We start from the raw sequence: 72,089 nt of genomic DNA, 5'->3' as shown, positions 1-72,089 counted from the left end.
AAAATACTCAATAAAAAAACCAGATTCAACATCTAAATCTCTCACACCCGTAACTTACATCAAATAACCAATAAACACATTTTTCTCTAAATCAACAATTATCAAAATTCACTTTTTAGATTATTCGTTAGAATCAATTTGGACCTTAAACCTAAGTTATGAAATTTGTCATAGGAAAAGTCATTTGGAAAAAATGTCAATTTTAGGTTATATATATATATATATATATATATATATATAAATAATAGTAAAACCACTTAAATCCGAATTACTTAGATGTAAAACTTTATATGAACTTTTTAGATTTATTAAATTATTAAAAATATAATATATAAATATTTATAGAATCTTGAAATTTTTATATTTTATAAAGCATTTAAAAAGGTGTATAACCAAGTAACATGTGAAACGTGAAAGGAAGAAAGCTAAATACAAAATGTCATTTTCCCATTAAAGTTTATTGCAAGAAGGATAGCTAAAGTCGTTGGCAAGTTGGGAGGGGAGTTTTAATATTTTGTGTAATATTTTCAGCACGTTATGTGCCACGTCGCCATTCACGGAAATTCAACTATTTTTGCAAACAAAAAAAATAGTCGGCTGAATTTAATATATTGTCCACATTATATGTATTTGAAACACACGGAGTGTCACGTGCTTTGATTTTTTCATCAAATGCAAATTGCCTTCGTTGCTGAGTATGATTCAATCTTTCCTCGAAGGAAACTTGCATTATTGAATAGATTTTTATTTTATTTTAATTCATTATAATTATTGAGTGGATGGTCACTATTTAACTTTCGAAATATTTTAGAATATTTATAATATATATATATATATATATATATAAATTAAAAATTGGGATTTATATTTAAAGTATTTATATTTTTATTTATTTTTAGTTAAATTGAGCAATTAGAAAAAATGTATATAAACTAGTGATCTTTAAAGTGAGTCATGATTTTTTGAGCATGTGATTTTGATAAGCCATGTTATTCCCCATAGTATTGTAACAAAGACTATTTATAAATTAAGAATTTCCCTGGTAAATTGAGGATTATTAATTTGTAAATAGTCTTTGTTACAATACCATGTGCCAATACTATGGCTTATAAATACAACTTGCTCAGAAAACCATAACTCACTTGATATGACACTTTTTCATGACTTTTTTGTTTAATTAATCAATTTAATTACAGGGGAAAAAATGAATAACCACTTTGGAAATACATATCAACTTTTGATTTGTGTATACTATTACGAATATTATAGAATATTATGTGGAGGTTAAATCATTACCATCCCCCAAATAATTATTGATAATTAAATTAAAAGTCTAGAAGCTCTATTCCAAAATAGATATGTGTAATTATAAATTCTGCAAAGCATAGAAGAATTAGGAAATAAAGTTTTAAAGTTACGTGGAGGTTAAATCTTTACCATCCACCAAATAATTATTGATAATTAAATTAAAATTCTAGAAGCTCTATTCTAAGATAGATATGTTTATCAGTGTAATTATAAATTCTGCAAAGTGTAAAAGAATTAGGAAATAAAGTTTCAGAGTCTCCAAATATATCTTGTGCATGTATCTCTATATTGATTTGATCCATAAGACTAAGCGTGCATTTGTAAGACCCTACATAACTCAATTAAATGTACTCTAAATATCCACTTCCTCATAGTTAATAAAAAAAGTTACTAAATAAAAAGTCCCCAACAACAAAATAAACTTGCAATTGTAAAAATTTCTCAACATAAACATAAAAGTCCCAACATTAACATAAACTTCTAATTGTGAAAAATCCTAAACATAAACTAATATTATGCTCCTTGTTTTGTTGAGTCCCAACACCAAAATAAACTTATAATTGTAAAGAGTCCCCAACATCAACATAAACTTATAATTGTGAATAGTCCTCAACATAAACATAAACTTTCATCATGTTAGCTTGTTCATCTTTTGCCATGTGCATGTTGTTGAAAAACCTCAATCTTTTCCATCATCATGATGGAGTATCAAATATTAGTAGAAATTGAAAAGGTGAAATATTATAAAAATCATATTCATGCTTATTATTGTGAAGAGTCCTCAACATAAACACAAACTTTCATCATGTTAGCTTGTTCATCTTTTTCCATATGCATGTTGTTTAAGAACCTCAATCTTTTCCATCATCATGATGGAGTATCAAATATGAGTAGAAATTGAAAAGGTGGAATATTATAAAAATCATATTTACCCACACATTACACCATGAATGTTTAAGAACCTCAATCTTTTCCATCATCATGATGGAGTATCAAATATGAGTAGAAATTGAAAAGGTGGAATATTATAAAAATCATATTTACCCACACATTACACCATGAATGACATGAAAGTTTAAGATGATAGTAAACATACTTAGAGTTAAATGGTTTTATATTCTATTAAATATGAAAAAATGACTATTATGGTTAAGAAGGTTAAATTCACTACAAGGAGAGGAGAAAAATATTGGTATAGGTTTGTGAATGAAATGAAAGTTTGAAATGAAATTAAACATATTTTAGAGTTAAATTGTTTTATACTCTATTAAACATGGAAACAATGAATATTAATTGTTGAATTTAACTCGGATAGATCTTTCTAACGAGCTATTGAATGCGTCAAACAGAGATTGTATGCCAAAGTTACGACCCCGGGAAATTGATGTACCAATTTACCCAAACGGGGCCCACAATTTGGAGTTTCATCTTCTAGGGTTAGGTTTTGGGATGTGAAGGTTTTTCCATTGTTTCTCAACAATAAATAGGCCTTCGAGCCTCATTGTAACATAGTTTAGAGACATGTAGCCACCACATCTCTTCTCAAAGATAAGCTACCATCGCCCTAGCTGGTTTATTTCCATTTTTGGTTGTAAGCATATTTTAGTATTTCTATTAATGAAATGAATATTATTTCCACTGCGTTTTTGTGTATATGGTTACCTTTGTAATTTGTTACGTTCCTATTTAAATCTGGATCAGTGGTATCAGAGGGGTCTGCTTTTTCTCTATTTTTCTTTGCATGTCCCCAATGAGGTCGGGATATAAGGAGTTAGGGCTTGAACTGGTCGAACCTTTGCAAGACCAGCCTCGCAAATCTCGACGTTCTCCCATGGCAGATGAGAAGAAGGACGAGGGAGCAGGAGATCCTATCAAAATCTTGATCGAAGAAGCCCTCGAGCGACAAAGGAACGCGATGATGGACAACTTTGCACATATCCTTCAGTGGCTACCCAGAGACGATGCATCGACTTCCAACAGCTACTCTGGAAATGCCACACCATTTAAGGTACAAGTTAATTTCGAAATCCCCATATTTGAGGGTCAAATAGACACGGATGTTGTAGATAAATGGTTAAATCTGCTAGAAGGGTATTTTTCTTTTCATGAATTTTTGAGTCGGGAAAAGATTGTTTTCGCTCTTCTCAAGTCAACCCCCCATGTCAAGGACTGGTGGGAAACCTACTACGAGCAAATGGATGAAAGCACGGGCTCACTATTTTTGGCCGCACCCACTTGGGATTCATTTCGTGATGCCGTCAAGGAGCAGTACTACCCTGTCAAAAGCTATGAGGACAAATACATTAGATGGACCACACTGCGGCAGGGGCGGGACCAAGATGTGGTAGAGTTCACAAACATTTTTCATACCCTTCGCACACAGTTGGGTATCAAGGACTCTGAGCAGAATTTGGTACTCAAATACCGCGGCTGCCTACATAGATACATCCAGGAAGAGATGGAGTTCTTGAACATCTCCTCGCTCGGCACGGCGTATCGATATGCTGTCAAAATCGAGCAAAAGTTCAAACAGAAAAAGCGAGACTTTGGATTTGCAAATCCGAAGCCCAAAGGATAAAGCCAAGGCGGGGTGACCCAAGACAACTCGTCGAAGCCGCAAGAAAAGCTGAAGAAGGACACAGGAAAGTGGTGTGAGTTCCACAAGAGTCCCACTCATAACACAAGTGAGTGTCTAACCAAGTAGTCATTGGTGGCCAAGTTGAAGGCTTCCGAATCAGATGCATGTTCTGACCTTGAGCCAGAACCCGACAAGGGGAATGGTAAAGAGAAGAAGATCATTGATGCGAAGCCCAACGCTACTGTTGCCACTGCCAAGATTCAGAAGAATGAACCCGAAGATCCAGAGGAGGGGGAAACTTCTTTTCCACTCACAGATGTGGGTGAAGGGTTTGCCACTGCAATTCATTGTCGACAGTGGTGATGAGCCCCAAATTTGGTAACATTTTGGGCTCATTTGGCCTAACTACCCTTGCTCAACCCTTCATTTTTCATGACTTATGCATCATTTTCTTAGTATATTTATGTCATTTGTACGAATGAGGGCAGTCACTATTCCTAGGTGGCTAACACGTGCTTATTTCAGGTTTTTTGACATTTAATGGAGCAAAACCACGCAGATGAGGGTCAAGAGACAGCTAAGATGGGATTGAGATTTTGTAGGAAGGTTGTCCACAGCATTGAATGGCCTTCCTCGTGATCTTCACCCCCAACTCCGAGCTCTGACAGCCACCACAGCCGAGTTAGAAGGCAGCCAAACAGATTTTGAGGAAGCAACAGTTCACTCCTAGTTTGGTCAGCCAAATCCCACTGATTTAGGAGGCCAGCTTGGGACCTCGTAATGTATAAATGATGAGGCTGTAGCCTTCAAAAAGGACTTTTGAAACCTTGCTGCACATTCTGGATTACGAGTTGTTAGCTCTGCTTTGCTCTTTTGTAAGCCATTTTTGGCATGTTATTTGACTTATGATTATTATCTTTTAATGGAAATCAGGTAGATTTGAGTTCAGTTCTGAGTTCTTAAAGGAGCCATAGCTCTCGGGGTTGGGCCCAACCTGAGAGCCTAAGGCCTCCTTCCTTTGTATTGTTATCTTTCTTTCAGCATCGTGTTTTTTTTCTTTTCCTTTACATGCATTTGGAAACGTAGTTTGCTGAGTTAGATTATTTGGTGTGGTTAAGTAGGTTAATTTTATGAGACAGAGTTGCTTCAGCAGTTTTAGAATAGAGTAAAGAGATTGGAGTTAATAAGAATTCCAAAAAATGGTTGACTGCACACTCATTTTCACCTCTGTTTAGGGGCTGGAATTGCGGACAGTGCCACCCACCAAAAACAGTGTTTTACATGTTCATGCAATCTTTGATACAATGTTTTCGCTGTAATAGTTGTCCATGCATTCAGATCTTGTGGAATGATTCTTTGCTTCAGTACCATGCATGATTTTCCTTAGAAATAACGTTGTTGTTCTTTGGTTTTATTAAACAGTTAGAATAGGATCATGATATTTCGGTTATGTGCAGGACGTGGATGATTTGTTTCGTTTACACTGTGCAGTACTACTCCCTCACTCTCTTATCCTTCTAAACCATGCCTAGGCCAACTACTCATCTCCCAATTAGACCCCCTGTCTCTCAGCCATTCTATCACCCTCGTTATTCTACCTTTTCGGCCTTCCATTCCCTCTACCCTCTTCAAGACAACCTAGCTTAGCACACCCCCTCTTCATCTCATCTCTCTGTCACTGAGTCACTACAAACTCCTCCCCTACCTCCCTATCCATCCATGCAGCCTCTTCCACTCACCCATCACCCAAAGATCCGATTATAGGACATGCTGTAAGAATTACTGAACTTCCTGTAGAAATTTTGAACATCCTGTAGAACCCTTGCAGACTTACTGTAGAAGCTCATAAACACAGTTGCTTGGCATCTAAACTTTGTGAACTTCTCCGAAAGGATGTTAGGGACTCCTTAGACCCTCTCTGAGCCTTCCTGACCTCTTCCAAGCATTTCTCCCCTTGATCTACCCCCTGCACAGTAAAGACCCAGTTAGAAGCACATGCATAATAATTTCAACCACTTGAACAAAAATACAAAAATATGTTCTCTTCATATAAAAGTAGTCTAGACACATGCATCTCACCTTCATAGAAGTAATGGCATCTCTTTCAATAGTTTGCATTCCCACCTTTGCATCAGTAGAACTAGCTGGTAGAATTAGGGTTTGCTAGGGTTTGTGTTTCTTGTTGGCTTTCAATTCCTTTATGCAAGTAGGTTAATTTCCTTTGAGTTAGTTTTCGTTCATCGGTTAAAAAGCTTCTTCTAAGAGCTCATAGAAGTTGGCTTGAGCCCCTAGCAGACTTTTGCCAGCTGACCAAGTGACAACTGCGGCAAGAGCTAGTACTTGTGCATATAACACCGTCGCTTCCAAGTTTGTTACGAACTACCGGGTTGATAAAATTAGAGAAGGAAGCTCCAGGAGTTGTAGCATTATTGCTACAATACTGGAGCCCACCATATTTTTGGCGCCATTGCCGGGGAAGCGTCAGAGTATTAGTGATTGTTGCTTTTCTTCTATTTTCCTGCTCTCGCCTTCTGCTAAGTAGTTTATTTCGTTTCCATTCTGCAAAAGTAGCATAGACATTTCCTGCCTTCATAGATTAACATTTCAATTCTGCAATTTCATTTTTGCAAGCGTAGATTAGCATTTCAATTCTGCAAGCGTAGACTAGCGTTTCAATTCCTGCAATTCCATTTGAGCAAAATAGATTAGTCCTTTCCTGCTTTCATTTCAATTCTGCATTTTCATTTCAGCAAGATAGTTAGTTGTAGTTCAATCTGTTTCAGTTTTTGTAGGTACTAGAGAAAAAAACAAAAGCAATCAAAAGTCTTTCCATTTAATGCCTCGTAGGAATCAAGATAAAACAAGCAAATTCTTACCCAACACCCCCACCACATCACTAAGTCACCCTTCTCTCTTCTTTGGTGACAGTGATCTAGAAGAACCTATAGGTGAACCTCTTGAGATATACGAAGATCCTATAGCAGAAGAAGAGTTAGAGAACACTCCATCTGAAGCCATGGCTGACCATAGGGGAGAAGATGAGAGAATAGAGGGTGCCTTCCCCATCCAAGAGACCAATGGAGACATGAAAATGAAGAACATCAGTCCCTCTGCTTTACCTCACTTCCATGGACTGACTACTGAAGACCCTGATACCTTCCTATTTGAGTTTGCTGTCCTTTGTCGAACCTATGACTATACTGAAGATGAGCAGAAATTGAAACTCTTCCCCTCAACCCTTAAGGATGCAGCATTACGCTGGTTCATGGGCTTACCTGGGAATAGTATCACCACTTGGGCCTAGATGCAGCAAGCCTTCAATACCAAATACTGGGACTACTGTAGGTCCAAGGAAACCAAGGGAGAAATCTTTCGGATGACCATGGGGAATGATGAGTCCTTAGAGGATTACGAGGAAAGGTTCCAACTTAGCTATAAGCGGGCCAGGTGCACACTGGATCCTGAATCCCTCAAGTTGGTTCTGCTCCGAGGAGTCCCTGAAGACATCTTAGATACCCTTCACATGCTAGCTGGAGGAGATATTTACCAACTACCTTATGAGGACATAAAGACTGTGTTTAGAAACCACTCTAGGGCAATCCGGAAAAGAGGAAGAGGAAACCTCCTCTCAGCTGGTATTCCTTTCTCCAAACATGAGTTTGAAAATCAATTAGAGGACCTCAAAAGTGAGGTGAGACAGACCATTGCCATGCAACTTGATACATTCTGAATCCAGCAGAAGAAAGAGGAAGCTGAGAGGGCTTTGGCTATTTTCTGCCCGAGGTGTACAAGGAAACACCCTAAGAATGAGTGCCCATTACATTCAGTTGAGGTATGTTTTGTCTGTGAGGAGGACCACCCCACAAACCAATGTCCAACCTTACCTGGGCTTAAAGCCATCTATCAAGGGACAGAAGCACCCACTAAACCCCTCTATTTCCTTAACCAAAGGAGGCCACAAGGACCTAGACCTTACCAACAGGGGATGCAAGGGACACCCCAAGCTTATTACAACCCCAACCAATCTGCTCCTATGCCTTCCTGGGGACCCCCTGTTCATTCTTCCTGGTCTATGCCTCCTCCATGGTCTTACCCACCTCAGTACCATACTCAACCCACTACTCATTCGTTTCACTCACATGCCCAGCCACAGCCTCAGTGGAATGCACCTCAATCGGGGTGGAGGCCCCAGTACAATACTCCTCCCGCCATTTTGCCTCCACCACCAGCTCAACCACAACCATTACCTCTTGCTCCTCCAAGGCAACCTCAAATGCCTGCTCAACCGAACCCGAACCCCAACAACAGACAGGCCCAACAGGTATATACTGGGGAAACATCATGCCCTACCTATGCTGTGGAGATCCAGGAGATCAATCTGCGATCTGGAAAGACTCTTCCAGATCGCCAACCTCCTCCGCCAGAGGACGAGGAAGATAAACAGGAAAGTGAACCAAAGGCCATTCCACCCTTTCCTGAGAGACTAACAGCCACCACACAACCCAACCCAGAGGAGGATGAGCTTCTGGGAGAGCTCAAACAGTTGTGTGTGAAAATACCACTTCTCCAAGCCATCAAAGATGTACCGATATACAACAAACTGGTTAAGGAAAAGTGTTTTAGACGCCCAGGCAGGCGAAAGAGAGATGCTTCAACCATCAATGTCATAGGACAACTGTCTGATCTTATGTTGGGACAAGTCATCTGCCCAAAGTATTTGGATCCTGGGAGTCCTGTAGTTGATGTCCACATCAATGGCACCATCATACCTCACACATTGATTGATCTGGGGGCTGCCATTAATGTGATGACCAGAGATACCATGCTCAAACTCAACCTTCAGGGTTCCTTGAGAAAGACATCGACAGTCCTGCAACTAGCAGATCGCTCCACCGTGACTCCCGAAGGGATCGTAGAGGATGTCTTGGTCTCGGTTGACTCTTGGGAATACCCTACAGATTTCTTGGTTCTACAACCAAAGGCAAAGCTTACTGGATACCCTCTTATTTTGGGAAGGCCTTGGTTAGCCACTGCGGATGCTTACATAAGCTGTCATGCAGGAAACATGACCATCAAAAATGGTCCTATGTCCAAGCAGCTAGTTCTGTACCCTCCTGCCCAACCCTCATTAGAGCATGACTTACCACTTTCGTTGGAGGAAGGAGAAGAGGATGAGGTGTACTCAGCACCTTTGTGCACCCTAGATACTACTAGGGGAGGCCTTCCAACCGAGGATGATTTGATTGAGACCTTGATCCAGACTCCACCTCCCAGTGCATTTGCCTTAGAGGAATTGGTGAAGGATGCCCAAGCCAGCACCTTAGTGGACCTTTGTGTGACCAACCCTGTCACACCCAGAGTCAAAAGTGTGGAGTTCGGCCCTGAGAGAACATTAAATATCAGCTCCTCCCTATCTCCTTCCCAGGAAAAGGAGTTGAATAGTCTGTTGGCCAGTCATCTAGATGCTTTCGCTTGGAGCTATAAGGAGATGAAAGGAGTCCATCCTTCGGTCTGTACCCATCACATCTACATCAAAGAGGATTGTAAACTAGTTAGGCAACCCCAGAGGAGAATGAATCCAGCCCTTAAGTACATCGTCAAGGAAGAATTGCAGAAACTATTGGATGCCGGATTCATTTACCCCATCTCAGATAGCGAATGGGTATCCCCCCTGGTGTTGGTTCCCAAGAAAAATGGGAAGTGGAGAATCTGTGTGGACTACCGAGAACTAAACAAAGCTACCAAGAAAGACCATTTTCCTCTACCTTTCATAGATCAAGTGTTGGATGGACTGGCAGGAAAGAAGTTTTTCTCTTTCCTGGATGGGTTTAGCGGGTATAACCAGATCCAGATCAGCCCGGAAGACCAAGATAAGACCACCTTCACTTGTCCTTGGGGTACCTTTGCTTACCGAGTTCTTCCCTTTGGACTATGCAATGCTCATGCCACCTTCTAGAGAGCCGTCTTGAGCATCTTTTCTGAGCTGGTCCATGATTCGGTGGAAATCTATATGGATGACTTCACTCCTTATGGGTCCAACTTCCAGGAAGCATTGTCCAATCTGGGAAAAGTCCTAACCAAGTGCATTGAGATGAACCTGTCCCTTAGTCCTGAAAAGTGTGAATTCTTGATGACTTAAGGGACCGTGCTAGGCCATACCAATTCTTGCCAAGGGTTACAAGTGGATCCTAACAAAATTGCTCTTATCAAGAAGGTTCCACCTCCTCAGAAGGTAAGAGATGTTCGAAGTTTCTTAGGATTAGCAGGGTATTATCGGAGATTCATTAAAGACTTCAGCAAGCTAGCCTCGCCATTGTTTGGCCTCCTGGCAAAAGATGTTGAGTTTCAGTGGACTGACGATTGTCAGAAGGCTCTGAATGAATTAAAGGACAAGTTGGTGTCTGCCCCAATCTTGAGAGGTCCAAATTGGGCCCTACCTTTCCACATCCACACTGATGCTTCGAAAAAAGCCATAGGGGCAGCCTTAGGACAAGTTGAACAAAAACTTCCATATGCCATCTACTTTGTCAGCAAAAACTTATCCAAGGCAGAACTGAACTACACTGTAATTGAGAAAGAATTCTTGGCCGTGGTCCATGCACTGAACAAGTTCCGACATTATATCACTGGCTATCAAACATTTGTACACACTGATCATGCTGCAATTAGATATTTAATGAATAAACCAGATGTGAATGCTCGTATTATTAGATGGTTACTTTTGTTGTAGCAGTTTGATTTGACTATCGTTGACAAACCAGGTAAAGAAAATGTTGTTGCTGACTTTTTGTCTAGATTGGATTTATCTGCAGATGAGGATGGAACAGTAGATGACCAAATGCCCGATGAACATCTGTTTGCTATTTCAGTACTCTCTCCATGGTTTGCTGATATAGCAAACTGCCTTGTTTCAGCACAGTTCCCTCCGCACCTATCCTCAAGAGAGAAGAGCAGAATCGTCAGAAAAAGTGCCTCATTCACTTGGATCGGGGGCAACCTGTTCAAGCTTGGCCCTGATCAGATCTTAAGGTGTTGTGTAAGGGAGGAGGAAGTCTTTCATATCCTCCTCACCTATCATGACGGGCCTTGTGGAGGACATTTTGCAGCAAAGAGGACTGCCTTCAAAATCCTGCAGGCAGGCTACTATTGGCCCATGCTTCATCAAGATGTCAGAAGATATATCAGCCAATGTGATCGATGCCAAAGGATGGGGAAACTGACTCCAAGGGATGAAATGCCTCTCCAACCTCAAGTGACTCTTGAGCCATTTGAGAAGTGGGTTATGGATTTTGTGGGTCCAATCAATCCTCCTTCGAGGCAAAGGTCTTACATCATTGTGTGCACAGACTACCTGACCAAGTGGGCCGAAACCAAGGCAATCAAAGCAGCGACAGAAGAAAAGGTGGCCGAGTTCTTAAGAGAAAACATCTTCTACAAATTTGGCTACCCAAGAGAGCTAGTCACCGATCAAGGAAGCCAGTTCACCTCCAACTTAATTGAAGACCTACTAGCTCATCACAAAATCAAGCATAGGACTTCCACCCCCTACCATCCTCAAGCAAATGGGCAGGTGGAAGTCACCAATAGAGCATTGGAAGGGATCTTGACTAAGGTGGTGAGCAGCAGCAAGAAAGATTGGGCAGATCGCCTGGTTGAGGCCACATGGGCTTACAACACCACTTGGAAGACCACAACCGGCTTCACACCTTATCAGCTGGTCTATGGGAAGAGAGCTTTGCTATCAATTGAATTCGAGTAGAACACTTTGAGGATGTCAGCTAAGCTGGACCTAGATCTCAGCCATGCCCAACAAGAAATGTTATTGCAGCTGAATGGATTGGACGAGCAACGAATGTAGGCCCTTCTTCACTCAGAAGTGTTCAACTTCAGAGGAAGGTGTGGCATGACCAACACCTTAATGACAAGCAATTTCAGCCGGGAGATTGGGCGTTGTTGTATGATTCCAGGCATAAAGATTTCAAGGGAAAGCTGAGAACCAGATGGCTGGGACCATATGCAGTGGAAAAATGTAATGACAATGGATCTGTACTTATTCGGACCATTGATGAGGAGGCCATCCCTATGCTTGTCAGTGGGCATTGGTTGAAGATCTACAGAAAGCCTCTGTCAAGGCAAGAATTCATCAAAACTGTGGAAAAATCAGTGCTGGTCATAGAGAAGGGTTCTGCCTCTGTTTTGGGCATACCCTGAGTTCAAAAAAATAAAAAATAATAATAATAATAAAGATCCTTGGGTGAAAACCTTTCTGAGGCGCTCAAGGCAGATGGTAAGGGTGAAAACCTCATCGAGGCGCCCCTGCTGTCTTTCAAAAAAAAAAAAAAAGGAGAGAAAAATAAAGATCATTGGGTGAAAACCTCTCTGAGGCGCTCAAGGCAAATGGTAAGGGTGAAAACCTCATCGAGGCGCCCCTGCTGTCTTTCAAAAAAAATAGAAAAAACAACAATAAATAAAAAGAAAAAATAGGTAAAGCAAGTTCACAATGTGGCAATGCATGCAGGTTGCAGGTATTCCATGCAGGAAAAGAGGCCCTCAATTCGAAGACAAGGGTCCCTACTATGTTACCGGGTGAACTCACCAGCACTCCCTCCAGAAACACTCATCTCTTCCAGGATCTGGGCACAATTTGATCACAGATTAGCCTCCTACAGGAAGCTACAGGACGTTCTACAGGAAGTCCTGTATTTCTACAGGAAACTTCCTGTAGAAGCTTGGGACGGCCCAGAACCGACTGTGTGGGGGGATCTAATGCCCGAGGCCAGGCATGGAGGCATGCAAGCTACTCTTTTCACCATCACGCACTACTGTCACCTCCTTCTACCACCCCAGTTGCCATGCAATGGAAAACACCTGCACAGTCAAATCAGAACACTGAATTATCAGAGGAAGCGATTCTCAATGGAAAAAAGATGCAAAGATACCATGCAATACTCATCACAGCTATCCAAGGGCCCTGCGATCATGATCGTAATGCCACCATTTTCACCGTTCCGCATGCACCCGAGGAGGAAAAACTGCTACAGGACATCCTACAGGAATCCCGTAGCAGTTCAGCCAGCTGGAGTGTACACTATCAAAACGCTTGCAGAACATAGAGCGGGCACATGCACCATCCGCAGCTAGGTAATAAGCTCCGTAGCCAATAGCAGTCTGCGAGGAAGAACCCCCGTGCCTGTGCACGACGCAGCAACCAGCAAATCCATTCACCATCGTCCTGAAACCTGGAAAACATGTCGCGGCCGCACAGGTAAGTGCCTCACCCTTCTTTCGTTCGAATTACATGAATAATACTATGAAATGTTTGCAAGTGTGGGAACGAACGGGTTGAGCAGTCAAATGGCCATTCCACTGGCCACGACGACCAATCAGATGGTCTAGTCGGATTTGGTAAGTGGTGGTCGTGGCAAGCAAATAGGGTAATAAACACGTGAGAAGTGTCTAGTCGGGGAGAAGCGGCGTTTTAACAGAAATGACGGCGGCGGATCTTCGGAGAATGATGCGGCAGTCAGGGAAACTTGCAGTGGAATGATTAGGTGACGTCGTCCAACGGTCCGGCAGGGACAGCTCACCCCCGCGCCACGAATTCCGTCGGGATTCAAATCCATCGGCTAGATCGCCACTCCACGCATTTATCATCAGCCGTTTTGAAGTCGAGTGAGCGTCCGAATTTATCTGAAGCTCGTTACTTCAAGTCTTCGGCTTGTTCGAGCGTCTGGTAGTGGCACAAAAGGAGCAGAACCACTGCAGTGCTCTCCAGAACCCGTGCGTTGTTTCTACAGGAAAGCTACGCGACAGGAAGCTCACTGCCACGAGGAAAATCGAGCTCTTCACGCCAAAGGTGGCGAATTGGAAAAGGTAAGCCTGAACATGTTCCTCCCATGCAATTGTTTTCGAGGGTGGTGGATTCGACGTTCTCAAGAACGTAAAACTACAGTCTGGTCATAAAATTGTAAGCGTCGACGTCGAATTATATGTGGGATTTTCTACAGGATGTGATTTTTAAGGCTCATCTGTAGATAGTCTTCGCGAATTGTGTGCGTGGCAGAGGCGTAGTTCTATGCTCTGTCCCAAAAGGCTAGTTTTTGATTCGCCCCCGCCACCTCCAGCTAATAGAGCAGGTTTTCACCATGCCGGGTGGATTCATCAGAAAGGAACCGACCGACTCAAAGAAACTAAGGGAGAACCCTGAGGTGGTAGAGCTGTCACTCGCGCGCGATGGATGTCGTTCTGCGACAAACTTCCAGGATATGAAGATGAGGTGGCAGAGGAGTTCTTGCGGGCTCTGAAGCCAAAATCGAAAACGCTGGCCACTGTCAATTTCAGGGGTTTGAGTCTCAGACTCACCCCACAGTTTATCAGCCGAGTCACTGAGCTCCCAATGGGGGTACCATGGGACAAGGAGGAGAGGAAATTAGGCCAGAAGGCTAAAAAGGAGTTCTTTCCACCAAAGGAGCAATTCTCAGAGGATAAGAACGGGGTTCGCAGAGGTAGCTTACTGCCACTTTGGAGCGAGGTCAGCCTCCAAATTATGAAATACATCACATGCGAAGGTCGGTTCAGCATTGTATATGGGTACCATTTCCGACTACTCACAGAATTAAGGCATCAGATGGACCTACCTTCAGAAAGCAAACTAAGTATCCCCTACTTCCTCCTGCAGTCTATGACTGAATGTGCCACCAAATTACGAGAGGGCACACCAGACCAGGTAGCTCATCACGGGCTCATTAAGCTCCTCGTGGAGGATGCACTCCACACATTCAAAGTCCCTCTCTCGTGGGAAGCCTTCCGAAATCTGACTAAGGATGGCGATATAAAAATGTTGACCGAAGAGCTTGGTTCCTCCAGCAGCGAGGAGAAGGAGTCAGTACCCACAGAGAAGAAAGGAAAAGGCCAAGAACCCACGGCCAAAGCACCGAAGAAAGAACAAAAGGAGAAACAAGAGAAAAAGGCTGCCAAAGAGAAGGATGACAAATCCATATTAACGCCCAGAGAGAAAAGATTACAAAGTAGGGTGGACAGGACTGAGCCAGTCCACGTCAGTAAAGGCACCTCGACAGCAGCCTCGACCAAGTCAAAAAGCAAAACACACTCAGCAAAACAGGCTAAAACGGTGCCACCTGTTTCTACAGGAAAACCAAAAACGGCTTCTACAGGAAGCCAGAAATCAGCTGAAATAGGGCCTTCTACAGGAAGCCTTGAGAAAGGGAAACCAAAGGAAAAGAGAGCCGAAATTCTTGAAAGGGAGGCAGCCGCCGTGCTGGCCGCCCTCAGTACACCTCCTAAGCCGAAGGAAAAGAGAAAGAGGGAGATCCCTCTATATTTTAAAGCCCGGAGAAGTGTAAGAATAAAAACAGGCAGGCCACAGCCTCCATCCAGCAGCCCAATTACTATAGAGGATACCCCTACGTCGCCCAGGGAGAGGTCCCCCTCAAAGATATCAGTCACCTATGAGAGGGGGAGCCCGAAAACGACTACGTGGAAAGAGAGAATGGACAGGTTGGCTTCAGAAGCCCGACTACAGGATGCTGAGGCTGCTCTACAGGAAACCTTAGCCCGACTTAAGGAGACAGAGAGGATGGAGGGAGAAGCACCCTCATCACCACCGAGGGAAGACGAATTAGAGCCACCGAGAGAAGAAGAGAAAGAGCATATTCTGGAGCCTAGCCCCCTGCCAAGTCTAAGCTCATATTATAACTTCTTAGAAGCTGGAAAGATTATACCACAGAAATTCACTGTGCCACTTTTCTTTGCGTTGGAGGAAGAAAGAGTGAGAACGCACACGTGGACGAAAATAGCTAAGTCAAAAGGCATGGCAGATATAGGCCCCTTGGAGGAACAACTCAAGGAGGCACGAAAGGAGTTAGCTATGGCCAAACACGTGGCAAATTGCCAGTGGGTGTTCCTACAGGAAGAGAATGAAAAATTGAGACTGCAGCTACAGGAACTGAAGAAAGGAAAGGGCACATCCTCAGGGGACATCACAGCAGAACAACAAGGCAGAGAAGGACTGCAAGTCGGTCTTGGGGAGCCAACCACGCATCTACAGGAAGGGGAGCTGCAAGCACAAATCGAGGTACAAGCTCTCAAACAAAAGTTGCAGCAAAAAGAGGCACAATTGGCCTGCATGGCTAGTTGGGCCATGGATGCTATACAATGCAGACAGCAGACCAAATCATATGGCCTGTACCTCAGAGACCAATGGCTACAATTTCAGATTAATGCATTAGCACAAAGGGGTATCTCTCAGCTCCAAGACCCGTAGCAGTTCACTGAATTATGCAATACTAGTTCATCAGAGGATAAGGCCAAACTATTGGAGTTCTATCTCCATAATTTGGCCCTTCCTAATGTGACTTCATGGGATCCCAACACGGTCTTAGGGGATATGCAGTTAATGGCATTTGCCTCATGGTTGAACCATGAAGACAAAAGAGCAGCAGAAGTCAAAGCGGTCATGAACCGAGAGCTGAATGAGCCATTACTAATTAGAGCAGAGCCAGGGGATCCAACTGCATTAATATTGGCACACCAACACTTATCCACCGACCCTCAAGCTTTATTGAAATATATGGATCAGCAGGCCCAGGCCATAGCGCATTTCGAGGATATGGAGAGACTGTTAGGGGACAACTGTGTTCAAGCTTGCACCCGCCGATGGAACACATTGGCCCACAGTCTAAAAATCAGAGAATATCACACTCCAACTCGAATGAGGGAAGCTCTAGTACGGGTGCCCCTTTATAAGAAATCCATGCAGAACCTCCAGGCCAGCTGGATTGGCCTCAAGCTAAGCCCACCTCTGCTATTAGGATTGATGGAAGGTAGCACAGAAAAGCTGAAGAAGGACACAGGAAAGTGGTGTGAGTTCCACAAGAGTCCCACTCATAACACAAGTGAGTGTCTAACCAAGTAGTCATTGGTGGCCAAGTTGAAGGCTTCTGAATCAGATGCATGTTCTGACCTTGAGCCAGAACCCGACAAGGGGAATGGTAAAGAGAAGAAGATCATTGATGCGAAGCCCAACGCTACTGTTGCCACTGCCAAGATTCAGAAGAATGAACCCGAAGATCCAGAGGAGGGGGAAACTTCTTTTCCACTCACAGATGTGGGTGAAGGGTTTGCCACTGCAATTCATTGTCGACAGTGGTGATGAGCCCCAAATTTGGTAACATTTTGGGCTCATTTGGCCTAACTACCCTTGCTCAACCCTTCATTTTTCATTACTTATGCATCATTTTCTTAGTATATTTATGTCATTTGTACGAATGAGGGCAGTCACTATTCCTAGGTGGCTAACACGTGCTTATTTCAGGTTTTTTGACATTTAATGGAGCAAAACCACGCAGATGAGGGCCAGGAGACAACCAAGATGGGATTGAGATTTTGTAGGAAGGTTGTCCACAACATTGAATGGCCTTCATCGTGATCTTCACCCCCAACTCCGAGCTCTGACAGCCACCACAGCCAAGTTAGAAGGCAGCCAAACGGATTTTTAGGAAGCAGCAGTTCACTCCTAGTTTGGTCAGCCAAATCCCACTGATTTAGGAGGCCAACTTGGGACCTCGTAATGTATAAATGATGAGGCTATAGCCTTCGAAAAGGACTTTTGAAACCTTGTTTCACATTCTGGATTACGAGCTGTTAGCTCTGCTTTGCTCTTTTGTAAGCCATTTTTGGCATGTTATTTGACTTATGATTATTATCTTTTAATGGAAAGCAGGCAGATTTGAGTTCAGTTCTGAGTTCTTAAAGGAGCCATAGCTCTCAGGGTTGGGCCCAACATGAGAGCCTAAGGCCTCCTTCCTTTGTATTGTTATCTTTCTTTCAACATCGTGTTTTTGTTCTTTTCCTTTAGATGCATTTGGAAACGTAGTTTGCTGAGTTAGATTATTTGGTGTGGTTAAGTAGGTTAATTTTATGAGACAGAGTTGCTTCAGCAGTTTTAGAATAGAGTAAAGAGATTGGAGTTAATAAGAGTTCCAAAAAAGGGTTGACTGCACACTCATTTTCACCTCTGTTTAGGGGCTGGAATTGCAGACAGTGCCACCCACCAAAAACAATGTTTTACATGTTCATGCAATCTTTGATACAATGTTTTCGCTGTAATAGTTGTCCATGCGTTCAGATCTTGTGGAATGATTCTTTGCGTCAGTACCATGCATGATTTTCCTTAGAAATAACGTTGCTGTTCTTTGGTTTTATTAAACAGTTAGAATAGGATCATGATATTTCGGTTATGTGCAGGACGTGGATGATTTGTTTCGTTTACACTGTCCAGTACTACTCCCTCACTCTCTTATCCTTCTAAACCATGCCTAGGACAACTACTCATCTCCCAATTAGACCCCCTGTCTCTCAGCCATTCTATCACCCTCGTTATTCTACCTTTTCGACCTTCCATTCCCTCTACCCTCTTCAAGACAACCTAGCTTAGCACACCCCCTCTTCATCTCATCTCTCTGTCACTGAGTCACTACAAACTCCTCCCCTACCTCCCTATCCATCCATGCAGCCTCTTCCACTCACCCATCACCCAAAGATCCGATTATAGGACATCCTGTAAGAATTACTGAATTTCCTGTAGAAATTCTGAACATCCTGTAGAACCCTTGCAGACTTCCTGTAGAAGCTCATAAACACGGTTGCTTGGCATCTAAACTTTGTGAACTTCTCCGAAAGGATGTTAGGGACTCCTTAGACCCTCTCTGAGCCTTCCTGACCTCTTCCAAGCATTTCTCCCCTTGATATACCCCCTGCACAGTAAATACCCAGTTAGAAGCACATGCATAATAATTCCAACCACTTGAACAAAAATACAAAAATATGTTCTCTTCAGATAAAAGTAGTCTAGACACATGCATCTCACCTTCATAGAAGTAATGGCATCTCCTTCAGTAGTTTGCATTCCCACCTTTGCATCAGTAGAACTAGCTGGTAGAATTAGGGTTTGCTAGGGTTTATGTTTCTTGTTGGCTTTCAGTTCCTTTCTGCAAGTAGGTTAATTTCCTTTGAGTTAGCTTTCGTTCATCGGTTAAAAAGCTTCTTCTAAGAGCTCATAAAAGTTGGCTTGAGCCCCTAGCGGACTTGTGCCAGCTGACCAAGTGACAGCTGCGGCAAGAGCTAGTACTTGTGCATACAGCACCGTCGCTTCCAAGTTTGTTACGAACTACCGGGTTGATAAAATTAGAGAAGGAAGCTCCAGGAGTTGTAGTATTATTGCTACAATACTGGAGCCCACCAAGTGGCAGCCAAAATAGCCTCATTTCAACAGAGGTCATGAAGCGGTTGGGCCTACCGACTACACCACACCCACAATCGTACAGTATCGGGTGGCTTCATGAAGGACGAGATCTCAAAGTTCGCCAGCAGTGCCGCCTTCCCTACAGCATCAAGCCCTTCACAAACGAGGTATTGTGCGATGTTACACCTCTGGATGTTTGTGATGTACTATTAGGCCAGCCATACTTGTGGAGGAGACATGCTGTGTATGAGTCAAGGCCTCGTGCTGTCAATATTTCTTTGAATAATTCATTATACAGGATACCAGAGGTAGCCCCACCTACTGCCACCTCTTTGATCACTACTAAGAAAGGCAGCAAGCTCATCTCCCAGACTAGGAAATTCATTTTCTATCTGATTCGCTCCTAAAGTAAGCGGAAGATCGTTGCTACATCCATGACCCTCGCGAAGGGTTCCTCCACGCAGCAATAGCAACAGAGGGATACGGTCATGAAAGAACACGTGAACAACTTCTCCTCACCTACAGGGGTACCACAAAAGCTTCAGGTGGGAAATAAAGTCTAGTTGCATCTGCAGAAAGAACACCTTACAAGAGCCCATTAGAAGCTCCAACCACACCGACATGGTCCTTACACCATTACCAAGGCTGTGGGAAATAATGCTTTGGAGCACAACATTCCTCCATTCCTTCGCTTGCACCGAGTGTTCAATGTGGACCATCACCGACCATGCTTCCCACCATTACTGGACACATCAGAGATTGCAGAACAGCTCACCAGAGACCCAGCTCAGCAGAAGCGTCCTCATCTTAGGGAGGAACTCAACGCAATGGGGATCATTGCTTCCTAAGGGGGGAGGAATGATCCAGGTGGATGTTGGTGGCCTCCCACCTATCCCATCTGGACCCCCACAACTGTCTCTTTGATCTTTTTCATTTTCCTTAATTGTAGCACAATTTACTATTTTTAGCAGTTATTTCAGGTCCTGAACTTCCGGAGCCGTTTTGAGGCCCTAAATGACGTTTTTTTTCAAAAATCTGGGGGCAACATCGGTCACATGGGTCCATGGACAAATGTTTCCCTGCCCAAAGTGGTAGTACTCGGATAGATCTTTCTAACGAGCTATTGAACGCGTCAAACGGAGATTGTATGCCAAAGTTACGCCCCCGGGAAATTGATGTACCAATTTACACAAACGGGGCCCACAATTTGGCGTTTCATCTTCTAGGGTTAGGTTTTGGGATGTGAAGCATTTTCCATTGTTTCTCAACAATAAATAGGCCTTCGAGCCTCATTGTAACAGATTTCAGAGAAATGTAGCCGCCACATCTCTTCTCAAAGATAAGCTACCATCGCCCTAGCTGGTTTATTTCCATTTCTGGTTGTAAGCATATTTCAGTATTTCTATTAATGAAATGAAGTATTATTTCCGATGCATTTTTGTGTATATGGTTACCTTTTTAATTTGTTGCATTCCTGTTTAAATCTGGATCAAGCATAGTCTCTATACCTTGCTGGTAATTGAGTTTGCTTACATGATCTCCTTGGTAGCGGGCTTGCCTCAAATCTATCTTGATCACTCCTTAGTGGACTTGGATTGCTGACTGTACCTGCATCACATGATTCTTCTTTTTGTTTTTGTTGCACATGGTTTTCTTTAATTTCCTCATTACTATATTCAATCAATAAAGGCATGTTCCACTCTTCATATCCTTTGTCTTCGTTCCCTTCATCAACCCACTCATGGAATACAACATCTCTACTTGCAAATACCTTGTTAGTAGATGGCTTAAACAATTTGTATGCTTTAAACTCACAACAATACCCTACAAATATGCATTTTATGGCCTTAGCATCTAATTTTTCCCTATTCTGCTTAGGAATATGTGCAAAATATTTTGAAACAAATAATCTTAAATGCCTAACTGTATGCTTAGAACCATATAAACCCTCGAATGGAGTCTTAATATCAAGGCTCTTCATTCGACTCCTATTCTTTAAATAAACTGTAGTATTAATAGCTTCTGCCCAAAAACCATTAGATAAGTTCTTACCTTTCAGTATGTTGTGTGCACACTCGACCAGAGTTATGTTCTTGCTCTCTGCAACCCCGTTCTATTGTGGAGTGTGGGGTACTGTAAACTGCTGAATTATTCCATGGTCCCTACAATATTTGATGAAGTTTCCACGCATGTATTCTGCCCCTTGATCTGAATGGAGAATTTTGATGACGTACCCTATCTGGTTTTCAACCATACTTCTGAATTCTTTAAAATATTCAAAAGCATGACTTTTCTTTTTGAGAAAATATACCCAGGTATATCTTGTCCAATCATCAATAAATAATAAAAAATAATAAGCTCCTCCTATTGACCTTGTTTGCATCGGTCCACAAATATCAATGTGCTCAAGTTCAAGTATATCTCTCTTTCTTCTAGTTACATTTGAGGGAAATTCATCCCTGTGCATTTTTCCAAGTGCACATCCTTCACAATCAACATGTACATTTTTCAAAACAGGAAGTCCATTAACCATACTTTGTTTTTGTAGCAGCGATAAGTCATGAATATTGATGTGTCTGAATCTTTGATGCCAAAGATTCTTTGTTGTCATGGTTGTTGAAGTTAAATCTTGATGTGGCACGCTTGTAACATTCAACTTATACAGGCCTCCAACTCGTATTCCTGATGCCACTCGTTTATGATGATCTAGCAAATCCTTTATGACACAATAGGTTTTATAAAATTATACCTTCAAGTTTTGATCTACAATCATAGAGATAGAGATCAAATTATTTTTAATACCCAATATGTACATGACATTCTGGATGTGCCTGATATTACCATCAGACAATGTCACAGGAATATCTCCATACCCTTTAATCTGGTATGCTCTGTCATCACCAAGGTAGTTATTAACACCACTGTTGGTCTCTTTAAAACTTTCAAACCAGTGCTTATTTCCTGTCATGTTAGTGGAAGCTCCAGAATCCACAAACCATGTTTCGGCCTCATCAATTTCAGTAGAGAGAGCAGAATCAGACACAAATATTATGATATCATGATTTTGATCTTTGTCACAAAGTGCCCTATATGTCTCTTCTGTATGTTTCTAGCAATGTGACCAGATTTACCATAGTAAAAACACTTGGTTCTTGAATCATTTCTGGTCGACAATATACCTTGGAAAGTATTTTTTTGGGGTGTACCACCACCTTTCTGTCATGCTCCTAGTTTCCCTCTAAAAGGATTTTTCTTCGCCATCAATGCGAGATCTGCATTCCGAGGCTTCAGGTTCATCTGCCTCTCTTCTTCTTGCATCAAGATCCTTGTCATCTCTTCAAAGGTGGGAGATTTCTCCCTCGTTGACAACCCTATAATGAACATCTGATAATCATCAGTCATACCATTTAAGGTAATCGTGACAAGATCAATGTTGGACACTTTCTCTCCTATATCACCCAACTTATCTCTCAATTCTTTGATTCGAGAGATGAATGCAACAACAGATTCATTCTCCTCCATTCTGATGGAGAGAATCTTACTCTTCAGGAACAATAGACGATTTGTATTCTTTATCTCATACAGATCCTTGAGAGTCCCCCAAATATCATTGGCAGACTTGCACTCTCTGATGTGAGGGATGATGATGTCCTTCACTGACATCTTCAGCAACACCTTCGCTTTGTTCTCCCTCTTCTCCCAATCTTGGATTGTTGCAGTTGTTCCTCCTCTGGCTGTAGTTGGCTTTGCTTCATCTCCATTTACAATTTCCCATGCACTCGAACCCTCGAGCAGTGTCTGCATTTGAACTTCCAATTTGTGTAGTTCGACCCATCGATCTTATTGCTCTCATTCAAGTACGCTTCTGTCATATGATTATTCATTGTGACATGATCGATCTATGGATCCACCATAGAATCCACAATCTCTAGCAATCGATAGAGACACTTTCAATTATAGAAAATAACACACACAGTAGCAATATTACTATGATCTTAGCGATCTTAATACACCAAAACAAAACTCACCAAAGGAGCGATCCCAGCTTCAAATGATCTCAATCAGATCTCGGCCTCAATGAACGTGACATTGGTAGAATTAGAGTAGAATTGAGATCTCAACCTCAATTCACAGGTCGAGCAGACTCAAATCTGCTCATGCAAAATGCCACACACCACGAAATCTCAGGGAACTGCACCAAAGCTTTAAAAAAAGACGACAGGCATGTCATCGATCTGAAAAATGATGTGATGATTGAATTCTACATTCTTGATAAACTTTATTGGCACATGAGGATCGAGCGAACTTAAAATTGTGCAAAAATTCATTTATAACAGGACAAGCGTGGCAATCCCAACATTCACATGTCTAAAGGTTGAATCCGCCAATCTACCATGTTCTCAACATACCAAGGCCTCACTGCACCAATCAACCGACCCGTTCGATCAACATCATTTCACTGCACCACCGATCTACCGTGCAATCCATGAATAGAGATATATAGAAAACATGACCACTCCAGCGATCTACCAACTCCTGCGTGGAGGCACCAACAGAAATTTCTTGGCCTTCAGGCTCTACTGGCATATATTCTCTCCACCGACAACTTTAGGCGATCTCAATGTCCATCTCACACATCGGCGATCCAACAATCTGCCAACAATCCACCACGATCCACCAACTCACCAATGTAGTATCCCACCAATAATTCAACGATCCACCAACACCAATTCAATTTACCAAGACCAACCCAACAATGAGGTATCAAAGCCGCACTTTTGGCCTGCGCTGGGGCCGATCATCGCGTTAATTTCTAAAAACTCCACGTTGTTCCAGATTTTTTGTTGTGTTGACTGGCGTGTAGATTAGGGTTCCATTCCGCGTTGTTCCATCTTTGCACGAGGGAAAAAAATATGCCTCTCTCCAGCCACCAAGCCTCCATATTTCAGCTACCAAGGTTCTTCAATTGTCCAGCCTCTAAGGTTGACGAACCAGCCACCAAGGCTCAACATAGGTTCACAATTCGACCACAAGGGCTCTCAGCCACCAAGGGTCCACACTGCCACTAAGGCTCACGATTTAGACACTAAGGCTTTCGAATCCAGCCATTAAGGCTTTTGAATCCAACCACCAAGGCTCTGCACTGCCACTAGGGCTCTCCAACCACCAGGGCTCAATTCTTACATTAAGGCACTCACTTCAGCCACTAGGGCTCAATTCTTCCACTAAGGCACTCACTTCAGCCACCAAGGCTCAAAACCTTTGATACCATGTTAAAAATGGAAGATAAAACTTATATTTTGAAACTAGCAGCTCACAGGTGAGAAGGTTGCACCTAGAGACTACCTAAGCAAAACTCTCTATTCATTAATCATAAAAATAAAAAATATATAAGTTTACATCATTTTAGGGAGATTAGAACTGACTTCTAGAAAATAGGAACTAATCCTAATCTAGGACACACGCATAACTGCGAAACAAACTCTCTCCAATAATACATATTCTCCATTATTTTCAACTCAAAACCGGTCTATTGATTTATTTTTAAAAAGAAGCATTCATCCATAAACATGTAAGTTTTACTTTTCAGTTTTTGAACAAGGTATCATGACAAACATTGGTAGCATCAACTACTCATAATGACATACATGCGAGGGTCTCCTTTTGACTCATTCAAAAGGAAGGATGCACTAATGTAATATAATTTCTCATCCAACAGATAGGTAGCGATAGCCTTTTGAATTTTTGTGCAACAAAGGAATACAATCTCATAGGATATAGGTTTTCTTAAAGGTATGCTGATTAGTTTTCACAAGAGAAAATTGTATGTAATTTTCCAAAAAAGGAAGGACAAAAAAATGATCTAGTGTATATGTACTAGTTTTTTGATATAAAGTAGCTTTTTGTTCCTTTGATAAAAAGAAGAAGCCATGTCTATGAAATCCATTTAATCTCCCACACTTTGAAAATTCTAGGCACTACAAAGATGAAGCATAAAGATGCCATAAAAGTCTAAATATTTTTGCTCTAAAATTCTTGAAGGAATTCCCTTAATATTGAGATTTGTCCATTTTTAATCATCACATCCTCATCCAAGTTTTATGTTGTCTATTGGGATGCTTCTACCTCTGCATTCAGTCTCATCACTTCATAATCAAGTCGCTCTCTTTCTTCCGGTATTATATCCTTGTCCTTTGAAACCTTGCCCAAGTCCTCTTTTAAGACTTCTATTTGTTTTAAACATCTCTGCAAGTCACCTTCTAAACCACTTATTATTTCATCCTTCCTTCCTAGCTGAGACTCCAAATCTGCCACCTTATGGTTTGCACTTCCAAGAAGATTTTACATCCTTTTGATTTCAGCCTTGGAAAGCTCTCGATTCTTCAAAAGCATTGTGACATTTTCTTGTAATTGCTCCACTTCAAGGTCTCTTGAACAAAGTTTTTCTCTCGCAAGTCTGGAATCAGAGTTTGGGCTTTGAGCTCATCTTGCAGTTCACTCAACTCCCAATATAGGTTCTCTAACTACCAATCTGAATCTTTCTTCCCATTCATGTTTAGCATGAGGGCTTCATTGCAAGCAAGAAGGGTGTTTTCTTTCATATGTGAAACTTGTCTTTGCAAAGCAACATTCTGCTCTGCAAGATCTCTGATTCTGTCCCTCAATCGCAATTCACCGAACTTGATCTTCTCTTGCTTATTTGACCTCCTATCCAATTCCAACTCTTTCTCTAAACTTGACTGGAATCCATTCTTCTCTTTCTGAGTCAACATAAAAGCTTCATTTGCAACATATCTTTCAGCCATTCTACCTCTGATTTCACAGGCTAAATCAAGAGCCAAATTCCTTTTCTCCTGCAGCAACGTCTTCACCTTTTGCTGCAATGTCTCTACAACAACAATCATAGACTCTGCCTTGTTACAACCTATTTCTCCTTTTCCACCACCATATGATGTTTTTGTTAACTCCGTCTCTTGCAACTGAGCTAGTTCCTCCTCTGCTACTCTTGCTTTCTTTTCCAACTCTTCTCTATCAGTAAATGTATGTGGAACAACATTTTCATATAAGGATTCAACCCACATGATTTTAAGCTTTTCTCTATCATCCTCTTCCTCTTTATTTTGCCCCAAATTCAGTGAATCTGAAGATTTTGATTCTTGTTCTTCTTCTTCACTGGTTCAACAATGGTGTTTCACAAGTGATGTTGCTGATGATGGAATAAGTTGTTGAAACACAACCTCTTTATCCTCAACAACATCACCATCTTTGATAATATTTGTAACAAAGGTAACATTATCCTCTACTTCACTTGGCAATGGCCTACCTCTTCTTCTTGGTGGCCAACAACATCCTAAATTAGTAGTATCCACCATATTTTGTTCACTATTTGAATTTTGCACTACACATTTGTTTTTACCTGAACCACATGATTTTGGTTTCAATCCAAAAATCTTCAGCATTGTGTACTATTTTACAAAAAATCGCTTCAACCACAACCTGCCAAATTCGTAAAAAAATCACTCCTTTCACAAAAGGCTAAAATCGTTGTTGGCTAAATGCTAAAAATTTCCAAGTTCAACATCAAACTTTAGAATTTTTTTCTTGTAGCAATAACTATTTATCTATGATTGATATAACCACAAGTTCTGAAGGGTATAAGTACCAACAAACTAACATACAACATTCAAAATTGAAAACATTTTTCAGGTATCAACTTGGTCGGCTTGCTTAAGCATTTTTTAAAGGTTATTATTATCTAAATTGGTCATGAGATGAAAATCCTTGTCTGTCTTGGGATCTTTGTCATTAATATCACCCTCTAAGCATTAACATAAGAAAGAAAAAACGTAGCATGTCAAGTCAAGATGTTGTTTGATGACATGTACATTTTTAGTAAGGTCATGATAGATTAGTTTGACAACCAATGTCATTAACATCAAGGTACATAGAGGGCTTGGTTCTCTTGATTAGATATACCTAGTACATGACAAAATCCATTGGAAACATTACAATCCCCCAATTCTGAAATTCTAAAAAACCAATAAGTTTGCTGGATTTTAAGTGAGATCTAAAATTCTACTTTCTCCATATGAAATCTAATAAGGTCGAAACCACTCTCAAACATCTTGAGTCATTTCATGGTAATGTTAAAAATTTAAATAAAAAGATGAAAATAAAAGATAAAGGAGAATGTAAATGTGATATGATATTGCTTGTGATATGGTATTACTTTTTCAATGAAACCCCGTGACTAGGGTAACATACTCCTTTTTAACTTTGAGTTAATTAGATCATGCCAAATTTCATTTCTTAAATAATTCTAGAATCGATTTGAACCTTCAACACATAATTAAAAAAAAAACAACAACAACAAAAACATTTAAGCATAATAACATGCTTCATTCAAACTTTGAGTCACGTGGATCATGCCAAACTTGGAAAGCTAAATAGGAAATGTCCTTTTCCAAATAATATTTACTCAAAGAAACAAACTTAAGCCACACATGGAAGTTGTGAGGGGATTAGCTTTAACCTTTTGTTTCGTTTTCTAAGCATGGTTGTAAGTCTTTTCTGCGTACCTTGAAATTGAACCATATTGTGAGGGGATCAGCTTTAACCTTTTGTTTCGTTTTCTAAGCATGGTTGTAAGTTTTTTGTTCGTACCTTAAAATTGCAGCATATTGTAAGCATGGTTGTAAGTTTTTTGTGCGTACATATGTCACTTCATGGCACGTTCAATTCATGTGTGTTCAATTCATGGTTTCAAACTATCAAGCTAGTTCAGTCAACACCTTCGCAAGAAGTTTGTGTTATTAAATATAGGTGGAGCGGATCACAGCCATGGAATATACTTATCTAAGGACTTTGAGAATATTCAAAAATGGGAAAGAGCACTCTCTTACTCATTTCTCTGCTACTAAGCTTCTCTGTATTTATTACTCATACTGCTGCTAAACATCGTCATCCTCTGGATTCGCTCACCGCGTCTGAATTCAGACATGTTCGTCGGCTCGTGCTCAAGTCTGAACTCGGCTCACACAAGAACTTAAGCTTCCAATATGTGGGTCTGCAAGCACCGCACAAAGAAGCTGTGTATAAGTGGAAAGATGGGTTAGCAGCTCTGCCTTCCAGAGAGGCCTTTGTAATTGCAAGAATCCCTGGGAAACCCATGAAGTTCTTGTAGATCTTACTGCAGCTTCTGTTGTATATGACAAAGTCTATCATGGATTTGGGTACCCCATATTTACATTGGAGGAGCAGGGAAAAGCTTCTGAGTTGCTTCTCACTTACCCTCCATTCATACGTTCCATCGAGGAGAACAGAGGTCTCGATATCGAATCCGTTGTTTGCGATACGTATTCGGTTGGATGGTTTGGTGAAAAGACGCAGGGCAAGAGAGTAATAAACATCCAGTGCTACTATACCAATGGGACTGTTAATTTATACGCTCGACCTATTGAGGGGATCACAGCGGTAGTAGACCTAGACAACATGACAGTTATTGGGTACAGAGATGACAAGAAAATTCCAGTACCCAAAGCAGAAGGGACTGATTACAGATTCTCGTCTCAGAAGCCGCCCTACGGCCCCGAAATCAATCCAATCTCAATAGAGCAGCCCGACGGACCGGCTTCAGAGTTCAGGGTCATATGGTTGAGTGGGCTAATTGGAAATTCCATATTGGTTTCGATTTGAGAGCCGGCCCTGTTATCTCTACAGCAGACGTGTTCGATGCAGAGAAGGGGAAATTCAGAAGTGTGATGTACAGAGGTTTTGTGTCTGAAATGTTTGTGCCTTACATGGATCCAACTCAGGATTGGTATTACAAGACATTTATGGATGCTGGGGAGTTTGGTGTGGGATTAAGCGCGTCTTCGCTTGAGCCACTCAATGATTGTCCTCGAAATGCTTATTACATGGATGTATTCTACGCAGGAGCCGACGGAGAACCAGTGAACATATCCAATGCGTTCTGCGTTTTTGAGAGGTATGCGGGAGATGTTTCATGGCGTCATACAGAAGTGTCGATTCCAAACGTCGTGGTAAGTAAATTTTCAAGATATTTCAAATATAATTGATGTCAAACTTAAAATATTGGTTTAATTATCTCTCAATAAGGATTTGTTTGTTGTTTGTCAAGTTATTTGTGATTTTTTTTTTTTTTTTTTTTGGCTCCGAGGAGGGTAACCCTAAAACATCTAATCCATCAATAACATCTAATCCATCAAAATTATTGGGTCTTTATCACTATTATAATAATATTTTTTTTCAAAATATACCTATATCTTTTATATATCTATTGGCACCTCTAAGATAGGTGCACTTATAATTAAATAAATATATAACCATATATAATTATAAATATATATATATATATAAAAGCCATGCATGTTTATAGATTTTAAAATTTATATCGTTGAATATTTCCAAATAATTAAATTAATTTTATTTTTGTTTTTAAAAATATAAAATTTTTATAAAATTATGTAATATATAATTTTTTTAAATGGAATGATTTGTGTTCTGTCTAATAATTTGTATAATTGAAAATAAATGTTCATATTTAATTGGAAGATTTAAAAGTGAAGAAAAATGTTTATACATCTACTTAAAATTGAAATTATAATTTAGAATAGTGTGATATTTTGTATTACATCCAAGGTTATGATGTTATTAGTGGGAATTGAACATGGGTAAGGAGGATCTTAATTATTTCTCCCAACTATCTAAGGTAAACCCAATTCTCTTTCACTCTCTCTCTCCATTTAAAAAATAATACAAATAATGTACTAATAAATGTAAAAAAATTTGAAGTCAAATTTAGACTAGGATAACTTCATTTGTTTGGTATTTCTCTACTTAATCACTGTATGTATTTTCTCTCTAAATTTCTAATTGTTTTATATGTCTAATTCTGTATAGATCACAGAGGTAAGACCAGAGGTAACATTGGTGGTGAGAATGGTTACCACTGTGGGAAACTATGACTACATTCTTGATTGGGAATTCAAGACAAATGGAGCCATCCATGTTCAAGTAAGTAATGTTCTAATTCTTTGAAAAAAAATCATGATGGTCATATCACATAAATGTATAACATCAAACTCATAAATTTCCTCTTTTTTTTTAATAACGACAGGTGGGACTATCTGGCATTTTGGAAATCAAGGGTTCAAGTTACACAAATTTAGATGAAGTAGAAAATTCAGAGATATATGGAAGCCTATTAACAAAGAATACTATTGGTGTTTTCCATGATCACTTTCTCACTTTCCATCTAGACATGGATGTGGATGGTATTCGTAATTCATTCGTGGAAGCGAAGTTGAAGAGAATGGAAGTTCCCCATGGTGAGTCTCCTAGGAAGAGCTACTGGGCAGTGGACAAAAAGGTTGCCAAGAGAGAGGACGATGCTCAAATCCTCTTTGATGTTAAGAAACCTGCAGACCTTTTGGTGGTGAATCCACATCACAAGACTAAAGTGGGGCAAGATGTTGGGTATAAATTATTGCCTAGCTTACCTATTGCTAGTCTTCTCTATTTAGATGATTATCCACAGATTCGAGCAGCGTTTACCAACAATGATGTAAGCCACTAACTATAATGTTTCTTCTTATTTTTTAATCAAAATCCATGTTTCTTATTTTATTTTTCATTAAAAAACCATGATTTTCATGTAGGTTTGGGTTACTCCATATAATCATTCAGAACAATGGGCCGGGGGAGTGTATGTGGATCAAAGTCGAGGTGATGATACATTAGCCACATGGACCAAAAGGTGAACATTACATCCTTGCTTTACAATTGAAAATTCAACTTTTGTGTGTGTGTGAGAATTTATACTAACATTCATATAATTAATGTGATTATGAATAACAGGAATCGAGAAATTGAAAAGGAGGACATAGTTCTTTGGCATACTATGGGAATCCATCATATTCCTTGTCAAGAAGATTTTCCAGTGATGCCGACTATATCTGCATCATTTGAATTGAGACCTGCCAACTTTTTTGAAAATAATCCCATTCTCAAATTACGACCTATATCTTCGACAATGTTGCCAAATTGTACAAAAAAGGATTAAGTTATTTATTTCAAATTACTTTATATCTATATTTAAATAAAAGTAGAAATAGTACAAACTTAAAGATTAAATAACCATTAATCATCATGATATTTTATGATGATTAATGAAGAATGTTTAGGGAATTTTTATGATCAATAAATTACTTGGATATGTTTGTAAGCATTAAAATTCATTTCTTTATGACCTAATGTTAGATGAACATGTCGTGCATTGTATTGAGTAATATTTAAATTAGATATCAATAAAAAAATTTCATCACTGATTAAAGTGAACATTGTCAAATCCTTTCCTATGTGTGTGTGAGATTTTAATTGAAATAGGTTAAAAATACATTTTCAATGCATTTAAATAGTTTTTTTCTTGGTAGGTTAAATAGCTTGAATAATTTTTATAACTATTAATTAAATTTGGTTATAAAATTATTCTAAAATTACAATATTTTGATATTTAAATTATACTTTTGAATGTATAAATGGATTCCATCTTCTAAAAATCCTATGAAACACTTAGATTATATAGAGTCAACAACTCAAATTCACAATTCCAATAATTTCTAATGAAAATTTGAACAAAATATACCGAGGAAAATCCAAAATATAAAATGTATAAACTCCACTATATTTTTTTATCAGGGATTTTTTTTTTTTAAAGGTTAAATGTTTCTTTTCCCAACCTAATAGATTTGAATTGTATACATGATTTACCTTTTTAATGTAGTATTACAAATTTAAATATTCTTTTGATTATCAACATAATAGGAAAAACATAATATGCTTTACATAATATTTGCCCCTAGCCCCACCGACATATTATGGTTTCCATAATAACTCCTTACACACAAACTCCCACCATCATAATGAGTGGTGGGGGGCGTATTGTGGATATTATACCCAACATATTATGAGGTTAAGGATAAGCATAGATTTTATGCCGAGTATAATATGCTTGTCATCATACCTCCCTCCACCTTGACCCTCACATAATGAAAATTGGGTAAGAGATATTATGCCTAGCATATTATGAGGTTGGAGATGGAAAACTATTACGAAAAAATAATATGTTTGGAATAATATTTTATTTTTATTATTACTATGAACCCCTTTGAATTTCCTATGATTTCATAACAAATTTGAAACAATTTCAATAAAATTTTGTGAAATTATTTGTGTTGATATTTGATGAACCTCATTAAATAAATTCATCCAATAATAAAATTTGGAGAACTTTAAATTTAATCAATTTTACTCACCAAACTCAATAACGTAACTTTCAATAATGTATATATATTTTTTTCAAATAATAATAATAACAACATTAATAATTACTCAATAATAAATAAGCTTGAACATCTAAATCTCTCCCATCCATTACTTTCTAAATCTCTTCCATTTGTTACTTTCAAACCAAACAAAAACATCTAAATTTCTATCATCCTTTACTTACTTTTCACTCACTTTTCAAAGTAACACAGACACTTAAATCACTTACTTTCTCCCATCTATTATTTTCAAACCATACACAGACATCTAGATTTCTATCATCTTTTACTTACTTTTCAAACTAAAAAAAACTTAAGTCACTTACTTTCCAACCCAACAAAGACATCTATCTCTCTCATCCTTTAGTGTCCCACCAACCATTTTTATTTAAATCTAATAATTAAAGTTTCAATTCATAGATAATTCCCACTCGAATTATCATGAACCTTCACCCTATATTATTAAAATAATTATAAAAAGCCCCACTTGACTATGATAACATGCCCCCTTTCAAACTTTGAGCTGCTTGGGTCATGCCAAATTTCATTTCCTAGATAATACTCGTTAGAATCGATAGAAAAAAAAAAAAAGAAAAAAAAAAAAAACACAAAACACAAAAAACAAATAAACAAACACAAACCACTTGACCATGATAACATTCTCCATTCAAACTTCGAGTTTCGTGTATCATGCCAAACTTTGAAGGCTAACTACAAAATATCGTTTTCCAAATAATGTTTACTCAAAGAAGCAAAGTTAAGTCACAGGGAAGTTGGGAGGGGACCAGTTTTAACCTTTTTGTTTCGTTTTCTAAGCATGTTTGTAAGTCTGTACCTTCAAATTGAACCTTTCATATTTTAAGAACGGTTTAATATTTATTAGCTGAGTTAATAAATTTATTTTTATATTAGATTTTAAGAATATTTTGGAATTTTATAAACATTTTGGAATTTTATAAACAGTAGTTAGGTACTAAATTGGTATTCCATGTTGTTTATAACATTTTTCAATATTTTTAGAATTTACAATGGGATAAGGATGTCTTGTTGTTTTCTTTGATACTCTCTAATATTTTCGGAATTTACAATTGAGATAAAAATGTCTAATTACTATTGTTGTTTATAACATTCTAAAATATTCTTCAAATTTACAATTGGAATAAAAATATCTCATTATTATTATTTAAGATATTGTAGAATACTCTTAAAATTTACCATTGAAATAAAAATACCAATTATTTAATAAATTACTAATATTATATATATTATAAAAATATATTATTTTATATAAAATATTTTAAAAACATATATATCCAATATATATCATAAAATAATTTGATGCTAAATATATTATTCACTAAAATTAATAAATAATATTCAAATTTTACATAGTTTAGTATAATCAAGATACATATTCTAATAAATATTATATTTTATTCTTAATAAAGTTTCATATACTAACAAAATATACCATTTAATTTGAAAATGTTTTAATTAAATAAATTACATTTTAATATATATATTAAATGTTATATTTTTAAAAGCATATTGTGTATCATTATATCAAAATATAATAATTAAAAATAATTATATTTTATTATAATTTTCAAAAATAATACTGCACTTTCAAATACATATTGCATATTTTATTATTACATTACATTAGAATATAATAATGAAAAAATATAGTCGAAGTTACGGAAGAATAAATAGATAGTAGGAATATAGTAAAATGAAGCTTTTAACATTTTGTGTAGAAGTTTATGAGAGAAAGGAAGACTTACTCTATATACTCTATTTCTTCATTTGCGATTTTCTGCCAAATTAGATTCTGATTAAATCATTTGGGATTATTTAGTATGTGACTATAATATGTGTTGTGTTATTTCAGTATTAAAAGCATGTAGGAATTACTTTTCGAATCACAAGGATCACTAACGAAGAAGGGCTTGGTTTTTTATCTACTCATCATGCTAGGATATATTTGATGTTCAAATACATATGGCATATTTTCTTATTACATTACATTAAAATAGAATAATGAAAATTATTTATATTTTATTATAATATTAAAAAATAAATAATTAAATATTATAAAATATTATTATAAATATAAATTAAATAACTTTTAAATTATGAATTTATAATTTATCGATAAACACAAAACTTATAATAATAAAATTGAAATTACTAATAATAAAACAAAGAGTAGCATTATTTAACTATATGTGAAATATCATAATAATCTTATATATAATAAAATTTACTTGATGAATATTACCAGTTTTATATGTGGATTAGAAATATAATTGAATGTTATATTTAAAAGTTTGATTTAATGTTATAATTCAAAATTTTTAATTATTTTTAAATAAGATAGATTTATTGAATATTAATTAATAATATAATAAAAATTAAAATATAATATAATGATGATAATAATTTAATTTTAAATTTAATTAAATATGAAATTGATATATAAGGCTTTATATATATATATCTATATATATATATATATATATATATATATACTTTGGGGTAATAAGTAAGTAAAAGAATTATGTGAAATATTATGAGGTTTTTGGTTTGATTTTTTATTAACTTGCTTCTGTATAAGAGGCCTTGAACATGTAATAGAAATGTTGAAACTAGTGGTCAAAATTATAGTATCAGACTTGTTATATAAATACAAAACTACCAAAATTACTCATTTCAATAATTTAAAAAAAATAAATAAAGTTATGTGAAATATTATGAGGTTTTTGGTTTGATTCTTTGATTTACTTGTGTCTATATAAGAGGCTTTGAACATGTAATAGAAATGGTGAAACTAGTGGTCATAATTATAATATCAAACTTGTTATTTAAATACAAAACTACCAAAATTACTCATTTCACTTTTAAAAAAACAAAAAACAAAAAAACTCAACATATTTAAAAACATAAAAAAATTCATAATATTATATTAAAATTTAAATTTAAATATTTTTAGAAAATAATAGTATAATATCTTATCAATGGTATGAAATAAAAAAAATAATATAAAACAATTATTAACTATAAAATATAATCAGAGAATCTTATTTCAATAACATTTTTCTCATATAATATAATTTAAGATATTATATTCTTATTACTTTTTATATATCTATTACTTATATATTTTTCAAATGAGCCACTTTTATATACATCAAAAAGTTAGAAGGTTCTTTAAAGGAAGCGGGCTGTGCTGGCACGATCTTAGCGGGGATGGTCACCATCCTTCTTCTCTACATTGACGATATTGTTCTTCTCGCAATGTGCCAATCTGATCTTGATAAGCAACTTAGACTTCTTAAGGATTTCTACTCTACCATGGGTATGACTATTAACATTGAAAAAACAAAAGTTATGATTATCAAATCCAAGAAGGACACTTATGCTAATTTTATGTATGACATTAGTAACTTGGAGGAAGTGTCTTCTTACAAGTACCTAGGAATTGATATTCATCACAAGCTTAGCTAGAACTATAGCATTGAGAAAATGATTAATGGGGGGTGGAAAGCTTATTTGGTCTTGAAAATAATTGTAAAACGACAAACCTCGTAATGTGGGATAGAAAGAAGTTCCTCTTTGAAACTTCATTCACTCCCGTTATCTTATATGGATGTGAGGTTTGGGGTTGCAGCATCTCTAGAGAATCCCGGAGAAGGATTGAGCAAATCCAGAAGCGTTTTATAACGTATAACCTCAAAATTAAAACAATACACCCTATCCTATTCTCCTTATAGAAGTGGGTCTTTCCCCTATCGAGAGCCTAGCTATGACTAGGCTTCTGTTGTACAAGCACAAACTCAATAACGTAGGAGACCATAGACTTCCTATGCTAGCTTTAAATTCCAACCAAAACCACCTAAGACACAAACGATGTTGGTATAAAGATACCAGGGCCTGGTTAAACCATTGGGAGATTGACGAGAATGTTGTATTGCAAAACATTAATAACATTAAAAATATTGTTACTTATAAGTTCAAAGAAAAAATGTGGTGTGAGAAAGATTTAGTAGCTAAAAGAAAATGAAGATATTATGAGGTCATCAAACCCATCCTAGAAGATCAAAAGTATCTCTCTGTTTTAACTAGCTCAAAGAAGAAAATTAATATAACCAAGATTAGAGTGAACTCCCATGAGCTCCATAGTGAAATGGGTCATTGGGCAGTTCCTAAAACACCATGGATGGAAAGGATCTTCCATCTCTGTGAGAATATGAACATCGCCGATGAAAATCACTTCCTCTTAGAGTGCCTCACGTACAACCGCATTAGATCTCAGTTTCATAATCTTTGTTGCAACACTGACCTTCCTAGCCTTTTACGATGTCAAAATTATAGTGAGCTTGGGAGGCTTCTCTCCAATATTTTTGAGCATAGGAATAAAATCTTAAATCAAACTAATAATTTGTTTCTTTAGGTCCGATAGACCAAAGTTTCGTCGTCGTCGTCGTCGTCGTCGTCGTCGTCATCATCATCATCATCATCATCATCATCATCATCATCATCATCATCATCATCATCATCATCATCATCATCATCATCATCATCATCATCATCATCATCATCATCAAAAATTAAAACAACTATTAAATTAAAAAATTTCTTTATTATCATTCTGATAATATTTGTCTTCAACATATTCCCATACCTTTTATATATCTATTATAAATGATCTCACGTCGGCAACCTTTACGACTAAATAAATATATAACTTTTATGAATAATAAACTAAATGAAAAATATTAAATAATAAAATAAATTAGATTAATGTAAATATATTTTAAAAATATAGTTATTAAATAATAAAATAAATTAGATTAATATAAATATATTTTAAAAATAGAGTTTGGTCTCTCCTCTTCTTCTTATTCTTCATCATCATCATCATCATTACTCAGTTCATCAGTGTCATCATCATTCATCAATTCTAATCATGAAAAAAATTGGAAAAAGGAAAAAAAAAATAAAAAAATAAAACAACTATTAAATTAAAAAATTTCTTTATTATCATTCTGATAATATTTGTCTTCAACATATTCCCATACCTTTTATATATCTATTATAAATAATCTCACGTCGGCAACCTTTAAGATAGATGCATTTATGATTAAATAAATATATAACTTTTATGAATAATAAACTAAATGAAAAATATTAAATAATAAAATAAATTAGATTAACGTAAATATTTTAAAAGTATACATATCATTATAAACAATATATATTTAAAAATATACATGTGAAAAAATAATATAATTTATTTTAGTTTATATTTTTAATTATTTTTAAAATTATTTTAATAAAAAATGTTATTTTTTTATAGTAGAGATTTACTATGAGTTCAACATATCCTATATCATATATAAAAATTGAGTAAAAAGTATAACAATAATTATATATATATAAAAACTTATTTTTATTTATATATATAAAAACTTATTTATATATATATATATATATAAAACTTATTCTTGTGTTTTGTTTAATAATGTGTATAATGGAAAATAAATGTTTTTCTTCTCAACTTTGAAATATTTATATTTAATAGATTTGAAAGTGAAAAAATGTTTATACATTTATTTAAAATTAAAATTATGATTTAGAATAGTGTGACATTTTGTGTTGCATCAAATCTTATGGTGTTACTTGGGAATTGAACTTGGGTGAGAATGATCCTAATCATTTTTCCCGACCACCCAAAGTAAACTCAATTGTCTCTCTCTCCATTTAAAAATAAAATAATAATATAAATAAAGTACTCATAAATGTCAAAATTTATGAAGTTAAATTTAGATTAGGTTAGCTTCAATTGTTTGGTATTTCTCTACTTAACCACTATATGTATCTATTTATAAATTTATAAATTTTTTATGTCTAATTCTGTGTAGATCACAGAGGTAAGACAAGAGGTAACATTGGTAGTGAGAATGGTATCCACTGTGGGAAACTATGACTACATTTTCGATTGGGAATTCAAGACAAATGGAGCCATCCATGTTCAAGTAAGTCATTTCCTAATTCTTTGAAAGAATTTCATGATGGTCACACATAAACGTACAACATCAAACTCATGAATTTCCTTCTTTTTATTTAATAACTATAGGTGGGACTATTTGGCATTTTGGAAATGAAGGGTTCAAGTTACACAAATTTGGGCAAAGTAGAAAATTCAGAGATATATGGGAGCCTATTAACTGAGAACATTATTGGTGTTTTCCATGATCACTTTCTCACTTTCCATCTAGACATGGATCTGGATGGTATTCGTAATTCATTCCTAGAAGCGAATTTGAAGAGAATGGAAGTTCCCCATGGTGAGTCTCTTAGGAAGAGCTATTGGGTATTAGAAAAAAAGGTTTCCAAGAGAGAGGACGATGCTCAAATTCTCTTTGATGTTAAGAAACCTGTAAACCTTTTGGTGGTGAATCCACACCACAAGACTAAAGTGGGGCAAGATGTTGGGTATAGATTGTTACCTAGCTTACCTATTGCTAGTCTTCTCTCATTAGATGATTATCCACAAATTCGGGTAGCGTTTACCAACAATGATGTAAGCCACTAACTATAATGTTTCTTCTGATTATTTTTTATCAAAACCCATGTTTCTTCTTTTATTTTTCATTAAAAAACCATGATTTTCTTGTAGGTTTGGGTTACTCCATATAATCATTCAGAACAATGGGCTGGGGGAGTGTACATGGATCAAAGCCAAGGTGATGATATATTAGCCACATGGACCAAAAGGTGAACATTACACCCTTCCTTTACAATTGAAAATTCAACTTTTGTGTGTGTGTGTGTGTGTGAATTTATATTAACATTGATATAATTAATGTGATTATGAATAACAGGAATTGATAAATTGAAAAGGAGGACATAGTTCTTTGACATACTATGGGAATCCATCATATTCCTTGTCAAGAAGATTTTCTAGTCAGATGCCGACTATATCTGCATCATTTGAATTGAGACCTGCCAATTTTTTTGAAAATAATCCCATTCTCAAATTACAACCTATATCTTCAACAATGTTTCCAAATTGTACAAAAAAGGATTAAGTTAATTATTTCAAATTACTCTATATCTATATTTAAATAAAACTAGAAATAGTACAAATTTAAAGATTAAATAAGCGTTAATCATCATGATATTTTATGATGATGAATGAAGAATGTTTAGGGAATTGTTATGATCAATAAATTACTTGGATATGTTTGTAAGCATTAAAATTCATTTCTTTATGACCTAATGTTCGATGAACATGTTGTCCACTGTATTGAGTAATATTTAAATTAGATATAAATAACATATTTTCACCACTGATTAAAGTGAACATTTTCAAAATCCTTTCCTGTGTGTCCGCGCGCATGCGAGGTAATTGATTTAAATTGAAATAGGTTAAAATTACTTTTTCGATGAGTTTAAATAGTTTTTTTCTTGGTAGGTTAAATAGCTTGAATAATTTTTATAACTATCACTTAAATTTGGTTATAAAATTATTGTAAAATTACAATTTTTTGATACTTAAATTGTACTTCTGAATGTATAAATGGATTCCATCTTCTAAAAATCCTATGAAACACTTAGATTATATAGAGTCAACAACTCAAATTTCCAATTCCAATCATTTCTAACCAAAATTTGAACAAAATATATTGAGGATAATCCAAAATGTAAAATGCATAAACTACACTATATTTTTTTATCATCGGAAAAACAATTTTAAAGGTCAAATATTTGTTTTCCCAACCTAATAGGTTTGAATTGTATACATGATTTACCTTTTTAATGTAGTATTACAAATTTAAATATTCTTTTCATTATCAACATAATAGGAAAAACATAATATGCTTTACATAATATTTCCCACTGGCCCCATCCTCATATTATGGTTTCCATAATATCTCCTTGCACACCAAGTCCCACCATCATAATGAGTGGTGGGGGGGTTCTGTGGATATTATGCCCAACATATTATGAGGTTAAGTATAAGCGGAGATTTTATGTCAAGTATAATATGCTTGTCATGATACCTCCCTCCACCTCGACCCTCACATAATGAGAATTGCATAAGAGATATTATGCCTAACATATTATGAGGTTGGAGATGGGCGGAAATATTGTGAAAAAAATAATATGTTTGGAATAATATCTTCTCCCACTCAAATTACAAGTGGAAAGTACGTTCTAGTGAAGAAGATCATCTCATTCATAGTAGAGATATTTTTGCCTCTTTATCTCAGGATCTTTCACTTCTTCATTAGTATGAGCTTATTCCTTGTCCCTCTAACTTTTAGGAAAATCTCTTCTATAGTGCCCAAGTTTCTGACAACCATAACATCTTTCCTTAGCCATGTTCTTGTTTTTCTTTGGAGGAACAAACTTTCTGAATTTCCCTTTTCTTCTTGTCACTGATTGATCCCTTCTATATAATCTTTTGTTACTTTCTTTCTTCAGCCTGTCTTCTTCTTCTTCCTTGTAGAGCAACCATAATTTGATGAATGGGATAACTTCCTCTTCCCTAGTAGATATGAGGTTACCTTGTTCATCAGTCAATACATTTAGAATAATGGAGATCATTTCATTACCAGATACCATCTATCCTAGATCCTACAATTGACCTTTTATTTGACACGCTTTTGAAAGACATGACGATATCCCTTCATCCTTTGAAACCTTCAATTTATATACATAAGATCTAAGTGATATGATATTTGCTATCATTATCTTAGAGAAAATTTCTATAAGATTATCATATATTTCTTTAGATGTCCCCAGGTTGGCTACATAGGAAGTGAGAGGATCTTTTATAGATTCCTTAATAATATTTTGAGCCTTGAGATCCCTTTCCATGTATTCAAATAACGCTTGTTCTTCGGATGGCTTGGAGACCTTTCCATGGACATGATCAATGACTTCATTTACTTTGAGGACTATGTCTATCCTTCTTTTCCATGTAAGGAAGTTTGATATCCCAACCAGCTTATGGTTCTCCTTGAAACATGAAGTCATTTTTACTAGATTGAATTATAAAAGGGTACTTACTTGTGAATATATAATCTTTAGCAGTAGAAAAATTGGACCGGGGAGAGGAGAATGGAGAGCGAGCAGCAAGGGTTTCAGCAAGTTGGTGAGGTTGATCCTAATGGAGGGTCGCAGAGGAGGGAGCTCCACTCCCTCCTATAAGGACACCGTAGCCAGCAGAGGTAAGTCAACTTTGGAAAAAAATGTCAGAGGATCTGTGAAGGAAGGGAACAAGAATATTGAAAAAGAAATAGATGGGTCCAAGACCAAGGAAAAAAGTAGCACAAAAGACAAGGAGGAAGAAGAAAAAAGTCAAGGAGACAAAAAGCAAAAGGGACCTTGCAAACCCAAAGCAGAGATCACTCCTACAGTAGTTTTAAATGATGCTGCTCTGCAAGCACACAGGGAACACATGGGGACTTACGCTATCATCTGTAAATTCATGGGACTATGTCCCATTGAAAAAGCTTTACAGACGTGGATCAAATATCACTGGAAACCCAAAGGAAGCATCGACCTACATCTTGGGTCAAAGGGATTCTTTACCATGGTGTTCACAAAGATCGAAGATAAAGACAGAATATTCGAAGGAGGACCCTACTTTTATGTAGCAGCCAGCCTCTATATGCGGTCTTGGAAGATGAAATTTGTCCCAGAGTGGGAAACTTTCACTTCGGTACTAGTCTGGGTAAGGCTCTATTCCCTACCTCTTGATTACTGGCAAACTAAATCGCTAGCTACCATAGGCAATAAACTAGGTCGTTTTGTCAAAGCTTCTGAAGCCACAAGAAGGGGGAAATATACTTCCTTTGCAAGAATATGTGTGGAAATGGATCTATCAGGAGCTCTCCCTGATGAAGTTATCTTGGAAGTTTTTGATGAGGAATGGGTGCAAACAGTAGACTACGAGCATATCCCGTTCAGATGTCGTAGATGCCACGAACATGGACACTTATTCAGAGACTTCCCTCTCAGTAAAGCAGACAACAAGAGCAAGGCTAATATGATGAAGGACACAGAAAGCTTTCAAAAAGTGGTAAATAGAGGAAAAGGCGGTAAAAAAGGGCCAAAGCAACAACATAATGAGGGGCAAAAGAGCAGTCAGAACAAGTTTCAAGTACTGGAAGAGAATGAAGAAATCACAAAAGAAGACCAATCTATGGAAGAAGGTCCTAATGAAAAGGAGAAAGAAGAAGACAACAACCAAACACAAGATATTGGCAATCAGAAAGAGACTATGATGAGTGAAGCAGACCTAGAGATGGATCAGGAAATGACCCAGAGTGAAATAGATCTGGAGGACCATGAGCTACAGGAGATCCTTGAAAAGGAACACCTCGATCTGGAAGGGTTATTGATGCAGGGAACCACGGGAGGGATAGATTCACAGGAACACAAAGGTGTGAAAACAATGAAATCAACTCCAGGTTTAGCTACTAGAAATCTAAGAAAGAAGAGGGGCAGAAAATTAGAATGAGCTCTTGATGGAGTGTGGAAAGCTAATGATAGATTCGAGTAAGATGAAAGATCTAACTAGCTACTCCTTTACAAATCTTTAATAATGAAGTTTACATCTTGGAATATTAGAGGTCTAGGTAGTAAAAGAAAGCAAAGATTACTTAGTAATAGGATGAAACAAGCAGCACCGAATGTGATCTTCATCCAGGAAACTAAATGTTCCATTCAAAAAATAAAAGAGATTCACAACAAATGGCTCAATAGATTTGAGTTTCTAGAAGTCAAAGCAGAGAATACAGTAGGAGGCATTCTCATGCTTTGGAACCCCCAAAAAATTGACATTATAGATGCAGAGGTAGCTAGGGATTATCTTTCAGTGGTCATACAACCAGTGGGAGATAAGGAAGTCTACCTGGTCACGAATGTGTATGGTCCCCAAAGGATGGATGGTAAACTCAAGCTTCTAGATTCCCTGCAGGATCTCAGGGAAAGACATGCAAGAATCCCTTGGATCTTGGGGGGTGATTTCAATATGATCAAATCACTGTCGGAGAAAAAAGGGGGTACCAGAACTCTAAATAAAGACTCTTGTGCTTTCCAAACCTTCATAGACAATATGAAGCTAGTGGATATTGTTATGAGTAATGGTACCTTTACTTGGAACAATAAAAGAGGAGGAGAGTCTCAGGTGGCCTCCAGATTAGATAGATTCATAATATCAGAGGATCTTATGCTCAAGGACAAGGAAATAGTTGCAAGAGTGCTTCCCTTTGGAGGCTCGGATCACTGGCCAGTGTAACTGGAAATTCAGGGCATTGGTACCCCCAGGAATAGACCTTTCAGATTCAAAAACCTCTGGCTCTCCCACCCAAATTTCATCAACAAAATAGCCATCGGGTGGGTAGAAGAGTTGAATATTCAGGGCAAAAGAATGTTCCTACTTCAAAAAAGTCTAAAACATATCAAACTCAGGCTCAAGGAGTGGAACAAGAAAGAGTATGGTAATATTTTTGAAGCAAAAAAATATGTTGAGGGAAAATTGCAAGAACTCAACCAAACCCTTATCATGGAGGGTTTTGATAAAGATAGAAGTGATCAAGCAACCAAATATCATCAAGAATGGGAGAACTTATGTAAACAAGAGGATATTTTTTAGAGGAAAAAATCCAGAGTGCAATGGATAAAAGAAGGAGAACATAATACTAGATTTTTCCATAGATCCAATATGGCGAACAGAGCTCACAATAGGATTTATTCTTTCAAGGATGAGGGAGGTAATCTTCTCAATTCTCATGAAGAAATAGAAGCAGTGCTGGTTCAGCACTTTCGTGATATTGCACAGGAAACCTATTTAGATAGAGAACAATCCATTAGAGTTATATCAAAACATATTCCCAAGCTGGTTACCAGAGAGGACAATTTCAACCTTAATAGACCAGTGTCGGAAGAGGAGGTTAGTGAGGTCCTAAGAGAAATGCAAAATGGCAAGGCACCAGGTCCGGATGGATTCAATGTTGATTTCTTTAAAGCTTGCTGGAATATAGTAAAACAGGATGTTCTGAATGTAGTGGAAGACTCTAGGAGGGACAAAACCATTCTGAAGGTGCTTAATACCACCTTTATCTCCCTGATCCCTAAACAGGAATTGGCTCAAACTCCTGATAGGTTTAGACCCATTTCCTTGTGCAATGTTGTCTACAAGATAATATCCAAAGTTGTGGCCAATAGACTCAAGCCTCTTCTTCCTACCCTGGTGTCGGTTGAACAATCTGGATATGTGGAAGGTAGGCAAATCCTTGACAACATCATTTAAGCTCATGAGGTGGTACACTCAATTACAAACAATAGGAAATCTGGAATGATCATGCAATTGGATATAGCCAAAGCTTATGATAAGCTGAATTGGACCTATATCATAAAAGTTCTCATTGCTTTTGGGTTTGATCACAACTGGATCAGATGGGTAATGGCCCTAGTTACTTCTCCCAGTTTTTCAATTCTTGTTAATGGATCTCCCTCGAAGACTTTTATTCCTTCTAGAGGCCTCAGGCAGGGAGATCCACTCTCTCCCTTTCTCTTTATTCTCATGATGGAAGGGCTAGGTCGATCTATCAAGCATGAAAAAGTAGTTGGTAAAGTCAAAGGTCTCCAACTTTCTGAAAATGGTCAAGCCTTAACACATCAAAATTGTTTGACGATGCCATGCTGTAGGGTATCCCCACGGTCAAAGAAGCTCTAACTTATAAGCAAATCCTGAGAGACTTTGCCATGGCTTCAGGTATGGAAGTTAATCTCTCCAAATCTAAGATTTTTTTCTTTAATACTCACATTGCTATTCAGAGAAATATTTCCAGAATTTTGGGCTTTCAAAGGGAGATCCTCCCTTCAAAATATTTGGGAGTTCCTCTAACGGCCAAGCCTTTACACAAGAACATTTGGGAGCCAGTGATTAACAAATTGCAAGATAAAATCAGGAAATGGACTATTAGATCTTTAAATTTGGCTGGTAGGTTGGTGCTAACCAAGGTTGTCCTACAATCAATCCCAGTCTTCATGCTATCAGCTCTCCCAGCTCCTAAAGGAGTCCTGTAGCAATTCAGAAACATGCAAAGAGACTTTCTTTGGGGAAAGGGGGAAGAAAGAAAGAAATGGGCCTTGGTAGCATGGGAAAAAATCTGCAAACCTAAAAACTATGGAGGGCTTGGATTGGATGATCTTGAGATTCTAAGCAAGGTTTTAGGAGCTAAATTATGGTGGCGATGGGTAAAAGACCCAGAGGCTCAGTGGGAAAGGATATGGAAAGAAAAATATGCCAGCACTTGGCAAAACAATGATCTAATAAGAATGCCAGGATATAGAAAGGGCTCTCACATTTGGAATAAGGCCTAGGATAACCAGGGCTTAGTCCAAGGAAACAAATTCTGGGAAATTAGAAAGGGAAACCTTGCCCTATTCTGGGAGGATAGATGGAAAGAACAACCTATATTGTTAAAAGAAGACTTGAGGGATCTCAAGGAAGATACAAACACCAAAGGGTTATCTAAAGTAAAAGACTTTTTGGATCAAACCAACAGTATTGGAAAATGGAGAACCTGGAGGAACTTTGATTTTAGGGATGATAGCCCCCTAAAGGCTAAAGCAGAGACTCTCAAAGAAATGTTAGAACAAAGGAAGATTTTGATGTCAGAGGGGCAAGACCAGCTAAGATGGGGAAACAATAATGACGGTGCCTTTAATCTTAAGGAAGCAAAACTCATTCTCCTTGACCTTAACTCACAAGCTCCAGATAAGATTTGGCAAGACCTATGGAGACATCAAGGCTGGATGAAAATTAAACTCTTCATGTGGCTGGTTCAGCATAAGAAAATCCTGACCTGGAATAATATTAGGAAAAGGGGTGTCCTGGGGCCTTCCAAATGTCAGCTCTGTGAAGCCCAAGAGGAAACTATGGAGCACCTTCTCAACAATTTCATTTTCACCGCCAGTTTGTGGGATTCTTTTGCTACCGTTTTCCAACAGACTGATAGGGAAAAAGGGTGTATCATCAATACCCTAAACAATTGGAGAAGAAACTTTTCAGATAATGAAGTTCTTAGCTCAGCATGGGACATCATGCCAAGCTTCATTATTTGGAATGTCTAGAAAGAAAGGAACAATAGAATCTTCAAGAATGAAAAGATGCCATCCCAATGCCTTTTTGAGTAGATCTTAAAACAAATCAAGGAAACGGTCGACGCTATTGTGCGAAATCTCCCTAAGAACCCACCTTCACTAGCTAGTTTGAAAATTCTTAGTGAGTTGGGTTTGCAGGGACTTATTCCTCAGGGACTGGATAGGAAAGTAGTCTCCCTGGATTCTAAGCAAGATTTCTGTCATCCTCCCCCCAAGGGATTTTTGAAATTCAACATTGATGGGGCTTCAAAAGGAAACCCAGGCACTGTGGGTTATGGAGGTGTGTTAAGGGATGAGAATGGAAGTGTCCTTTTCATCTGCTACTGTCATTTAGGAATATCCACCAATAACATGGTGGAATTGATGGCTATGGAGCAGTGTTTAGATTTCCTGGAACATGATAACCGACAAAATGTGATTGTTGAAGCTGATTCTGAGTTAATCATCAAATCGGTTAAGAGGATCAGCTGGGGAACAAGATAGGAAAAAGTCTCTAGGAACTGGCGGCTGATCCAGGGCTTGCAATGGATTTAGCATCACCTCCAAAGCCTTCGTACAGTTAGATTTAAACATGTACAAAGATCGGCCAATAAATTGGCGGATCTTCTGGCCAATCAAGGTGTGATCAGCACAGAGAACAGGGTTGCGTTGAGCTGGCAAGAGCTGCCTCATAGTAGGTTAAAAGAGAATTGTCATGACCAGGCTAATGAAGATAGGTTCGTGTTTCTGAGTAGGGCCATGGAGTCGGAGTCCAGTTGATTCAGGTGCTTTATGTTTGTCATATTTCTGACTTTCAGGTATTCAGTGGGTTGCATGCCATTTTTGACCATCATAACCCGGGTAAGCACTGTTTTAACGAATCTAGGTGATAGCCAGTCGGGTGGCTCTGGTTCTTCGAAGAAAAGTAGGTTGGTAGGAGTTTCATCTCTCCTTGATTCTGGTAGGGAAGACGCTTCAAAAGGTTGGTACCCGGGTACTCTCGGCGGCCTCAATACCAGGGATTTCCCATACGAGATTGTTTTACCGGGACATGGGCAGTTTTCAGGTGATCGCGGGCTTAACAAGCGGGAAATGGTATTTCCGATTTTGAAGCGATTCCATACAGCAGGCTACACGTGGCAATGGGGTCGGCTAGAATAACACCCTCATCACTCGCTAATGTTTGGTGATATTGGCTGGTGCGATTTGATCCTCAGCCGTCGGATCAAACAAAGCGAATCGAGAGCTGGGATTGATCGAGCAAGTGGGTGGTCTAGATGGCGGGAAGCGTTAATGTGGTCTTTTCTTGGCGGGATGAAAATGGTTCCAGGCGGGATACTTAATGTTATGGTGGGTCTTACGAATATGATATCCGGTTATACCGTTGCTTAGGTTCCGATGCCGACTTCAACTTTATTTTGGCTTATACGAATTTAGAGGTTGGGTTTATAGGGGTAGAAGCTTCTGCCTCGGGCCTGTGCTCTGTTTGGTTTTTGGGTCTCTTCCTTAGTCCATAACTCCTTGTGGATTGATGTAAATTTTGTATTTTATTAATGAAATAGAAGGTCCGACTCTTGCATTAGCAAAAAAAGAATATATTTTCTTCATCTTGGTGATGAACTTGTTGCTTCAGATGCTTCCTTTAATAAGGTTCTTACTTTGGTGAGGGAAGACTGCCTTCTTTACGATGATCCTTTTCAAATGAGATCCTTGCTTCAATAGAGAGAATATTTCCTTTTGATCTAATATTCCTTAGATTTGAAGAGCTTCTACTTCTTTGATGGTGTATGATCTCTGGAGTGCTTTTAGGGTTTCGGTCTTTCTTCTTGCTTCCTTCTTGAAGATAATTTCAAGATGCTTGTTGGTATTTGATCTAGGGTTTTGAATATCTTGCCCTTGGTAGCCCTTGGATTTTATACGATCCTTCTTTGAAGTTTGATTCTCGTGTGTCTACTTGCTTTGAATGCCCCTTCTTGACTTCAATGCCTAAGCTCTGATACCATGTTGAGAAATCTAGGGCATCAATAGTTAAAATATTTCTCTACTTGATAATTTCTTGTGATATACTTTTACATCTCAACTTATAGTATTTTCTTCATTATGTTATTATTGTGTTCTTTTCATCAAGAAAATTACCAACAGGTACAATAAAGGACAAGTGACATAGTATGTAGGCTTGTCATCTAGGGCCAAAACCTCTCATCTATTAAGAGGAAAACTCGATCAAAATTATTCTTCTAGATCTTCAATTGATGAGTACCAAGAACATGGCATGGACCCTTGACTCTAATATCCTCCCAAAAACCTTGTCACTAACCTTGATGTTCTGCCTCTTCCCTGTCTCGACCTTCTTCTTTATCTCGAACTTCTCTCCTCGACTCCTTCAAAAGAAACTCGACCTCTATTCTTCACATTGCTCCTTCTTGGCTTCCTCTAGAGAATCTAGGTCTCTAGGCTTTCACTGATCCTCTATAGAGAAACTCGATCTCTAGATCTCTATCTCAATCATCCAGAAGAATCCTTCCTTTGCTACCCCAGAAGAAACCTTTCCTTTGCTTGCCCATAAGAAACCTCTCCTTCGCTTGCTCATAAGAAACCTCTTCTTCGCTTATCTAGAAGAAATATCTCTTTCGCTTGCCCAAAAGAAACCTTTCCTCTTCATTGCCCCAAAAAAATCTCTCCTTTGTTGATCCCAGAAGAAACCCTCCTTGGCAATACTCAGGAGAATCTCCTTCGCTATACCTTCTTCACACTTCTTTTGCTGGACTCTACTCCGCACTTCTTCTTGATCGAATGCTTGTCGAGCTGCTTTCTCTAAGTGAGGTTGAGTGTGGTTTATATATACACCTTTCCTCATGTCCTTTAGGCCAACATGATCACTTGTGGTTAGGCCGAATTCTTCTAGCAGATTCTTCCATCGTTGTAGGCCGACTTGAAGAGGATAAGTGACAAGGTCTTGGAGGAGAATTGTCATAGACAAGTTTGACCTTTTACAAAGTGTAACATGACTTCATTACATGACAATGACTCTTAACATTTTATGACTAGATGAAAAATAAATCTGAAAGACTCTCAATGGGAGTCTTATCTCAAAAAAAAATTATCTTGCTCATGAAACCAATGAAGCAAGTCAATACAATAATTTTATTTTTCTTCTTTACATCCCATTACATAAAATCATAAATACATGTAATTATGAAGACCAAACCTAGTTACACTTTTCAATAGTTTCAATCATGGATTAGGAAGGTAGAACCTGAGCACTCTTCCTTCCTTCTCCCAAAGAATCATCCTTGTCAAAGGGGAGAGATCACCATCTAAAGCTATGGACACATAACTGCTAATCTTCCCTTGTCATCAATTACTCGTAATTCAAAGACTCATTATTATTATGACTTTGAAATCATGAGTGCAAAATTCATTATTTTTTCCAAGGCAATAAACAAGGTTCATATTCCACTAAGATCGTGGTAGAAATAACCCCATGACATTCCCATGGTTGATTAAGAGGCTATTCATGATCCATCCCATAGCTTCTCTTTGCCTAGGAATGGCTTTTCCCTTTGCCATTTTCCTCCTACATGAGTAGAAGAGGGCTTCCATCCTCTCATGACCATCTTCATCACTTCTCTTCTACAAGCCATTATGAGATGCCTTGCTAATAAGTTTGTTTTTATCTCATATTATTATTAAACCATGAAAATTAGGTTTTCTCTCATATTTTTTTATATTAAATAGTTAAACATATTTTTGTTTTTCTCGTTTATTAATTATGATAAAAAAAAGTCATAACATAAACATTTTCTTTCTAAAACTTTAAAATAAGCCCAAATTTTTTTGACATATTACCAATTACATAAATACTCCTTTTTTCATTAATTTATCTTTTTTTTCTCTATCACCAATTTAAATAATAATAATAATTAAAAATTTTACTTAAATAATAATTACTCAATTAAAAAACCGAGGTTCAACATCTAAATCTCTCACACCCCTAACTTACATCAAATAACCAATAAACACATTTTTCTCTAAATCAACAATTATCAAAATTCACTTTTTAGATTATTCGTTAAAATCAATTTGGACCTTAAACCTAAGTTATGAAATTTGTCATAAGAAAAGTCATTTGGAAAAAAATGTCAATTTAAGTTATATATATATATAGTAAAACCACTTAAATCCGAATTACTTAGATGTAGAACTTTATATGGACTTTTTAGATTTATTAAATTATTAAAAATATAATATATAAATATTTATAGAATCTCGAAATTTATATATTTTATAAAGTATTTAAAAAGGTGTATAACCAAGTAACACGTGGAACGTCCTTTTGCAATGCAATGTGAAAGGAAGAAAGCTAAATACAAAATGTCATTTTCCCATTAAGGTTTATTGCATGAAGGATAGCTAAAGTCATTGGCAAGTTGGGAGGGGAGTTTTAACATTTTGTGTAATATTTTCAGCACGTTATGTGCCACGTCGCCATTCACGGAAATTCAACTATTTTTGCAAACAAAAAGGCTTGAATTTAATATATTGTCCACATTATATGTATTTCAAACACACGGAGTATTTCAAATACATATTGCCTTCGTTGCTGAGTATGATTCAATCTTTGCTCGAAGGAAATTTGCATTATTGAATAGATTTTTATTTTATTTTAATTAATTATAATTATTGAGTGGATGGTTACTATTTAATTTTCAAAAAATATTTTAGAATATTTATAATATATATACAAATTAAAAATTGAGATTTATATTTTTATTTATTTTTAGTTAAATTGAGTAATTAGAAAAAATGTATATAAACCACTGATCTTTAAAGTGAGTCATGACTTTGAGTATGTGATTTTGATAAGCCATGTTATTCCCCATAGTATTGTAACAAAGTCTATTTATAGATTAAGAATTTCCATGGTAAAGTGAGGATTATTAATTTGTAAATAGTCTTTGTTACAATACCATGTGCCAATACTATGTCTTATCAATACAACTTGCTCTGAAAACCATAACTCACTTGATATGACACTTTTTCATATGACTTTTTTGTTTAATTAAAGGGGGGAAAATGAATAACGACTTTGGAAATACATATCAACTTTTGATTTGTGTATACTATTAGAATATTATAGAATATTATGTGAAGGTTAAATCATTACCATCCCCCAAATAATTATTGATAATTAAATTAAAAGTCTAGAAGCTCTATTCCAAAATAGATATGTGTAATTATAAATTCTGCAAAGCATAAAAGAATTAGGAAATAAAGTTTTAGAGTCTCCAAATATATTTTGTGCATATATCTCTATATTGATTTGATCCATAAGACTAAGTATGCATTTGTAAGACTAAGTGTGCATTTGTAAGACCCTACCTAACTCAATTAAATATACTCTAAATATCCACTTCCTCATAGTTAATAAAAAAATTACTAAATAAAAAATCCCCAACATAAAAATAAACTTACAACTATAAAAATTCCTCAGCATAAACATAAAAGTCCCAACATTAACCTAAACTTCTAATTGTGAAAAATCCTAAACATAAACTAATATTATGCCCCTTGTTTTGTTAAGTCCCCAACACCAAAATAAACTTATAATTGTAAAGAGTCCCCAACATCAATAAACTTATAATTGTGAATAGTCCTCAACATAAACATAAACTTTCATCATGTTACCTTGTTCATCTTTTGCCATGTGCATGTTGTTGAAGGGCCTCAATCTTTTCCAGAGTCCCCAACATCAATAAACTTATAATTGTGAATAGTCCTCAACATAAACATAAACTTTCATCATGTTACCTTGTTCATCTTTTGCCATGTGCATGTTGTTGAAGGGCCTCAATCTTTTCCATCATCATGATGGAGTATTAGTAGAAATTGAAAAGGTGGAATATTATAAAAATCATATTTACCCACACATTACACATGCTTATTATTGTGAAGAGTCCTCAACATAAACACAAACTTTCATCGTGTTAGCTTGTTCATCTTTTGCCACATGCATATTGTTAAATAACCTCAATCTTTTTCATCATCATAATGGAATCTTTTCCATCATCATAATGGAATATTAGTAGAAATTGAAAAGGTGGAATATTATAAAAATCATATTTGCCCACATATTACACCATGCTTATTATTCTGAAGAGTCCTCAACATAAACATAAACTTTCATCATGTTAGCTTGTTCATCTTTTTCCATATCCATGTTGTTAAAGAACCTCGATCTTTTCCATCATCATGATGGAGTATCAAATATTAGTAGAAATTGAAAAGGTGGAATATTATAAAAATCATATTTACCCACACATTACACCATGAATGACATGAAAGTTTAAGATGACTCTAAACATACTTTAAAGTTAAATGGTTTGATATTCTATTAAATATGAAAAAATGACTATTATTGTTAGGAAGGGTAAATTCAATACAAGAAGAGGAGAAAAATATTGGTATAGGTTTGTGAATGGCATGAAAGTTTGAAATGAAATTAAATATACTTTAGAGTTAAATTGTTTTATATTCTATTAAATATGGATGAATTTAAGTTTTTGTAATCTATATCAAGTTTTTACGCCGAAAAATCTTCTTAAAAAATGAATATTAATGTTATGAAGGGTATATTCGCTTCAAGGAGAGGAGAAAAATATTGGTAAAATTCCATGTATAGGTCTATGTAAAGTAAGGTAGCTCATAATATGGAAAATTGTTGAGGCTTAATGAAGTATAAATCACTATAATTATTAAAGGATGATAATTGCTTTACAGTGGGTAAAATAGAGCCCAAGACATCAAGCATGCATAAAGATCATGAGATAATGATCAACAATAAATATTTCCATCATTCACTTCAAAATTTAGGCTTCATTTGGTTATTATGACAGATTATCTAAAATGAAACAAATGAGAAATATTTGAACCAAGACATTAATTCATCATTCCTTTTAGTAAGAATCAATTCCCGAAATATTCTATCTCATTTAGGTTATATTCATGCTTGATTTTCTTATAGCTTTTATTTATCTCACCAATAAGTAAGGCCAATGAATATTATGAGGGAGGTTCAATGCAGGATTGGTAATTAGGGTGTAAGTTTTCTTGCTCATTCCACAACAAAAAGAAAGTGGCAAGGTACTTTGTGCTCGATTGATGGTTTGTTATCATTATTGTATTATTTGTTATTTTTATAGGTATGAGGAAAGAGAATGTCAAAATTCAAGTGGAAGAATACAAGTCAATATTGGAGATATGTCGTGAAATATCTATGAATGAAGTGCACAACACCGAATGTATATCTATTTAGAAAGACCACAAGGGAGTTTCTGAACATAGGCTTAAGCTTCTTGAGAATGCTAATATTGATGTAAATATGGAGGGTGTAAGAACTAAAACTCTTTTGATTATTGAAGAGTTAGTCATCCTTAGACTTGATGAAACAAGTTACTGGCCTATGACTTAGAGGCATCTAACATGAATAAAAGTCTTCCCCATTATGGACCACTAGTAGTCATTTCAAGTACAATGATTTTCCTAAACTAATGTTGATGACTTAACCTACATTTAAGGAAACCAACCATTGATAATAATTGTCTTCACTAGCAATGGATAATTCAATTATGATGTTTTTCTCCACCTTTCGATGACATTTTATTTTTATACTACAAATTAAAATGAAATGTAAATTTAAATTATTTATTTCTTGAGATTTGAAATTAAATTAAAAATATTTTAATAATTGTGACATCTAAATCATATATAATATAAAAAATATTTAAAAAATAAATAAACCAAATATAATCAAAAATCAAAGTTAAAAGTAAAAATTAATTTAAATGTTTTATTTTTGGTTTTGTTTTTGGCCTATTTTCTCATGATTTTTTTTCTTGAATATAATAAAAAAATTGTTTGAAATGGTAAATTTGAGTTGTTAAATAAGTATAGACTAAGTACTCTAAAATAATTTGCAAACTTTAATTTTATTTATACATTTCAAACAATGAAAAATAATAATGTCACTAAAAATTATTTCGTACAAATTCAACTACAAAAGCAAAAACATAAAATAATTAAATTTTACTAAATAGTAAACATATAAATATACTAAAAAAACAATTAGAGTGGACAAGATCAGTAAGCTTAATAAACGATCATTGCATTAAACTAAAATCCTAAAACCCAAACATAACCAACTCGGATGACCACCATGCCCATGCTTTGGTGAAATGTTGTTCATAGAGGACTTGCAACTACCTCTTCACACTTTGGATAAAAAAGGCACTACCCTTAATCAACCACATCGTCAGTCACATGCCTTGTGTTTTAGCAACATCATATAGCCTACAAGTATGCCTATGATGATGTCGCTAACCTTATCACTTCTAACTGAGACAATTTGTGTGTTAGCAACATCATATAGCCCACAAGTATGCCTATGATGATGTCACTAACCTTATCACTTCTAACTGAGACAATTATTGCAAATTGGACAACCGTGATTAGATTGATATTTATCAAGTGCATATGATGGTTGTGAACAAACAAAAAAGTTGGAGATATAGGATGCAAAGAGAGCATTGACTTATATTGTAAATAATTAATCAAATGTAAAGATGATGAGAAAAATAAGTGGTTATGCAAGTATTCAATAATATAATCGAATGATAATGGTGGAGTTGTGTCTAGGGAACATGTACATATGGGTTCTATTGCATGATGTCTTAAAAAAACAAAAAGAAACTATATTATACATTTATATTACATTGTGAAATTTGAAAAATAAATAAAAAATAGTTACTTATTATTATTGTATCAAACAGGGAATAAAAAAGAATTATATGACATTTTGACATTGAAAACACAATAAATAACTAGAGCCGATTATGCAACCCCTTGATGGGGTGAGTGAATAGATAACAACACAAAAATAATAAAAACAACCACATTAAGATGATAGTGCACAAACAGATTTTGTCACATTATGACATTTGAAGAATGAATAAAATATTGGTATTTAGCAATATTGGATTCAAGAAAAAAGATGAGAGAGTTATGTCAAAATTTGGTATTCGAAATATAATAATTGAGATCTTTTAGGTCTCATTGTGATATTAAAAAATGAATGAAAGAAGATATGAATATGATGTAATATTGTAATAAATATAAGTAAAATAATTTTGAATGAATTATTTAATATGAATTTATAAATGTATTAAAGATTAGATATTAATGTTAAACAATATCAAATTGACAATAATGGTGTTGGAGTATGTAACTCTCGGTTGCTTTAATATGTGTGATCATATTTAATTATTGAATTATTGATTATATTGTGTATATAACTAGTTTCTAAAAGAAGAAGTATGTTCCTATCATTTAAGATATTCTTGGGGCCTAGTTGGTTTTAGAGATTCTCTCCAAATAGTTAAGTTCCTAGATTGATGCATGGTTGAGATATTTTCTCAATTGAGTATTGTGTATCCATGTTGGTTTTCCTATGTTGAGACAAAGCTCATTGTATTTATTTGTGTAACGTTATTTGATTAAAGTGCAGTTCTCAATACTTTTGTGTGTACAAAAATCTCTACTCTCTCATTTTAACATGGTATTAAAGACAATATGGGCTTGAATCCCTCAAGAGAAGTCCCAAAAAACAAGTGGTTATGCAAGTATTCAATTTATAATCAAATGATAATGGTGGAGTTGTGTCTAGGGAACATGTACATATGAGCTCTATTGCATGATATCTTACATTATAAGTTTATGTTACACTGTGAAATTTGAAAAAGGAATAAAAAAATAGTTACCTAGTATTATTGTACTTAAGAAAGAATAAAAAATAATTATATAATGTTTTGATATTTAAAACAAAATAAATAACTAAAGCGCACTATGCAGCCCCTTGATGGGGTGAGTAAATAGATAACAACACAAAAATAATAAAAACAACCACATTAAAAGACGATAGTGCACAAACACATTTTGTCACATTACAACATTTGAAAAATGAATAAAATATTATTATTTAGCGATATTGGATTCAAAAAAGAAGATGATAGAGTTATGTCAAAATTTAGCATTTGAAATATAATAATTGAGATATTTTAGGTCTCATTGTGATATTAAGAAATGAATGAAGGAAGATATGAATATTATGTAATATTGTAATAAATAGAAATAACATAATTTTGAGTAAATTATTTAATATGAATTTATAAATGTATTAAAGATTAGATATTAATGTCAAACAATATAAAATTAACAATAAAGTTGTTGGATTATGTAACTCTCACTTGTCTTAATATGTGTGATTATATTTAATTATTGAATGTGTATATAGCTAGTTTCTACAGTGTTTATACAACAATACGTATGTTCCTATCATTTAGGAGAATCTTGAGGCCTAGCTGGTTTTAGAGATTCTCTCCAAGTAGTTAAGTTCCTAAATTGATGCGTGGTTGAGATGTTTACTCAATTGAGTGATTGTGTATTCAAGATAGTTTTCCTATGTTGAGACAAAGCTCATTGTATTTATTTGTGTATAGTTATTTTATTAAAGTGGCGTTCTCAATATTGTTGCGTCTGCAAAAATATCTTCTCTCTCTCATTGTAACATGGTATAAGAGCTGATTTGGGCCTGAATCCCTCAACAGAGGACCCAACAAAAAAGTGGTTGTGCAAGTATTCAATATATCATCGAACAATAATGGTGGAGTTGTGTCTAGGGAACATGTACATATGGGCTCCATTGCATGATGTCTTTAAAAAATAGAAAGAAACCACATTATAAATTTATGTTATATTGTGAAATTTGAAAAAGGAATAAAAAATAGTTACCAATATTTAAGAAGGAATAAAAAATAATTATATGACATGTTGACATTTAAAATGAAATAAATAACTAGACCCCATTATGTGCTCCCTTCATGGGGTGAGTGGATAGATAACAACACAAACATAATAAAAAAAAACCACATTAAAAGACGATAATGAACAAACACATTTTTTCACGTTACGACATTTGAAAAATGAATAAAATATTGTTATTTAGCAATATTAGATTTAAAAAAGAAGATGAGAGAGTTATGTCAAAATTTGACATTTGAAATATAATAATTTAGATATTTTAGGTCGCATTGTGATATTAAGAAATGAATGAAGGAAGATATGAATATTATGTAATATGGTAATAAATATAAATAAAATAATTTTAAATGAATTATTTAATATGAATTTATAAATGTATTAAAGATTAGATATTAATGTCAAACAATATAAAATTTACAATAAAGTTGCTGGAGTATGTAACTCTCACTTGTGTTAATATGTGTGATCATATTTAATTATTGAATTATTGATTATAATGTGTATATAGCTAGTTTGTACAAGAAGAAGTATGTTCCTATCATTTAGGAGATTCTCGAGGCTCAATTGGTTTTAGAGATTCTCTCCAAGTAGTTAAGCTCCTAAATTGATGTGTGGATGACATATTTTCTCAATTGAGTGATTGTGTATCCAAGATAGTTTTCCTATGTTGAGACAATGCTCATTGTATATATATGTGCAATGTTATTTGATTAAAGTGGAGTTCTTAATAGTTTTGTGTGTACAAAAATCTCTTCTCTCTCATTTTAACATGGTATCATAGTTGATTTAGGCCTAAATCCCTCAAGAGAGCTTGCAAAAAAGAAGTTGTTATGCAAGTATTCAATATATCATTGAATGATAATAGTGGAGTTGGGTCTAGGGAACATGTACATATGGGCTCTATTGCATGATGTCTTAAAAAAATAGAAAACAACCACATTATAAGTTTACGTTACATTGTGAAATTTGAAAAAGGGATAAAACAATTACCTAGTATTATTGTATCTAAGAAGGAATAAAAAATAATTATATGACGTTTTGAAATTTAAAACAAAATAAATAACTAGAGCCCACTTTGCGGCCCCTTGATGGGGCGAGTGAATAAATAACAACCCAAAAATAATAAAAACAACCACATTCAAAGATGATTGTGCACAAACATATTTTGTCATGTTACGACATTTGAAAAATGAATAAAATATTGTTGTTTAGAAATATTAGATTCAAGAAAGAAGATGAGAGAGTTATGTCAAACAATATAAATTTTACTATAAAGGTGTTGGTGTATGTAACTCTCACTTGTCTTAATATGTGTGATCATATTTAATTAGTGAATTATTGATTATATTATGTGTATAGTTAGTTACTACAAGAATAAGTATGTTCCTATCATTTAGGATATTCTTGAGGCCTAGTTGGTTTTAGAGATTCTCTCCAAGTAGTCATGTTCCTAAATTGATGTGTGGTTGAGATATTTTCTCAATTGAGTGATTGTGTATCCAAGAGAGTTTTCTTATGTTGAGACAAAGCTTATTGTATTTATTTGTATAACGTTATTTGATTAAAGTGGAGTTCCAAATACTTTTGTGTGTACACAAATCTCTACTCTCTCATTTTAACATGGTATCAATGTTGATTTGGGCTTGAATCCCTCAAGAGAGGACCCAAAAAACAAGTGGTTATGTAAATACTCAATATATAACCAAATGATAATGGTGGAGTTGTGTTTAGAAAACATTTATATATGTGCTCTATTGCATGATGTCTTAAAATTAGATAAATAAGTTTTGAATATATATATATTAGATAAATGAGCTTTGAATATTTACATTTTTATTTTATAATAACAAATTCAAATCAAATTCGAATTAGAACTTGGTAATTATGGTTAATATTAACCCTATATGTATTCTAATATTTCCAGCACGTTATGTGCCACGTCGCTATTCACGGAAATTCAGGTATTTTTGAAAAAAAAAATCGACTTGAATTTAATATATTGTCCACATCATATGTATTTGAAACACACGGAGTGTCACGTGCTTTGATTTTTTAATCAAATGCAAATGACCACTTAAGGAACGTGAGTCATCGAAAACGATTTCGTTTGAACATCGAATTCCTCTTTTACAATCAACGACTTGAGGAAATTGCCTTCGTTGTCGAGTATGATTCAATCTTTCCTCGAAGGAAATTTGCATTATTGAATAGATTTTTATTTTATTTGAATTATTTATAATTATTGAGTGGATGGTCACTATTTAATTTTTGAAAAATATTTTAGAACATTTATAATAGCATATATAAATTAAAAATTAAGATTTATATTTAAAGTATTTATATTTTTATTTATTTTAGTTAAATTGAGTAATTAGAAAAAATGTATATAAATTAGTGACTTTTAAAGTGAGTCATAATTTTTTGAGCATGTGATTTTGATAAGCCATGTTATTGCCCCATAGTATTGTAACAAAGTCTATTTATAGGTTAAGAATCTCCATGGTAAAGTGAGAATTATTAATTTGTAAATAGTCTTTGTTACAATACCATGTGCCAATACTATGGCTTATCAATACAACTTGCTCAGAAAACATAACTCACTTGATATGACACTTTTTCATATGACTTTTTTGTTTAATTAATCAATTTAATTAAAGGGGGAAAAAATGAATAACCACTTTGGAAATAAATATCAACTTTTGATTTGTGTATACTATTATGAATATTATGGAATATTATGTGGAGGTTAAATCATTACCATCTCCCAAATAATTATTGATAATTAAATTAAAAGTCTAGAAGCTCTATTCCAAAATAGATATGTTTATCAGTGTAATTATAAATTCTGCAAAGCATAGAAGAATTAGGAAATAGAGTTTTAAAGTTATGTGGAGGTTAAATCTTTGCCATCCACCAAATAATTATTGATAATTAAATTAAAATTCTAGAAGCTCTATTCTAAAATAGATATGTTTATCAATGTAATAATGATAGGACCAGCCCGTGACTTATGGTTTAAAACTAACAATAATGATTAACACCAATGATTTAATCAACGAATGCATGATTAGTTTGGTAATCAAAGGTTAGCGCTAATATTTTGGGTGTATTGATGGTTGTATTGATTAATATGTACGTTGAGAGGACAACTGTCCTGGCCTCGAGTTTCCTTCCCGCTCTTGGACTAAACCCTAATCCCCACATTATTCACTTCGGCATTTTCATTCTGCATTGTTTAGTGTTCAGGGCTCTATCCATCGGTTTTGTTAGTGACTGTAAATGGTTCGAGCCCGATGCTCTGTTCACGCCCGACTATGGGTTTCTTTGTTGGTAGGTGGGTTAATTCTATTGAGTATTGTCTTGAATGTCTGGTTAGTTGGCTTTGTCATTAAGTTGTTGGCTTCGTTGCAATGGTTTCTCTGCTCTTCTCAGTGGTTTGGTGCTCTTCTAGTGGTCATTGTTTCTCCTTCTGTCCCTTACGCGTTCTATTGAACTTCTGCAATGATATTTCTGGCTGCCTAATATATGATTATTTCTTCTTTTGACTTGTTTGCAATGTATTGTGAACACAGGTTGTGGCCTCGAAGGACCCTTTTCTCTGTGTTCATTCGGCTCTGGCAAGGTAACGACTCCTTCCCTACTAAATTTGATTTCCTCATATTTTCTTATGAGCTAACAATCGTTGCTCCTCGTGAGCAGGGTTTCTTTCAATGGTTATGACCCAAATGTGGGTTCATTCGTCCAGCACTAACTAATGAACTGGTAAGTTCTCTTGGGGTTTCCTCTCCCTCGCTGTGAGTCGTTCATTCTTTTAGTATTTAGTATGACAAATGCTAATTCTTTACTTTGGTCTTTGTGCAGGTTGTTGTGGCTTCTAGTCAGACTGCTACTCGGCCCTTCCTCCAAACGGAACTAGTAGGGTCGTTCCCTATTGCAACTTGTTTTGTTTGAGGGTTTTCCAAGTTGATTTCTTCCTTGGTGTAGTCAGTCAATAGACTAGGAACTGGGTCTTTGTTGTCTCGTATTTTGGTTGATGGTAAAATGGCCTTCGAGCCCAATTGTATATGATTTCGTTTGTTCTTCAATGGACTAAAACTGTTTCAAGGTTGTAACCCTAACCCTCGTTTGTTGTTTCTCTCCCGGGGGAGGGTTTGTTCAGCCTTAGGGTTTGCTGGACTTTATAACTTTTATTTGTATATTCTGTATGCCAATCTTGGCGCTGAAATGTTTTTAAAATACGAAAGAAAAAAAAGATTTCGAGGTACAGGTTTACCTGTCTTATGAATGCACTTCTCTGTGGTTATATTTGTTTAATTAACTGCTTCGGCTGTGGCGTATTCTTGTATTTCTATAGTTTGTTGATGTGATTGGAATTGCCTGCTAAGTCTCGCATAAATATAGTATCACGACCTGTCAATCAATTTCTTGTAACTACGTCTCTGCTTGTCACTTGGTTTCTGGAACTTCGTCACTGCTTGTCTGGAAGGATTTTTGGTAAAATATACAGTTTGTCTCTTCGTTACAAATGATAGTAATAAAAATAACAAATATTGGATAGATGGATTCAAGAATGGAAATGTTTCTCTTTGTATTACTCTTCTGTGCTAGAATGTCGAACCCCTTCCACAATGTGGTACATTTGTTTTGTAATGTTACAATACAGTTATGCAAACTGTTTGCAGTTGTTTCTTCAGTTACACAGTTGATAACTATTTTGCTATTTGAGTTTTCCCGTTCTGTGGAATACATAGATAATATATATCTTTTTGTTTGTTTTTTTTTTAAGTAAATAGCTGTAAAATAAATAAAAGAAAAAAACAAAACAACAGTGTGGCTATAACCACCTTCACCTAACTGTGCTATCCCTAAATACCTATTAAATGACAATAAAATAAAACAAGTTCCTAACACTGTTTTAATCAGCAAACATAAATGAAATCAAATGATGATGAACCTCTCCTCCTTAGCTGAGACCAAACACCCGGTCATGGTGCCCTTAGCTGGATCCTCCTACATCAGGCTCCTGGGGTAAAAAAGATTCATGACTCCCGTCCATGAGCTTCTCGACTGAATAGCCTGCCTACTGTATCTATCTGGTGTTAAGCCATGAACTATCCTCAATGGGTCGGTTCTTCCACTTGACATGATATTGTAGGTATTCCTTCCGTCGATTTCGCCTGGCCACCTGAGTGTCAAGGATTCTCTCAATCTCAAGGGGTTGAGCTGAAGGCATCTATCTCATCTAAGTCTCACTCCCTTCCTGTGTGTCCCATGTAAGCCATGCTGTACTGTCTTCCTCCGGACTGGAAATATATGGAAACAAGTTTGCCACATTGAAGATGGGCGAGATGCCTATTCCTGGTAGCAGCTGTAATTCATAAGCAATGGCTAAAAATTTTCGGAGAATTTTGCAGGGGCTAATCTTTTTGTATTTCAGTTTGTTGTATGCACCTCTAGGAAAACATTCCTTGCGCAAATGCGCGAGGACTTAATCCCCCACATTAAACTGTACCTCTCTCCATTTCGAATCTGCCCACTACTTATACTCTTGACTGTTGTCCTGCAACTTCATTTTTACCTACTCATGTAGATCATTCATTGCTTTGGCGAAATCTTCCCCTTCAACACTCCGTCTTTCTTGCTGTCCTAGATCTCATAACTCATGCACTCTACAAGGATGCACGCCATATAAGATCTGAAAAGGACTGTAACCCGTGATGTGATTAGGTGAGTCGTTGTAAGCAAACTCCACTTGGGCAAGTACACGATCCCACATTCGTGAATTTTCCCCGATCAAACTTCGTAGCAGGTTTCCCAAGATCCTGTTCACCACCTCTGTTGTCTCGTCCATTTGCGGGTGATAAGCAGAGTTGAAACTTAACTGTGTGTCCATCTTTTTCCACAAGGTGTGCTAGAAGTGCCCTTTAAACTTCACGTCCTTGTCAGAAAGAATTGACTTAGGTAGGCTATGCAGCCTAACGATCTCTGTGAAAAATAAGTGGGCCACGTGAGTGGCATCGCTGGTTTTTTTACAAGGGATGAAATGTGCCATCTTTGAAAACCGGTCTACTACCACCATCACCAAATCATAACCCCGCTGTGTCCTCGGTAGACCCAAGATGAAGTCCAAGCTGACTGAGTCCCACGGTCTACTTGGAATGGGCAATGGTGTGTAGAGTCCCATATTCTGACTATGCCCTTTTGCCAACTAACACACTTTACATTTGGTCATAAATCTCTGCACATTCCTTCGCATTCTTGGCTAATAATAAAAATGGCTGAGTTGCTCTAATGTTTTGTCTGTGCCGAAATGCCCGACTAGACCTCCACTGTGCTTCTCCCGAATGATATTCTCTCTCATCGAACAATCAGGAATGAATAATTATCCGCCTTTAAACAATAGCTTCTCCTGCAAATTATAGTCCAACCATGGATTATTGTTTCTCAGCAAAGGATTCTGATAGGCTTCATAAGCCTCTTTGAAATCTGCATCGGTCTGATACAAGTCTTTCAAATTCTCAAAGCCTAGCACTTGTATCGTACTTTCCTGCAAGAGCAAGGCTCTTCTGCTCAACGCGTCTGCCACCTTGTTGGCCTGCCCGCTAATGTGTTTCAACACAAAGGTGAAACTCTGTAAATATTCAACCCACTTAGAATGTTTGTGATTCAGCTTACGTTGTTGCATCACGTATTGCAGCGTAGAGTTATTAAAGAATAAAACAAACTCACTTCCCAGCAGATAGTGTCTCCAATGCTTCAGTGCTTGGATGACAGCATAGAATTCTTTGTCGTAGGATGAATACTTTTTCCTGCTGTCATTCAACTTCTCGCTGAAAAACGCAACAGGTTTGTCTTCTTGGCTAAGTACAGCTCCAATGGCCGTACCACTTGCATCACAGCGAACCTAAAAAAGCTTTTTAAAATATGGCAATCTCAGGAACGGTCTTTACGTGAACTTCTTCTTCAGTAGCTGAAAGCTCTTCTCTGCTGCCTCGGTCCAACAAAAAGGCTGACTTGCCTTTTTTATAGTGTCCAACATAGGTGCACAAATTTCACTGCAATTCCTAATAAACTTACGGTAAAAACTTGCCAGCCCATGAAAACTACGTACCTCAAACAAACTTTTTGGGTATGGCCAGTTAACAATTGCTGCAATCTTCTCTAGGTCCATCTTCAACTCATTTTCTGTAATCACAAAACCCAGATAAACCAATTCTTTTGAAAAAAAGTGCATTTTTTCAGATTTATCAGCAGCTTATTCTGCTGCAATTTTTCCAGCACACTTCGAACATGTTGAATGTGTTCCTCCTTAGTCTTACTGAAAATTAATATATCATCAAGATACACTATTACAAACTTTCCAATGAATTCTTTCAGCATTTCATTCATTAGCTGCATAAAGGTACTGGGTGCATTACTCAATCCGAATGGCATTACCAGCCACTCATATAGCCCTTCATTGGTCTTGAAGGCTGTCTTCCACTGATCCTCTTCCCTGATTCGAATCTGATGATACCCACTCTTCAGATCAATCTTTGAGAAGTATGCTGCCCCACTTAGGTAGTCCATCATATCGTCCATCTGTGGCAGTGGAAATCTGTACCTGATGGTAATCTTGTTGATGGCCCTCAAATTTGTGCACATTCACCATTCTCCTCCTTTCTTGGGAGCGAGCACTGTTGGAACTGCGCAGGGGCTCAAACTCTCCCTTATCAACCCTTTATCCAGTGATTCCTACACCTGTTTTCTGATTTCCTCATTATCTTTGGGGCTCATTTAGTATTCTGCCTTGTTCGGTAGACTTGCTCCAAGTATAAAGTCAATATGATGACTTATATTTCTCTTAGGAGGCAATTTATCTAGTAAATCATCCACTACTATATCGCTAAATTATTGCAGCATTTTCTAAATTTCTACAGGCAAATCAGACACTTCTGTGTGTAACAGCACTGTTTTTTCCCTTCTCACAACAGCATAGTTCACTTCACTATCTTCAATCTGCTTCAAAAATTGTTTTCCACCCATTAGTAACACTCTCATCCCGCTTGTTTCTGTTGTCTCCTCCTTCTTGATGGGCACAAGTGTGTGCTGATCCCATCTTTTACAAACTTGTAACAGTTTGTCTTCCCATCATGCACTACCTTCTGGTCATATTGTCGTGGCTTTCCTAGCAGTATGTGACATACGTCCATTGGCATAATATCACAAATAACCTTGTCTTTATACCTACTAATATGGAACTCAACTTCACACTGTGCATCAGCCAACAACTGATGGCCTTTCTGCAAGCACAACACCTTATAAGGAGTGGGGTGCTTTAGTCACTTCAAACCCAACTTCTCTACCATCTCCGTGGCAACCAGATTATCCATGCTCCCACTGTCGATAATTAACTTGCAGCATTTTTCGTGAGACTTACAAACTATCCGGAATAATTCTTTCCTTTGAGTTTGTTCAGCGGTCTCCTTGGCTAGTTTTAACAACACTTTATTCAAAACTAAGGCTTCCCCTGTTTCCAACACATTCTCTACTTCCTGAGGTGGTGCCTATGCTTCCTCTAGCTATGCAACAAATGCTCCTCTTTGACCAACTTGTTCCACTTCAGGACATTCAAAAGATCTGTGCCCCCACTTGTGGCACCTGTGGCATTGATAGTTAGCTCCTCTACCTCGACAATTCCCTCTTCCACGTTGATATGGCCTGCCACCTCTAGTGCTGTCTCCTTTTTCTGCTGTCCCTGTATTTTTGGAATTGCTGCCCTCTTCACTATTGCTGGTAGTTCGTCCTATGCCATAAGACTGTCCTCTTCCTCTGCCAGTTCCCCATCCTCTCCTAGCATTTTTATTTCTGGAAATCTTCTCCTCTGCCTTCATAGCACTCTAGTAGGCTTCCTCTATATTTTTCGGGGAAGGAATGCTGATTTAATCCAATATTTCCAATTTTAGACCATTTAGATACCTTGTTGTTTTCTCCAGGGTGTCCTCCGTGTAACCAGCTCTTAAATTTACCCAGTAGAATTCTTCAGTATACTCTCTCACTGTCATCCCTTTTTGCCTCAAATTCTACACTTGCCGATGCAGTGTAATCTGGTAGTCTTTGGGCAGAAATCTGCCTTTCAACTTGGCCACCATTCTTGGCCATTTCTTTATTGGCAACCTATTCATCCTTCTTCTCTCCACTTGGACACTGTCCCACCAAAGGGCTGTGTGTCCCTTCAGCTTTGTTGCAGCGAACTTAACTCTCCGATCTTCACTAACCTCTTCACACTCAAAATATTTGTCCAATTCGCTGATCCAGTCCAACAAAACTTCTGTGGACAAGCTACCGTCATAATTTGGAATTTCTAGTTTAGGCTTGCTACTAGCCAATAGGACCGACCTCAATAATCTCATTTCTGACCCTTCTTCATCTAATCCATCTGTTGTAACTACAGCTTCTTCTTTGCTATCATCTCCTACCTTTGGATCCCTTCTCCTTCCTGCTTCAACTGCCTCTAAACGGGTAGTAAGGATCCTGATTTCCTCCCGCAATCCTTCCTCTGCTGTTCTCTGAGCACCTCTTCCATGACCTCGTATTATAATCTCCATTTCTCAGGAAAACTCTAAATCCTGCTCTGATACCACTATGATGGAACCAGCCGGTGACTTATGGTTTAAAACTAAAAATAATGATTAACACTAATGATTTAATCAACAAATGCATGATTAGTTTGGTAATAAAAGGTTAGCACTGATATTTTGGGTGTATTGATGGTTGTATTGATTAATCTATAGGTTGAGAGGACAACTATCCTGGCCTCTGGTTTCCTTCCTGCTCTTGGACTAAACCCTAATCCCCATGTTATTCACTTTGACATTTTCATTCTGCTTTGTTTAGTGTTGAGGGCTCTGTCTGCCGGTTTTGTTGGTGACTATAAATGGTTCGAGCTCGATGCTCTGTTCGCACCCGACTATGTGTTTCTTTGTTGGTAGGTGGTATAATTCTAATGAGTATTGTCTTGACTATCTGGTTAGTTGGCTCTGTCATTGAGTTGTTGGCTTTGTTGCAAGGGTTTCTCTTCTCTTCTCGGTGGTCTGGTGCTCTTCTGGTGGTCACTGTTTCTCCTTCTGTCCCTTACGCATTCTGCTGAACTTCTGCAATTATATTTACGGCTGCCTGTATGATTATTTCTTCGTTTGACTTGTCTATAATGTATTGTGAACACAGGTTGCAGCCTCGAAGGACCCTTTTCTCTGCGTTTGTTCAGCTCTGGCAAGGTAAGGACTCCATCCCTGCTAAATTCGATTTCCTCAAATTTTCGTATGAGCTAAAAATTGTTGCTCCTTGTGAGCAGGGTTTCATTCAATGGCCATGACACAAATTTGGGTTCATTCGTCTAACACTAACAAAAGAATTGGTAAGTTCTCTTGGGGTTTTCTTCTCCCTCGCTGTCAATCCTTCATTCTTTTAGTCTTAAGTATGACAAATGATAATGCTTTACTGTGGTCTCTGTGCAAGTCGTTGTGGCTTCTAGTTGGACTACTACTCGGCCCTTCCTCCAAACGAAACCGGTAGGGTCATTCCCTGTTGCAACTTGTTTGGTTTGAGGGTTTTCAAGTTGATTTCTTCCTTGGTGTAGTCAGTCAATAGACTAGGAACCGGTTCTCTGTTGTCTCGTCTTTTGGTTGATGGTAAAATGGCCTTCGGGCCCAATTGTATATGATTTCATTTGTTCTTCAATGGACTAAAACTGTTTCAGGGTTGTAACCCTAACCCTCGTTTGTTGTTTCTCTCTCGGGGGAGGGTTTGTTCGGCTTTAGGATTTGCTGGACTTTAGAACTTGTATTTGTATATTCTTCATTCCAGTCTTGGCACTAAAATGTTTTTAAATACAAAAGAAAAAAAGATTTCGAGGTACAGGTTTACCTATCTTAAGAATGCACTTCTCTGTGGTTGTATTTGTTTAATTAACTGCTTCGGCTGTAGCGTATTCTTGTATTTCTATAGTTTGTTGATGTGACTAGAATTGCCTGCTCAGTCTCGCGTAAATATAGTATCTCGGCTTGTCAATCAATTTCTTGTAACTACGTCTCTGCTTGTCACTTGGTTTCTGGAACTTCGTCACTACTTGTCTAGAAGGATTGCTGGTAAAATATATAGTTTGTCTCTTTGTTACAGATGATAGTAATAAAAATAACAAATATTGGACAGATGGATTCAAGAATGAAAATGTTTCTCTTTGTATTACTCGTCTGTGCTGGAATGTCGAACCCCTTCCACAATGTGGTACATTTGTTTTGTAATGTTACAATACAGTTATGCAAACTATTTGCAGTTGTTTCTTTAGTTACACAGTTGATAACTATTTTGTTGTTTGAGTTTTCCCGTTCTGTGGAATACATAGATAATATATATATTTTTGTTTGTTTGTTTTTTTTTTAAGTAAATAGCTATAAAATAAATAAAAGAAAAAAACAAAACAACAGTGTGGTTGTAACCACCTTCACCTAACTGTGTTGTCCCTAAATACCTATTAACTGACAATAAAAGAAAGCAAGTTCCTTACACTGTTTTAATCAGCAAACATAAATGAAATCAAATGATGATGAACCTCTCCTCCTTAGCTGAGACCAAACACCTGGTCATGGTGCTCTTAGCTGGATTCTCCTGCATCAAATTATAAAATCTGCAAAGCATAGAAGAATTAGGAAATAAAGTTTTAGAGTCTCCAAATATATCTTGTGCACGTATCTCTATATTGATTTGATCCATAAAACTAAGTGTGCATTTGTAAGACCCTACATAACTCAATTAAATGTACTCTAAATATCCACTTCCTCATAGTTAATAAAAAAAAGTTACTAAATAAAAAGTCCCCAACATCAAAATAAACTTACAATTGTAAAAATTCCTCAACATAAACATAAAAGTCCCAACATTAACATAAACTTCTAATTGTGAAAAATCCTAAACATAAACTAATATTATGCTCCTTGTTTTGTTGAGTCCCCAACACCAAAATAAACTTATAATTGTAAAGAGTCCCCAAAATCAACATAAACTTTTAATTGTGAATAGTCCTAAACATAAACATAAACTTTCATCATGTTAGCTTGTTCATATTTTTCCATGTGCATGTTGTTGAAGAACCTCAATCTTTTTCATCATCATGATGGAGTATCAAATATTAGTAGAAATTGAAAAGGTGGAATATTATAAAAATCATGTTTACCCACACATTACACATGCTTATGATTGTGAAGTGTCCTCAACATAAACACAAACTTTCATCATGTTAGCTTTTTCATCTTTTTCCATATGCATTTTGTTAAAGAACCTCAATCTTTTCCATCATCATCATGGAATATTAGTAGAAATTGAAAAGGTGGAATATTATAAAAATAATATTTACCCACATATTACACCATGATTATTATTCTGAAGAGTCAACATAAACATAAACTTTCATCATGTTAGCTTGTTCATCTTTTTCCATATGCATGTTGTTAAAGAACCTCAATCTTTTCCATCATCATGATGGAGTATCAAATATTAGTAGAAATTGAAAAGGTGGAATATTATAAAAATCATATTTACCCACACATTACACCATGAATGACATGAAAGTTTAAGATGATAGTAAACATACTTTAGAGTTAAATGGTTTTATATTCTATTAAATATGAAAAAATGACTATTATTGTTAAGAAGGTTAAATTTAGTACAACGAGAGGAGAAAAATATTGTTATAGGTTTGTGAATGACATGAAAGTTTGAAATGAAATTAAACATACTTTAGAGTTAAACTGTTTTATATTCTATTAAATATGGAAACAATGAATATTAATTGTTGAATTTAAGCTTTTGTGATCTATATCAAGTTTTTATGCCGAAAAATCTTCTTAAAAAAATGAATATTAATGTTAAGAAGGGTATATTCGCTTCAAGGAGAGGAGAAAAATATTGGTAGAGGTCCATGTATAGGTCTATGTAAAGTAAGGTAGCTCATAATATGGAAAATTGTTGTGGCTTAATGAAGTATAAATCACTATAATTATTAAAGGATGATAATTGCTTTACGATGGGTAAAATTGAGCCCAAGACATCAAGCCTGCATAAAGATCACGAGGTAATGATCAACAATAAATATTTCCATCATTCACTTCAAAATTTAGGCTTCATTTGGTTATTAGGACATATTATCTAAAATGAAAGAAATGAGAAATATTTCAACCAAGACATTAATTCATCATTCCTTTTAGTAAGAATCGATTCTCGAAATATTCTATCTCCTTTAGGTTATATTCATGCTTGATTTTCTTATAGCTTTTATTTAGCTCACCAATAAGTAAGGCCAATGAATATTATAAGGGAGGTTCAATGCAAGATTGGTAATTAGGGTGTAATTTTTCTTGCTCATTCCACAACAAAAAGAAAATTAGAACCACCAATTTGTGGCAAGGTACTTTGTGCTCGGTTGATGGTTTATTATCATTACTATATTATTTGTTATTTTTGTAGGTATGAGGAAAGAGAATTTCAAAATTCAAGTTGAAGAATACAAGTCAATATTGGAGATATGTGGTGAAATATCTAAGAATGAAGTGCACAACACCGAATGTATATCTATTTAGAAAGACCACAAGGGAGTTTTTGAACATAGGTTTAAGCTTCTTGAGAATGCTAATATTGATGTAAATATGGAGGGTATAAGAACTAAAAATCTTTTGATTAGTGAAGAGTTAGTCATCCTTAGATTTGATGAAACAAGTTAATGGCCTATGACTTAGAGGCATCTAACATGAATAAAAGTCTTCCTGCTTATGGACCACTAGTAGTCATTTCAAGTACAACGATTTTCCTAAACTAATGTTGATGAGTTAACCTACATTTAAGGAAACCAACCATTGATAATAATTGTCTTCACTACCAATGGATAATTCAATTATGATGTTTTTCTCCACCTTTCGATAACATTTTATTTTTATACTACAAACTAAAATGAAATGTAAATTTAAATTATTTATTTCTTGAGATTTGAATTTGAATTAAAAATATTTTAATAATTGTGACATCTAAATCATATACAATATAACAAATATTTAAAAAATAAATAAACCAAATATAATCAAAAATCAAAGTAAAAAGTAAAAATTAATTTAAATGTTTTATTTTTGGTTTTGTTTTTGGCCTGTTTTCTCATGAATTTTTTTCTTAAATATAATAAAAAATTGTTTGAAATGGAAAATTTGAGTTGTTAAATATGTATATACTAAGTACTCTAAAATAATTTGCAAGCTTTAATTTTATTTATACATTTCAAACAATGAAAAATAATAATCTCACTAAAAATTATTTCATACAAATTCAACTACAAAAGTAAAAACATAAAATAATTAAATTTTACTAAATAGTAAACATATAAATATAATAAAAAAACAATTGAAGTGGACAAGATCAGTAAGCTTATTAAACAATCATTGCATTAAACTAAAATCCTAAAACCCAAACATAACCAACTCAGATGACCACCATGCCCATGCTTTGGTGAAATGTTGTTCATAGAGGACTT

General features: G+C 36.2%; 1 protein-coding gene and 1 pseudogene across 2 annotated transcripts; one reads left to right on the top strand and one right to left on the bottom strand.

Moving 5' to 3' along the window:
* Window positions 1-22,367: 22,367 nt before the first annotated feature.
* LOC149153750 (uncharacterized) lies at window positions 22,368-22,952 on the bottom strand. The gene has a single exon (XM_089443910.1). It carries the CDS (start codon window positions 22,950-22,952, stop codon window positions 22,368-22,370), a length of 585 nt encoding a protein of 194 aa, XP_089300036.1.
* Window positions 22,953-27,958: 5,006 nt separating this feature from the next.
* On the top strand, window positions 27,959-31,417 carry LOC149153749 (primary amine oxidase-like; annotated as a pseudogene). Its single transcript, XR_016262609.1, has 5 exons — window positions 27,959-29,191; window positions 30,072-30,185; window positions 30,289-30,735; window positions 30,830-30,927; window positions 31,029-31,417. The product of XR_016262609.1 is annotated as a primary amine oxidase-like (transcript).
* The last annotated feature ends 40,672 nt before the right edge of the window (window positions 31,418-72,089 follow it).

This window comes from Pinus tabuliformis, chromosome 9 (assembly GCF_031772625.1).
Source record: "Pinus tabuliformis cultivar Carrire ecotype Pingquan chromosome 9, CPIR1, whole genome shotgun sequence".
Lineage (NCBI taxonomy): Eukaryota > Viridiplantae > Streptophyta > Pinopsida > Pinales > Pinaceae > Pinus > Pinus tabuliformis.
Note: the sequence above shows the minus strand (reverse complement) of the source record. Positions and strands in the feature narration are given on the sequence as shown.

Coding starts and splice junctions, on each gene's coding strand:
- LOC149153750 (XM_089443910.1), bottom strand. CDS start 22,952: ATGCAGACACTGCTCGAGGGTTCGAGTGCATGGGAAATTGTAAATGGA.